The 57049-nt window shown below is 32.2% G+C and overlaps 2 protein-coding genes across 3 annotated transcripts; both read left to right on the forward strand.

Moving 5' to 3' along the window:
- The first annotated feature begins 8743 nt into the window (after positions 1 to 8743).
- On the forward strand, positions 8744 to 32973 carry LOC127704704 (uncharacterized). 2 transcript variants are annotated; one of them, XM_052208890.1, is made up of 9 exons: positions 8744 to 8893; positions 11277 to 11527; positions 21592 to 21844; positions 22446 to 22735; positions 24903 to 25049; positions 25629 to 25966; positions 27237 to 28496; positions 29259 to 29490; positions 31570 to 32973. In XM_052208890.1, the coding sequence occupies exons 2-9, from the start codon at positions 11294 to 11296 to the stop codon at positions 32563 to 32565; spliced, it is 3750 nt and encodes a 1249-aa protein (XP_052064850.1). In that variant the 5' UTR covers positions 8744 to 8893; positions 11277 to 11293; the 3' UTR covers positions 32566 to 32973. The 2 variants fall into 2 exon arrangements, with proteins under 2 accessions (XP_052064850.1, XP_052064924.1); XM_052208964.1 differs by lacking the exon at positions 8744 to 8893 and adding an exon at positions 10254 to 10388.
- Positions 32974 to 47171: 14198 nt separating this feature from the next.
- LOC127704812 (uncharacterized) lies at positions 47172 to 49344 on the forward strand. The gene is made up of 2 exons (XM_052209064.1): positions 47172 to 47215; positions 48658 to 49344. Exons 1-2 carry the CDS (start codon positions 47172 to 47174, stop codon positions 49193 to 49195), a joined length of 582 nt encoding a protein of 193 aa, XP_052065024.1. The 3' UTR covers positions 49196 to 49344.
- Positions 49345 to 57049: the final 7705 nt, after the last annotated feature.

Raw genomic sequence — 57049 nt, forward strand, 5'->3', positions numbered from 1 at the left:
TTTTCATTGCTCAGTCTCGGCAATATTGAAACTCAACAATGATTTACTTATTCAAGTGTCGGTATGAATTCAATAATCCCGTATGTCCAATTATCTCAGGTAAGTCAGGTATTGAACTATTGTAATCAGAAAGAAGTAAAGTATGCATGTATAGCAATAACATAAAGATTAATCATGACTTGATGCAAAAAATCAAAACAAAATGTGTGTTGCGTTTTTGAAGTCTGTGAGTATATGAATAGTGAGGCACGATTCTTATAAAATAATATTATAATTTACGAAAAAAGATCGCGGAGCATTTGACGGGGAAACAAATTCCTGAAAATTTGGTTCAAAAAGGGACTTACATGGAATGTTACTTTCAAGATTTTCCGTGGAAAAGACAGCGATAGGCCATTAAATACTGACGCATACCCTTCACGGTTACCTATTAAAAGTAGACATCCTTGTTAATTTATTATAAATGTATCAAATGTAAATCCCATTAGAATCCTACTTAAATGTTCGTAAAAATAATTTGATTCAAACACGTGCTCATATCGAAATACTAATGACGTAATTCTATACTTTTTCTATTACAAGGTCGACATGTATCCGAAAGTACTAACGCATCATTTTAACATAGAATTTAAACTCAACACCCACCAATAAACACTTTTTAACTAAATTGTGGGGTGTTTAAATCTCTATACTGATTTAATGTATTTATAATTATGTATGTATATATTAATATTCGGTCTACTGCTGAAACGTTTTTTGAGATTACATAAACTCAATTATAACCTATGCTAAAACAGAAATGTAAAAGATTAATTTTGTTTAAGAGTCTAATAGGTTGTGAGATATCAGGAACTTAAACATCTGAGAGGCGGACCATTTATCTCCCTTATAATTAAGATCAATGTGTTGGTGTGTTCTGTTTACTTTCATTTTCGTCCATATTTACTTCATGGCCATTTATGTAGAGGTCCATTTTTTTCAATATTTGCAAGTATATAGTGAATGCCGACTTATTATCAGCTCATACTAAAATTCTGTATAACATTGTCATAAAACTTTTTTGTTCCTTATCGGTGACATGAATTTTTTTTCTTTTGTACATTGTACCTCTTCCTAACCACGGTTTCAATATCTTACTATTATGAAATTTTTGTATTGTATGCTAAGAATGTGTTAATGTTTTTTTTTAAATAACGATAGACAAACCTAAGATAATATTTATAAATCTTTGAAAAATTTCAAGAACGTCTTATCTAGTTTTAAAATAGACCTTCAAAACGTATCGGGTAGATACACACCTAATGCAGTATTTGTACAAAGAAGTTTAAATTAAAATTGACGAAACGTTCCTTCATTATGACAATGGTACTTTTGAATAGTGCACAATTATTGAATAGACAACAAAGAAAAGGGGAAAACCCGATGAAACATAATACTGTCAAGATTACCTTTTCTTAACACTGCATTTTAAAGATGTCTCTTCAAACTATATAATAATTATACACATTTGAATGTAACTCAACTCATTTACAATTTGAACACTACAAACGGAGGCATTGTTTTATATACCTTTGAAAATTTTCAAGGATATTAATTTATAACAGTTTTAATCGTTACAGAAATGCTGTGTCCACATGACATCAATTTAACGTTTCGAGACATATCCTAAATAACAACACATAAATCTTTGACAATTAACTTAAACTCACACCACACATAGAATGGGCCCCATAAAGTCGAGTTGGAAAGACTTGATAAGCAACTTGGAAAATCAACCCATGGAAGTAATATTTAAATTTAAATATTACTTCCATGATCAACCTAATTGGAAAATAACCATATCAATAAGAATTTACTATACATTTTTTTATTATATGTCTCGTTGGGTTACTGTCTAGTTGACTTATACTGATTCTTTTTACACCACGCACTGAAAATTTGCATAATTTGTGGCTTCAGACATGCAAACTAAGTGTGATATGTTGTGGCAAACCAATTTACAAACCCTCATTTAAAAGCTTATTTTTAAAGTTAAAAGAAAGATAAAAATAATAGTTTAACGTTTTATACGCATTAATTCTCAAGGCTCCACGAACTATATTTATTTAGGAAAACATTTTTTAAGGGTTCAAAAAACTAGTATGCTAGAATCGAAAACAAAACATGTACTATTATTACAAATGTTTCACCTGTGTAAAAAAAACCATCAATGATACCAGGCTTATAATTTTGTTACATTTAAAATAATTTCCTCCAACTTTAAGAATTGGGCTTCCCTGAAAAATAATAAAAGAAAAGTAACACTTCAAGAGATTTCATGCATTTTTAAAATGTGTACAAGGGTATCCTGGCCACGGTTAATCTGTCAATTCTTATAAAGCTGACATATTATAATGCTTTTCAAAATTCTTGATATTCAGAAACCCTTTCTGGATTCCTTATTTTTTGTTCACATGCAAGGTCTGAAAGCACATGCCCAGTAAAACTATACAATCAAAATTAAAAGACATATTCAAGAGAATTCACCTAGAAACCAAAATTTGATAAATTTCATACTATGTACAGCTATCCTTAGCAACTATGACCTTGACTGTTGACCGTTTGACTTAAAGTCGATAGACTTCCAACCTTTTTCTACTTTCAAACACTTGTATAAGTTTTACTAAAATCCAGCAAGTGTCATGAAAACATCCACAAGAAACAACAAATTACAACTTTTTTTATCTCTGATTCCGTCTATTTTAGCCGTTGTGACCTTGAACTTTGACCTTTTGACCTGAAGTTTAATACGATTATTCCTCTCATTTATATCTTCAATCTACAAAAGTTTCATCATAAACAAATAAAAAAAAAACTAAAAATACCATTCCAAAACCACCCTAAAAAACAAATGTTTTACTAAGTGACCTAGATCTTCGACCTCTTGACCTCAAAATCAATAGGCTTCTTCTCCCTTCCTAGATCTTCCATATGTTAAAGTTTCATTTCAATTAATAAAGAGAAATTCAAGTTACAATCCGGAAACTATTTTTCCTTTTTTTTCTAATCTTTAGTACCAGTGTCCTTGACCTTTGACCTGTTGACCCCAAAATCAAAATTGAATTATCTTTCATCTATATCAATTTCATTCCATTTAAGCAGGGGTTTCTAAAGTTATCCACCGGAAACCATCTGTTTCTGACACGCCAATGGACGGACATACGGACAAAGTGATGACTAAATGCTCTCAAATTTTATTTCGGGGAGCATAATAAGTAGACCAGTAGGACAGTCTTGGCTACTGACTGATAGTTTAAGATTTCATTCTACAGGTCGAGGTCCACATTTTCTCGATTACTTATAAAGATAATAATTCGTCTAGTTTTATGTGGCTCTTTAATCTAATATACAGACGTATGCTATGTTATAGATATTTTATTTAGTAGCTTTATATACATATTTTAAACCGCTAAGATAAACGAAAACAATTGCCATTTATGGACTAAATCAAAAACCTTACAAAGATGGTCAAATATCAATTTCGCTAGGTTTATATGCAAATCTACCCCGACTTAAAACCAGCATAAAATAAATATATAAATAGAGTTAAAAAAAACCACAAAAAAAAAACATATTCATAAAGGTTTTTATGTTTATTTCTAGATTATAAGGTAATCGTAAATTCCACACTGAAAATAGAGATTCATTTTCCTCTTCCTTTTGAAACAATAACTTTAAATGGTTAAACAATCTCCTTCGTGATAAGATACAAAAAGGCATATGCTAGACAGCTTCTAGTTTTGTTAACATGTATTATGTTAAGCATTTTTACAATCTAATCACACTATCACTGAATCATAAAAAATACAATTTTCTAAACATAGCATCGGTTATAAATAGTTCATTGCCAATCCCGTAGTACTTTAAAATACAAATTCTGGATACTTCGACCGGTTTCGGCTGCCCTCGCTTTTAATCTTGAAGTTCGTAATAAATTGATATGCACGTTTTATTACCAAAGGTTTAATATGTGTTAAGTTTAGATCGGCCCTCTTTTTAAAACTAAATAAGGTACCGGCCCCAAAAAGGAAGAAAAACATGGATTGGGGTAGGGACTTGTTCAGAGACATTACAATGTCAACAAATTTCGGAACCTATTAAAATTGCATTGCTTTATTGTAAACACCAAACAAAAAGGATGTAGTACCAATTTCCTCTGAAGAAATTCCACACTAGAACACATACACGTGTAAAAACTGCAAGTGTGTATCAAAGATGTCTTCAACAACAAGGTGAAGTGCGGAACAACTCTTTATTTCATCAATATGTGTAAAGTTGATATTAGAAATTTAATGTGAAGTATTTCCCCTTTTTAATATTCAAATTTCAGTAGGTTTTAACAATTTTGGATTTTGACACTGCGAGTGAAATGAATTCTAAATATGGTATTGCAAGGTGATCCCTATTTGAAAGGGAGATGACACATGTCTTCAAGTTATGTTATCTCGCCCTTTGAACCATTTTTACCTTCTTCTTTTTTTAAGAAGAGAATACTATTATGGAGTTTTTTTATTTCTTTATTTCAATTAGTCAAAACGAACTATCATCAAAACATGGATTTTAGGCTGAATATGTCTTGGAGTGAATACTTAATATTATTTATAGAAAATGTGTTCTTTCCAGGGTTTATACGATAAAAATGTGTTCTTTGAAGGCAGTCTTCATTGGACGCTGGAAATTTAGATCAAATAAACAGATCCGACACGAAATCTCTTTCTTGTTAAATTTCAATAAAGAATATTGCACATTCGGTTTCATATATAGTGTGTTTTATCGTTGAAGGTAAAAAGTTATAAACGCATCCGATTAAAAGCATTTTGCGATTTCTTTCCCAGGTGTTTTAAGATCAGTTTATCCTTTGTTGATTTTTATTTTATTTGTTAAATTCTACCATGAGCAAACAGGGTACATAATCTTAGCAAAGCAGTATTTCTTCTTTGGCATTATAGTTATGGACCTTTGACACTTTCCGATGGTCAGCTACCCACAATCAGGTTTCCACGACATCGTTTACATTGTTGATCGTAGTATTTCTTGATGAAACATCACATATCATTTTATTTGTTTCCTGGTAAATAGTGCTTCACGGTATATACATGTACCGAAATTCACGCCATGCTTTCAGATACTTTTAATTATATAGTCAAATATATATGTCTAGTGTATACCATCGGAAAAGATGTGGGTAACCTAATAACTTAAACCTAGAGGAAATTTTGACTTCTTTTTGATAAAGCAAGATGATCTACTTTCATTTCTGTCATATAAGATCATTCATCTAACATTCTTCATCTCTATCATATTTGAAATCAAAAGCATTACATATCATGCCATGGACACACCTCTAAATATAATTTCTCTATTTTAAGCCAGATGGTATTTTTTGTCGACGTCACAATAAAAAGTTTCCAAGAAATATATTTAAACAGCTATAAAATGAGTGGTTTTTAGTTTCTTAATATAGTAAAGTTGGTCAGACGAAAATTCATTCAATTATTGTATACAGCTTTTTGGGCTGAATTCAATTTCCGCTCATGCATAGTTATAATGATCACGCAATTGGTCTGTATCACGTTTAAATGTATCCTAGTATATATATATAAGGTAGGCTAAATAGCATTGTTTTAATTTTTCCACGTGTTTAGATACAGACAAAATACTATAACAAATGCCAAACCTACTTATGATGTCAGCTTGACGATCGATTATTGAATTGTATCGAGATTTAATGTTGCACATTCAGAAACCTTCGGTCTCGAACGGTCATGAGAAAGGTTATTCGAGAAACGTGTGTCGTGCGCTCTGAAAATTTTATTGCCCGAATTCTCGTTTGACGTCGAAAATTGTTAACTCTAGGATGTTTTTACAAGGGACTAAACAACCGACCAATGTTTGTTTTTTTTTAAATCCAAGGAACTGTCCCTTTTATGATAGTAAAACAGTTGTAAATTATATTTAGTATACTGGAAAATATACATGGATGTACATAGACACTTTGTGTACAACAAAAGCCATATCACTTTAGGCTTGTCAAATTGTGAACTCCCATCAAAAACTGAGATACACCAGACACTACAGAAGGTTAAGGGCATATTGTATCCCACATGACACCTCGTTTGACACAAGTCTTTCTTCAGTTGACAACAGTTAGTCAACTATGGTAAATGGAAGGATCGATTGGAGGAAATAGGAGCATTCAATAAAATTGCATTCAAATATCAGCATTGTATAATCAGTGTACGCTGAATTATCTCTATATACGGATGGACATATACTCCTGTGCTATTGGTGTTCAACGTTTGCTTATTTCCAATTTCTACCATTTATTAGAAACGACTTTAGAAATGCGGATGTGGTGTATCAAATTAGCTCTGGTATTTTTCCGTGCCCATGATGTGTTTTTCCTGAACAATAAATTCGTCCTATCAAGAAACTCTATGGAGCGTCAACTGAAATACGTATGCATCATATATATATAAATATATTACTTCTAAAAATGAAAGCACTATTTTTAAATTTAATCATCACTTACTGTTATCTATAAAGGTGAATGCCATTCTTCAAATTATTACCATGGTACCGAAGAACAACAACTTCTTTTAATTGAGATTACTATAGTTACAAATTCATCGGACGACAATCATTAAAAAATTAGCTCAATCTTTTGCAAGCATTCAAAGCTTTATTTATAGTCGGCATGTCACTTAACAAAATAAACATTATTATCGGTAATTCAGAATATCGACGCCTTGAAGCTTCGATTGAAAAGCGCTTTCCCGGTTTAAATTCATAAATGACGTGTGAATAAATGATATGGAATAAATGTGCAGAAGAGCTAGATAAATTTATCACCTATGCTAATAACATAAATCACAGCATTACATTTATATAAGACATATCTTAATCCAAAATTACTATACCCTGACACACTTAGATCTCAAACCCACAGACTTTACTCAATTGATGATACCAATCATTAATACCTGTTCCCCAAAAGTCCCTTCCGATCACCCCGCTCCTTGTATTTAAAGTAGATTCAATCGCTTAGATTTAGACAAGTATGTTCCAATATAAATCCAACAACAACAAAACTACTTCGACAACTCAAAAGTCGCATGAATAGAAGAGGTTATAAACACCAGGCATGCAACGAAGAAAACTTTTCGGAAATCGGAGAGTACCTCTTGGAAGAAGTTGTTAGAATGCAAAGATATAAATAAAATAAAAGGACGTCGTGTATTTTAAAACACCACCCATCTGCCAAGGATTGATTCAGAACCATTCCGGAACATTTGAAATCAGCTGAAAAATATCCCAAAACTATCCAAGATGTTTTCTGAGCCAAATTTTTTGCCTTCTTTTCGGTACTATTTAACACTTTTCCGTTTTATATCTTTAAATGGTATCGGTACAAAAACCTGTGAACTTGTTTATGCATACATCAAGTAGAAATGCGACATATACAAACTGCTATCATTACAATATTGTGTTAGTCAGGCAAAATATATTAAATAAAGCGGATTTCAAAGACAGATTTTATTGCAAATATCTGTAACACAGAAAAAGAAGGTCAAGGCCTCAAGCGTCTGTGTAATGTGTAGATGCATATATCTTAACAGATGACGACGGGTATGTTCAAATCGTTGTAACCACAATCCCGTCCTCCTTTTTCCCGAATGTAACCTACCGAATTAGACTTATAACGGGGTTTGCACTTACATGTGCAACACGACGAGTGCCACATGTGGAGCAGGATTTGTTTACCCTTCCGGGAGCACCTGAGATTACCCCCGTTTTTGATGGGGTTCGTGTTGCTCAATCTCAGTTTTCTATGTTGTATTCTGTTGCTTTTCTTTTAGTCTTTTCTTTTTTTGTCATGGCGTTGTCAGTTTATTTTCGACTTATGAGTTTGACTGTCCCTTTGATATTTTTCGCCTCTCTTTTATCCCTAAAAATTTATTGTAGTACATATAATTGTGAAAAAAATATGAAAGAATTGATCCCTTCTTACTTCAATTAACATCCAGAATTCAAATAGATATAAGAAGATGTGGTATGAGTACCAATGAGACAACTCTCCATCCAAGTCAAGATTTATAAAAGTAAACCATTATAGGTCTTCAACACGGAGCCTTGGCTCACACCGAACAGTAAGCTATAAAGGGCCCCAAAAATTACTAGTGTAAAACCATTCAAACGGGAAAGCTTGAAAGACGTGTGGACAAATCGGTGAAAGAACGGACAGATGAACATAGGAGTCTCTTTTTCAACATAAATATGTCCAGCATAAGTTTTTACATATTATTGAGCATGATTTATAATGTATTTTGTTGCAAAATAAAACGAGACGTTCAAATACATTAGGTATTTTAAATGTAAGGTATTAATTAACTTACTGTACCTGCCTCGCGTTAGCTGTGATTATTAAATGTAAAGTATTAACTTACTGTACCTGCCCGCGTTAGCTATGATTGTTAGTCTGTCCTTAATATTCACGATGTTGGCATCTGTTTCAATCATCTGTTAAACGAGAAAATAAAATTAAAATTAAACAAAAATTAAAAAATGACATAAATTTGAGAGAAATACTAAATAATACTTTATTGACAAAGGACCGTTTGTTTTGTATCAACATAAGCTTAACGTTGTGCATGCTTGGCACTACAGTTTGTTAGTCAATTGTAAGAAAGCATGCAATCCATTGTAGCATTCGTTAATACACTGATAGGTTGGATATGCTTTTCTTTATGTAGGCCTATCCGTTGATATGCTTTACTTTATGTAGGCCTATCCGTTGAATGTGACAATATCATGGAATAAGGCATTCTATTTGGATTGGATAATTTCTTGCAAGGTAAATACATATAATTATGGTATCAAATCATTTCTTGATTTAGAATGAATCTGTTCGTTTTAGGTTTATCTTCTAGTATCATCAGAATGTTCATGATACATCAGATTGATTGATTATTGCTTGCTTACCATCCAGTATCTAATATTTCATGCATGTTCAGGTCTAGGTAAAATAAACAATAAATACAAAAGGTAGACACTGCAATTGAGACCGTCCTGGATGAAGGTCGAGGAAATTTACTGCCACTAGAAAATGAGGGTATATGTGATAGGGTAAGAAATTTTGCCTTGTAATAGGCCACCTACGGATCCCTCAAAGAGTTATTGTAAGTGTTTTTAGCATGCAGAGAGCGTGGTATTTTCTCTACACGAGGCATCAGATTTAACGTCCGGATTCGAACCGGACGTGACTGCGTACTTGTGCATCCCGAACAGTCAAACGAATGCCCACTTTGACAAGGGTTTTACTTCCAATCGGAAGAAGACCAAAGTGACCATATTTCTATTCCCCATGCAATCTCCCTTGAGGCTTGATACATTAGAAGAAAAGGACACAAACGCTTTGAAAACACCTGAGACTTACTTGTTACAGATAAATCGTCTGTTCAAATAAAGTGTTATGACATTTTAATTCTGGGAAACGTCCAAAAAATACAAAACCATGTAGCTGAGAGATATCCAGATGAATATACTAACCCCATAAGTGTTTGGGTATTCATATTTTTTACATGATGTACAATGCATAACTTCTCTACATTTTACTGTTACAAAATTTGCACAACTTTTTGGCAATTCAATAATTAATATCACCTTCTAACTATTTTAATTAGAGCGTCACTGTGAGTCTTGTAGACAAAACACGCGTCTTCGTCTCCAAACAGAAGTGCATTTGAATCTAAATTATAAGTCAAGTATCTTTGATGACTTGACAAAAGCGCTAGATTCGTGCTAATGTTCGTATGTATTGATGTACCAATACATTTAGCTGCATGCCATGACTTTCAAGTGTGAACAGACATTGATAAAAGCGTCAGGAAAATAAGGGAATAAAAACGACAATCGTCTAATTTAATGAGGGTTTATTGATATGAGTGGTTGGTTGTGTTGGGCTCATTACGCCTCGTATATTCTCCATCACCTGTAATCTGGGTATGCTTTGTTTGGTTTTGTCTCGTAAATTTTCCGTCAGCGTATAGAAGTGAGAAGTTATGCGCCATAAAACCTTTTTTTACTCATCTCAAAGATATTGTTTGAAGAAAGTCAGGAATTTTTTCAATCATTGATTTCGTTTTGTTTTCTTTGTTGTCAGTGGTCTTAGGCTGTCGATTTTAGGAATGTATTATTATGTCATTCAGTTTTAAACTTTATGCCATAACTAAGACATGAATTACTGAATTTTATATCTAGGATCGATAGAATCGTTACCAACAGCTGTATCACTGAGAGCCTTCTCGGAATATTTGCCATCCTATTTTCAAAACTATTTACTTATAAAGGTATGTCTTATTCAATCAGGATTTAGAGCTATAAATAAACAAGGTAGTCTTTTGCACTGTAAATTTTGAAAACTAATTAGAGCTAATTTTACAATAATATGCAGTTTTCAAACAACAAATTGTAATCAAATAATGTTTTTAAAAATCCTTAATTTAGAGATTCATTCTCCCAAATGGAAGAATTGGCCATCTGTACATAAAGACTGAACATTTCCTATTGTCATATGTTTGAAGGATATCGGAAGACTAGACACACATGAATCCATAGATATTTTTTCTTTTTAAAAAATTATTTGTTGCAATTGATTTTAATCGCCTTATATGCCTCATACAATGCATGGAACATTTTAAATTCTGAACCATCTAAACAAATACATGTTATAACACAAACACTCGCCAAATCTATACAGATCTCTTTACTTTATTCGTCGTTTATATGGACGAAATCGACCCATTTTAAAGGCGAGACAACGTTATCATATTCTAAGATATCATGTGTAGCAGTCATTTAAATAATTTTGTTTAAAATAAACTTCGTAATAAAAAATGTGCAGTAATTAAGTTACTTTAACCTTGAAATGAAATAAAGCAATGATTTTCGTAAAAGATATTCATTTTAATAGGAAGTGATCAAAATGTATTTAGGTGTGTATATTCATTAAACTTCGTATGTGTCTTCAAATAATGAACTACTATGGTATATTTGCATAATATAATTGTCAACAATACCAACTTGAAATTCAAAACCAACCCTTTTGTGAACCACCATGCATAAAGATTTAAATATTCTATACACACAACTTGACGATACCCGGAACTTTAAAAATGTCGTCATACAAATGAAGATGGATGTTTAGTATGTATATGGAATTTCTTTATTTCCTTTAGGTAAACTTAAAAGGAAAATGGATTTGGCGCTGGACGATACTACGAAAACTTACAGACCTGGACCAGAGAGAGCGCAGACATTAGCTATTTCGCGCGAGAGTATTGAGCAGGCAGACGACTATGGGGATATTTTTGAAATTGCTGACACAATGGGCATAGATTTAGTCGGTCTTGACGAAATAGAAGATATGAAAACAAGGCTGCTACTTTTCTACAACAAATGTGAAGGTGAACCGAATTACAAAGACGTGGTAAGCTATGATTTTTGTAAATAAAGTAATGTATTATCTATTGTGTAATTATTTCCTGTGGTATCACTATTAACAATAAAATAATGATTATTATATACACCACGATCCATATGTAAAACTCTCACGACACTGTAAATACTGATTTCATACTTCCAGAGATATAGTACCAATGCTATCAATAGGAATAAGAATAGGCATGCGTAAACGTCAAAGAGACAGTAACAAAAGAATAGTATATATATATATATATATTAAGATAAGAAGATGTAGTATGATTGCCAATGAGACAATTTTCCACCAGAGACCAAATGATATATTTGAAGGGGGTTGGATTATATTGGCGTTCACGCTTTTTATTATTCATTTTGCTTTTGAGGCTATATTTTCATTGTACGTTTTTTATAATCTTGGAGGTCGGGAGAAATATTTTCATTGGAATGATTGACAATAATTTTTTATAATGAATCCTGTTTGGGGTTTAGACAATTTGTTGTCCTAATGCTAGGGAACAGTTTCGCATCTTCATATTCACATTGGTTTCAATGTTAAAAAAGGAATTTCAACTTTAGTCAGTCAGAACACATCATTGGCAAATGGGAATCATTTTGAAAATTCTGTCGGCATGTTTTTAATTCATAAACCTTGATAGTCTACAACTGTAATACCAAAGATCTTTCAAGTTAATATAGATATAGATTTAAACAAGAATATGTCCATAGTACACGGATGCCCCACTCGCACTATAATTTCTATGTTCAGTGGACCGTGAAATTGGGGTCAAAACTCTAATTTGGCATAATAATTAAAAAGATCATATCATAGGGAACATGTGTACTAAGTTTCAAGTTGATTGGACTTCAACTTCATCAAAAACTACCTTGACCAAAAACTTTAACCTGAAGCGGGACAGACGGACGAACAGACGGACGGACGGACGGACGAACGGACGGACGGACGGACGAACGGACGGACGCACAGACCGAAAAAACATAATGTCCCTCTACTATCGTAGGTGGGGCATAAAAACATAATTCACAAAGGTCTATTGCCCTATCTGATTGCCAATGAGACAATTTTCCACCAGAGACCAAATGACGTAGAAGTTAACAACTATAGATCACCGTACGGCCTTCAAAAATGAGCAAAACCCATACCGTGCAATAAGCTATAAAAGGCACCGAAATGGCAAATTTTAAACATTTCAAACAAGAAAATTAACGGCCTGATTTGTGTACAAAACAATAAACGGAAAACAATTATGATATATAGCAACAAACGACAACTACTGAATTACAGACTCCTGGCCTGGGACAGGCACATACAGAATATGGCGGGATTAAACATGATTGCTAGCACAAAAAAAAACCTCCCCTCAACTCTTGACAGGGTTGTAACAGTTCTGTTAAAATCAGAACAAACTATACAAATCAGTTGAAAAGGGCTTAACTCATCAGATTGATATAAAGCGCAAAAAAAATCTCTAACAAAAACACCAAAGACACAAAGTACATATCTGAGAGTACTCGCAGTTAATGAAAGCTAGTTCAAAGCCAATAATAACTTATAAAAATCATGTATCTAAGACTAACATGGCAATCAGCACACATCCAACATCCAATGGACTTAGTGTAAAGACGTCATTAACAGTCCGAGAAAAATATGACATTGTGCAATGCCAAAATATATGTATCGACTGCTTCCGTCAGACAGTATGACACCTGCTGAGGGGGTCGTAGGTTTGGCTGTTCGGGATGGTGAAAAACGCTGCCACTTCTGTGGTCTGAATGGAGAGGCCCTGTGTAGTGTTACGAACTTTCTCTTCACATTAAAGAACCCTTGCAACAACTCTTCCCATATCCAACATCCCTTCTGTTTGCACTGAAAGACCAAATTTCCCGTCCCGTCCCAATTCTTTAGACCCCGCCTATGGTGTTTATCAATTTGTACTCGTCTTAAAAATTTATGAACTATTTGCCAATCGCATCTATAGGAACAAAAATCAATGAATCATTTACATTTTTTATTTGTCTTGTTTTAATGATACGTGTTTCAATCACTTTATTTTTCTTATGATGCTCTCATACGTTTTATTTACTTTCCTTCCGAACTTTTTGGTCGAACATGCATCTGATTTGTCTATGCTCACTGGCAATACTATCATACATGCTTCTACCATCGATACAGGTTCCTGTGGAGTTACTCTGTACTAGCAGCATGATTTATATGACAATTTGCAGTTTTGTACTAAATCTAACGTTACAACTCCCCCATGCAAGGTTGATTTTGGCATAGATTATTTGGACTGTTATGTTTGGGTACTATTGATTGTTTTGCTTCATCACATTTCAGTTGTTTGGCTTAACAAACATTTGTTTTCGGGCACTCTTGATCTTAGACACACGAAATCGGTATTCATACATTTATATGTATACCAATTGTCAATAAGTTTTTTTCGGTAGAGTCTACATATGACAAGATAGGCCGGAAATATTTATACATAACAGTTTGATGAGGAAAAGAACACATTTTTTATAACTCTATATTACTCGTATCGTTTCAATTTTATAAATCTTCGAATCAAAATTTTTTTTGAAATGCAGGCTTTCTGGCTACAACTGCTAATTCTCATCTAGTTTTATTAGATCAATATAGAACTTCATGGTTAAATGTTTTACATGAATTGTGCATTCACACTATAAACTTTTAAAATTAATCCCATAGTTTCTTTTCGTAAAAGTTCAGAATATTTTCCTTGTTCGATCAAGGTCCTATAAGAGGCATAATTGGGTGTGTAGAAACTACTACAAAGCACATTACATAATTATACATATATTTTAATCTAGATAAGGTCGTAACACATGTTAACTGTTGGAATTCCGTTTGTTAAAACCGTATAGGTCACAAAACATCATAATTGCAGGGGAATTTAATTACTTAACCTAGCAAAACGAGAATAATGAGGGGCATAAAGAGGTAAAGGGTATACACTATTTCAATCAAGGTCCGGTATAAGCAATAATAAAACATACACTTTGCCAACGTTTAGTAATATTCTCAATTATATAATTAGAAGTAATCGGTCACCGTACTTTATTCAAGCTTCAGTCTTTATTCTTCTATTTTTGTAAGTATTTTACACATAAAAGGCACTATTATGTAATTAGAAAGAAAACTGAATGATAGAATTTTGAAATAAACAAAGAAAAGAAAGGTTTTATTAAATTTAAATCATTAAAAGTTGAAAATGAACTAAATGGGATAACAGAATCCTTTTTTCCCTTCTAAATAATAATACAGATAAACTTTCAGTACAGTCTTCTCAAACAAAAGTTACCTCCTTTTATATAATTGAATTTCTACACCAAAATAAGATAGTTTAAGTAAAAGTAAGGACAGATCATTTGCTGTCATATGCTACTCTTAAAGAAATTTACAATAACTGACAGACACTTATAGCATGCAGATACACTTGTAGGGGTATATCAAAATAATATTGACGCTAATCAGAATATAACCATGATAAATTTTTATCTCAGAATGAAATTAGGGTTAAGAAAAAAAAAATCCTGAATTTGGATTTTGGTCTTTTTTAAACAATAAGTAGTTTTCAATGGGGTTTTTAAAGTGTTATTTCGTTGATGTGCAAACAGATTTTTTCAGTATCTTACAACATTCGTATGTCAAAAAATTACAACAATATTTTTGCATCTTTTATCAGAGTTTTTAATGGTCAACATTTTGAATAAAAAATACATAACCCTCCATTTCATGTTAAATGGTCTTTTCCAAATTTGTATCAGTTTGATATATTTGAAGGGGGTTGGACGATATTGGCGTTCACGCCTTTTTATTATTTATTTTGCTTTTTAGGCTTTATTTTTATTGTACGTTTTTTATAATCTTGGAGCCACGGTCGGGAGAAATATTTTCATTTGAATGATTGACAATGATTTTTATAATGACATCGAATCCTGTTTGGGGTTCAGACAATTTGTTTTCCAGATGCTAGTGAACAGTTTTGCATCTGCCTGTTCACATTGGTTTCAATGATAAAAAAGGAATTTCAACTTTAGTCAGTCAGAACGCATCATTGGCAAATGGAATCATTTTGAAAATTCTGTCGGCATGTATTTAATTCATAAACTTTGATATTCTACAATGGTTATAATTCCAAAGATCATTCTAGTTAATCTAGATATAGATTTAAAAAAATCATTATTCATAAAGGTCTATTGCCTTTATCATTTGGAAAATACATGCTGGATTTTAGAACACCACAAAAAAAAATTGACAGAAGACCACATGAGGCTTCTATTTTTCAAATAGACAATTCTATAAAAGATTGTAGCCTCCCAACTTTCTCAACGCAGTAGCTGCTCTTCGTGATTTTTTAATTAAAAAAAATCAGTGAAGGGTCTCAGATGTGTGCATTGTTGCCAAGTTTCAAATGTCAAAACAATTTCCAAAAAATGGTTAAATTTGAGTAGCAATTCCATCAAAGGTTGAGTGACCACAAAAACTTTTAAGGAAAAAGAGTTAAGCTACTTGTCCTGGGGCGAGCATATCATATCCATAATAGCTCTTTCTGTGAACGTTTTTCGTTGGCCGCGTATATCAGTGATTATAGACATTGCAGATTCTTCGATGATATTAAAAGAAAAGTACACGCGTTTAGTTCGCTGGTCTCAACATTTCTAAATGTCGGGCATCCGGCATATATTAACCTTTGTATTAGGTGCAATTGTAGGGACCTCAAAGAGATATAGACCCACGCGAACAGGCTTGTTTTTGTGACAAAGACACTTTAATTGAATACTCACCCAGGTTGTAATCAACAATCAAGGTTTAATAGTTTTCCTAGAGTCAGGATTTTTTTGACACCAGATGTTAATGCACCAAACCCTTCAAGTGTCGATCAATATATTGATCTCATGTCGCTCCCACGCGACATTTCAGAAAACGGGAGATATGCGACATCGGTTTGTTAATAATAATAATTCTTTATTGTCATATAAGTAAGACACGATACTTGTGGCAAATACAAATAATAACAACAACAAAAGATAAACTGATTTGAAGCCATATATATATATATATATATATAAGTCTAAATTGAAAACAGCGTTCAAACCTATGATTGCGTTGGATAAAAACCGCAATTTTTATACGTGTGCATGCAAAACAAATTTCTTGGTAGAGGGGTCTAAATACAGCACAAACAACATTTTCCAAAAGACCAAAAAAGTGAAAAAGTATATTTAAACAAAACGCATTTGACTAACAGGTCGAACAACGGATGTTCTTAAACCCTGCTGATTGTCATTGGCGATTGCCAAATAAACGGATCACAAGATGTAACACAATGGATCTATATATATATATACAAGCAAAAAAAACTAAGAGCCCCAGTCCTCAGTTATAAAGACTGTTTTATAAAGGAACCTGTTTTTTTTTCACTTGGTTAATATTTGAAGGATTCAGCAGAACTACTAGTTGTTCAGTATCAGACAGATTTGGAAATATCGGATTATCTATTGCGATGTCATTAAAAAGTTTAATACGTAATATTTTATTATTTTGACAGTAGACAATCTAATTAAAATATAGAACTCGGATTTCGTTATACTCCATAGTCGTATGGAGTATAACGAAATCCGAGTTCTATATTTGAATTAGATAGGACAGTAGATAGATTGGTTATTCTGGTGCTATGATTTACACCAATCAGCAGATAACACGAGAGCCATAACATTATAGAAAATCTCAACCGATTCATTCCGGAATATCGAGTTCATGTTATTGGTACATGAAGTCATGAGAACACTTTGAAGGCATCATCGTCAGAAACAATCGCCGTAGCAGTGTTATACAGTTATTTTTCGTATTCGGAGTCAGAGTCATTTCGGCATACACTTATTGTAAATCTCTTATAGACACAGCTTAAATGTACAAAACTAGAGATATATGATTAACTGGGCAATCGTTCAACACTATTCAGAAAGAGATAATGTTTATGATAAGCATATGCATCCTACTATGTTCTAGAATAAATTTTAAAACCACCTCCATATTAAAATTAAAGAGTTTTAAATTTCATACATTTGTAAGATCAAGAATTATTGGCACGTTAATAATTTACATTTGGAAAAAGTATTTTATTTCATAGAGTTTATATTTTACCAAACAATCAAATTACTAAAATTAATATTTACCGTACTTATGGGAAAGTGAGAGTATATACAAAACGTTATAAAATACCAAATGAAATAATAGTGTGAATCTTGTACCTCCACTTAAAGATCTGTCACTCGAGCAATGATCTAAAATATTTCTATTTCGATACAAAATGAATTTTATGACAAATTTCACTTGTTGTACAGTGTTGCTTTTTATTCTTGAAATACTCAAATACCTTTACATTTCAACTGATACATTGCCCTTTAACCTTCAACTGTTACATTATAGGTTGTGTTAATTCCAAATTGACGAACTGATTATATTTCAACCTCTGCAGCAATTTTGATTATCATTGAACCGACAAGTTTTAATATTAACCAAAAAACTAATATATATCAAAATGTGCCAAATTTTGAATAGACACATTTTAATTAAAAACTAAAACTAATTGTGTTCAGACAACATTTATTAACATTAGAAATATTTTTTATTATATTTGATTAATCATTAATTAGAACGGCGTTAAATTTTGTTATTGTATAATGCATTTCATGCATTTGCCTTCGAATAAAAAGGGAAAGTCCCGTAACATAATATTAGACCAAAGAAAACTTTTCAGCCTGAACGACAACTAACTTGATGAGTTTTTTTTTAAAATGCGTTTGATGGTTTTAGAAATTAGAACGAACACTTAAATATCTTACTTGATCTGTCTGTATAAGTTTAAATATGATATAAACTGAAGACATAGTAATGCACGTGTTCTGAAAATACGCCATTTTCTTTTCAGACTTCAATTTACCTCCCTCAACAATAAAATCTGATGGTAAAATCTAACCATTCTATAAATATTTGAGCACTTCATTCGATTAGCTTATGGGGGTGGGGTCATTGCATATTTATCAAGTACAAACCGAAAAAAAACATTCTGTCAAGTTATTATGACAGATTATTGAAATAACAATATAATGGGTCTTTTTATGTATCGACATAAGGAGTATTGAACGCATTAATTTATAAAGTACACGTATATTTTATTGACGCTGAGTAATTTCTAACAGCCTTTTTTAACACAAATTAAAATCTACTAAAACAGCTCTTTGCTTTTAGAAAATTTTCTTTAGACTTTAAAATGTGTCTCAATGACAGCTTATGGTAGGTTTTTTTTTTCTTTTTTTCTTTTGGTTTTACAGTTTAATGATGCATGTCTCTACCACACATAACATTTAAAGCGTAGATTGTAAGAAGGATTTTACAAAATGACATCTCTAATATGCATTCGATACGGTGCATTTATTATAATGATGCAATTTTCATGATTCTAACTATGAAAACTCTATAGATCAGATAATTTTGAATTTTAAACACATTGTTTATAAATGTATACAAAACTTCTTGTCAGTAAAAAATGTGACCAAAGTCACGTGGTATACATGCTTCACAAATACATTGAACTAAACACCATTCAATTAAATCGAGAGGGAATTGAAGCAACTATCTAAAAACAGTCTTACATTTGTAAATGTTTGATTTACTTTCAATTTATATTTTATTTTTACCAGGCTTCAACTTATGAAGTAAATTATATTTTAAATCTACCATGCTAATATACCTTAAATTACGACTTCTTTGGACTTCTACGATACATGACTAATATTGTTTCTGATTTTTCTGTTTACTTATGTATGGATATTTTGCGGATTTGGATTTTTAATAATACATCAAATATCTTCACGTCTATCGATTTACATTAACTTACTAGACCTAACTTTATAGACAAATCGTCGTGTGAGTCTTATATATAATGTAGAATGTAGGACAGAAAGTCACAGGACAAAAAGTCACAGACAAAAAGTCACGGACAAAAAGTCACAGGACAAAAAGTCACAATTCAGTTTTGAGATTATTTTACTTTAAACAAGAAAACACTAATTTAAAAAACAAAATTTTTGTATTTTTCTTGAACTATTATATACGAAGCAACTTTGTAATTAACATTTATTCAGTAAATATCAATAATGATCAAATAGTTGTTATGAAAACAAAATGTCAAAGTGGTTTGGTACTTAAATGGCTTCATTGTGCCAAGAAATATATCCTTTGCATGATTAAAATTTAATAAATTTTCATTTATCAAGGCTTATGAACAATTTCCTAAACTTAAAAATGAATATATGTAATAAAAAGAAAATATTTCAAGATCTTTCTCTTATATATTCAAACAATTGTCAACAAATTATTTGTGACTTTTTGTCCTGTGACTTGTTGTCCTATCAAATTTGTGACTTTATGTCCTGTGACTTTTTGTCCTGTGACTTTCTGTCCGTTTACCATAATGTATTTTGTCCACTTTTGATAAATTTAGAACTTGGCATATTATATAAACACCTGTCTATCGTTGAGGCCAGTGTGTTTACATTTAGATGTCGTTTGGTGTTTTGTGTCGCTGACTAATTGACGCATTTCCAATATATCCTTTATTCATATCCAATGACCGAATGGAATAAAGCAAATTAGTAAGCCAATGTCTGTGGCGTATTTTATTATACGGAGATGTACTGTTTCTCGTAGTATGGACCTGATATCTCGGTTCTGAGTTGGGCCTAGATTATCATATAAGTTACCAGACAGGATGTTGTATGTGCTGCAGTAACATTACACAAATGTTTCCCTCTTGTTTTAGTTTCACACGAATAGTTATAAAATGATTATTTCGGTATTGAGTTTTGTTGATTGATTGTGGACCTATGTTGTTCATCTTGCTTGGTAATAGTATTGAAGAAAGGCCCATCTGATATGAATTTATGAAAACTCAGTTATAACATCGAAAGTGGAATTAAAAACAAAGACAACCACACAATGTGCTTCTTTGTTTGAAAGAGGAATATGTTATTTGTACAACTCATACTGTCTTAAATTTAGAAGGTAAATTGCAAAAGTTATTGTAAACTACATTTATATCTAATTTTATTCACATACTTCCATAAACAGCAATTATCAATATACTGCGTAGCAATAAAATAATTTCTCATATGAACCCTAAGATATCAAAATTGTCCGCCTTGTATTTTCTTTTTGGATAATTTAATAAATGAATTTGAGTAAGTTGAGGTGGGAAGTACCCTTTCTCTTACAAAATTGAAATTATTCTTATCTTTAGAGTGAATATTATGAAAAGTAAACTGATACTCTTAAATTTACTTTGTAAAGTATCTTAAAATCATTTATATATATATATTGACCTTTGTAAAAGAGTCACCTATTGTTACTTTAGAAAGTATAAATTTAGAAAGTATAAATTATCGTAAAATTTGATATTCTCTTTTTGAATCTTAAATGGAAAATCAAGACCTATTTATCATTCCTCATGTCATAAACGGTAGCGATGTATTTCTATTATAGTGTCTCAATAGGTTGTGTAAAAACAGTTAAAGAGTCCCTTTATGTTTTTCTTTAGTACTCGCTGAATTGGTTTATTATTTCCTAATTCGGGTTTTGAAATAAAACATAAATAGAAATAAGAAGATGTGGTATGAGGACCAATGAGACAACTCTCCATCCAAGTCATAATTTGTAGAAAGTAAACAATTATAGATCAAAGTACGGCCTTCAACACGGAGCCTTGGCTCACACCGAAAAGCAAGCTATATTGCCCCAAAATGACTAGTGTAAAACAATTCAAACAGGAAAGCCAACGGTCTAATCTATATAAACAACGAGAAACGAGAAACGCTTAAGAACCACATTAACAAACGACAACCACTGAAACAGGTTCCCGATTTAGGACAGATGCAAACAAATGCAGCGGGTTTAAACGTTTTAACAGGCATGTCTACAATTATTTTGAATACAATTATTTCCATCTTTGAAAAATATGTTTGCTTCAGGTTGGAAATTCAATGGTATCTATGAGGACAGAAAATAGAAAGAAAAGGGAGAAACTGTTAAAACTTCTGACGGACACCAGAGACAGACTAGGCCCAGTTCCCGCAGAACATTCTAAGGACGGGCTATCGAGGCGTGGAAGTGCTGTTATCAAAGGCTTCCTTAAATCAGAAGGAACCATACAAAACTTGGATCTAGATATCAACAATAAAATAGAAGCTTTAAAGCGTGACGACTGTACTATTGTAGTTTCTGGTTTGTATCTATATTACCTTATAATCATTATTAATGATATATGAGCCAAAATGACCACGATGATTTTGAAAGTTTTTACCCGATTTGCTACTTAGTCAGCTACATGATAATTCTATGTGACCTGTTGAAGAAGTTGCTTTTATAATTTATTTATCTAATTTCATTGGGTAAAATGAACATAAATTTTGAACAACTTTAACTGAAGGCGATGAAAAAAATAAGAAAAAAAATGAAAGTATGTCTAGAGATTATAATATCCAATCGTAAAAATGATGAGAAATTATGTATGATATTATTACAATCTCTAATGACATATTATATTCGAGATGAATTATCAGTTTTGTATATGATTTCAAGTCTTTCCCAGAAACATGCAAACGTATGTATAATCATAAGTCTATTTAGAGTTTTATGTTGCCGCATTTATTTCTTCTTATTTAAAAGACAAAAGGACACTTTCCAAATTTGCTTTTAATTAGTCGGGTATATCTTATTTAGACGAAAGAAAAAAGAGCATTTCCATCTTACTTTTCATTATATATTATATTGATTAAATCTGTCGACAAGTCAAGTATTTGTTAACACTTGTATATATTTGCAGGTGAAACATCCGCCGGAAAATCCAGTATTTTGAATTTGTTGTTTGGCGAAGAAGTTGTTCCGACATTTTTTGGAAGCTGTACATCTGTAATTACCCGAATTTGCTATTACAAACAAAGACGAGCCAAAATAATATATACGAATGGAAAAGTTGAGAAAATCAGAAACATCCCACCCGGCGAAATATGCACAAAGCTGAAGCCATTTTTATTTATTACCGATGATTCTGAACGGGACAAGGCAACCTCAATAAGAGAAGTTAAAATTTATGTACCAGCTAAAATTTTAGAGGTAATGAACACTTATATGTCCAAAACCAAACATAATAACTGTTTCAGACCAAAAACTGTTTGCCTCTTGTTTTAGTACCTAAACTATATTTTACATATAAAAGTTGTTTTTATCTTTCTGACAGCAATGTTTTAACTAGGGAAAAAAAATCATTACATATATTGTAAATTAACAGTGTTTGTCTTGAATGATATATAAATGTGGTGTAAGGTCTGACCAGAACGTGCAATACACAATAAACAACTGACTAAATCAATCTGAATGAGAACTAGTTGGCTGGAAAGTTAAATTGTAACAATGCTAAACTAATAAGACAGTCATATTTGTTAATATTAATTATTTCCTTGTCACTAAGGATATTTATTTCTGGCATATACTGAATACGAAAGTTTAATTTTACGTTATGTATTTTTTCGATTGCGTGGTGCTAGATCATCTTAGATGTATAAGGTAGATTTGTCTTTACTCTGGGAGAGTTTTGTATTTTGTCTCAAGAATTTGAAATATAGGCAACTTATAATCTTAATTCAACACCATAAACCTTATTTATTGCTTTCATTTTGAAAGTGCCAAATCAGGATTTATTGTTTCTCGGTTTAAGCCAGCGATTATTTTGCGTTCTTTTAAAAAAGATCATTTGAGTCATTTTGCTGTCAATACCATCTTAAAAGGAAAAAATAAAATTACAAATGTTCATTCATTTAGAACTTCAATGCTAAAGATATTCTAAGAAATATTTCAACCATCCCTATGTCTAGTATATATGAACTTGTGCTATCACAGGTAACAAAAATCCCAAATCTACATGACCTTACTGAACGGAGTTAAATCTGAAGCTGTCTCGTTGTCTCTACGTCAAAAACTGTATAAAGAATATTTCATGATTAACGTACAGATTAACTATTGTGAGACAAAATTTGATACACTGTCAGTATACATCAACTGTATACAAAAGAGACAAATTTAGCCGCCTACTCACTTTGTGCTTTCCGTATTAGAAAATAGGAATCTATGGTATTGTTCCCGACTGATTTTTTTACAGTGGTACAATTTGGCAGTGTTTATCTTGTACCTGAATGCAACTTCAATAGGTAGAACGTATCATTCAAAGACAACAACACCTACCCCTTTCTTGTTGAAATCTATAAAAACTTCTTGTATAATTTAGGTTTTAATTTCATAGGAAATATAAGACACTGACTGCAAGGCATCACGTCGGGTCAATTCTATATTAGGAATCAAGTTCATTAGTGCTAGTATACGAAAAAGTATTTGAAAATATTTACTAAGATAATGTAGTCATAAAGGTCATTAGTATACAGAATGGAGCTCTATAGTATACCGAATAAAGGTCATTAGTATACAGAATGGAGCTCTATAGTATACCGAATAAAGGTCATTAGTATACAGAATGGAGATCTATAGTATACCGAATAAAGGTCATTAGTATACAGGATGGAGCTCTACAGTATACCGAATGAAGGTCATTAGTTTACAGAATAAAGGTCATTAGTATACAGAATGGAGCTCTATAGTATACCGAATAAAGGTCATTAGTATACAGGATGGAGCTCTACAGTATACCGAATGAAGGTCATAGTATACAGAATAAAGGTCATTAGTATACAGAATGGAGCTCTATAGTATACCGAATAAAGGTCATTAGTATACAGGATGGAGCTCTACAGTATACCGAATGAAGTTCATTAGTATACAGAATAAAGGTCATTAGTATACAGAATGGAGCTCTATAGTATACCGAATGAAGGTCATTAGTAAACAGAATGGAGCTCTATAGTATACAGAATAGAATTCTATAGTATACCAAATGAAGCTCTATAGTATACAGAATAAAGGTTATTAGTATACAGAATGGATCTCTATAGTATACCGAATGAAGGTCATTAGTATACAGAATGGAGCTCTATAGTATACCGAATGAAGCTCTATAGTATACAGAATAAAGGTCATTAGTATACAGAATGGAGCTCTATAGTATACCGAATGAAACTCTATAGTATATAGAATGGAGCTCTATAGTATACATAGAAATAAGCAATAGACATTCCTGTCACTTATTAAAATTAATATTCAGTTGCTTTATGCGCTTTATTTTTACGACTTCAGGAATGCAGAAAAAAAACTTATTGTTGTGTTTTACTTTCAGTGTGGACTTGTTGTTGTTGACTCACCAGGAATAGGAGAAAACGATGAAATGGACAAAGTTATCATAAACTTTGTTAATGAGAATCAGATAAATGGGTTTCTGTATGCCATAAAATCTGATAATGCTGGAGGAGTTGATGAAGACAGGGTACGATTCTTTTTGAAGCCACTTAGTTAAAAGGAACAGTTTGAGCTTTTGTAATTACTTTGTGTCCGTCGTCTGTCATAAACTGTTCTAAAAAGCCTCTTTACAATCGACTGTGCCTATCGGAACTATACTTTGCCTTCATAATCATTTATGGTAAATTTTAAAATGAACTCCGTCATCAAACCAGTACGACTGCTACTGATAAAAATATAACATCATGGTTAAATGCAAGTATGTATTGTCTCATACTATGAAAGCACTCGAAAAGCTGCAAATTAAAAAAAATATATATATAATAATGTAACTTATTCATACTAGATGAGAGATTAAAGATCATTGGAACCTCCAGTTTACAACATACAGTATTATGTATTATGTATTTAATTTATTTTGGATTCATATTGCAAATGCCATAATAGGTAAAATGGTATTATCAAATAAATATAAAACTATACATGTTATCAGTAAAAATTAAGCCAAAGTTTTAAAGACAAGAAAATAGGAAAAACATCTATCAAAATATCTTTAAAGTATAAACAAAGAATTTTATATGAGAATTATTTTGTTTCCATTCGACAGCTTATAGGACTTTTAAAAGTAATTTTGGAGAGAGAGAAGGAGAAGACAGAGAAAGGAATGTTACCATTTGATTCTCATTGTGCTCTTTTTGTTTGTAATTTTTGGGACCTCATCGCAGAAGATCAAACTGAGACAGTGTTTAATCATGCATATAACAGATTGAAATCAATATGGCCGAATATGACAATAACTCAACTGATGAAGTTTTCAGCCTTCAAAGCAAAGATGGAGTGCGACATTGACCCAGACTTCATCGTTGATAATTATAAACAACTTCTGGACAATATCAGAAACGTATACAATAAGGCAATGGACATCCGTGTTATTTCTACCTATAAGTTAGTATTGATAGTTCACTTCATTACAAATTTTACAAAATAGAAGCATTTTAAACGAATTAACATATATTTTATTTATCTAGTTTATACAATATTTTATTCAAATAAGTGGAATTGGATTGGGCAACAGGCCAAGCCTATGTAAGCCCTCACCACAATTTCATAATATCAAGTAAATTGAACTATTCAGTAACACCCGCCACTGAATAGCATCAAACAAATCTCAAACTTGAGTCAAATTATCGTCCATGTCTGACACTGATGTATGTAAGACTTTATATTTTATAACGTAATCTTAGTTTTGACGTAGGTTCCAACATCAAGGACTGGTGTCTTCAGAGTGCTATAAAAAGTGATTAACATTTTCGTCGATTTAGTAGCTGAATATTAGTAGAGCATTTTGTGTGTCACAAATAAAACCAAATTAACGTACCTCAAATCATTTTAGCATAACTTGCTCTTGGAGCCAGACGGTGTATTGTCGTAACTTAATGTCCGGTGTGCCTTTGACCATTTAATTTATATTTTCCATTGTATCATTTTATACAACCAGTTTGAACCACGATCTAGACATTTCCCATACAAAGATTCCCATTTGTACGCTTTAATAAATACGGATTGTTGTTTTGTGCATGACGTCATAGTTTATTACTTTTGATTTAAGATTTAAAAAGACAATGATTACAGAATATTCAGTATAATAAATTAAATAACTGTTCAAATAACTGAGAGGGCTACGCTGCGATTGACAATGTTTTCCCGGGGTAACACTCTACTCTATCACCCTCTCAGCTATGTGTTGTTTATATAATGAAAAAAGTAAAATAACAAAAATACCGAAATCCGAGGAAAATTCAAAACGAAAAGTCCCTAATCGAATGGCAAAATCAAAAGCTCAAACACATCAAACGAATAGATAGCAACTGTCATATTCCTGACTTGGTACAGGCATTTTCTGATGTAGAAAATGGTGGATTAAACCTGGATTTATAGCTAGCTAAACCTCTCACTTGAGTGACAGTTGCATAAAAATCCATTATATTGAAACATCGATTACACAACATAAATTACATACATAGACATTTGCATATATTCTTGTCCATGACAGGTGAATGTTTCTCTTTTGCAATTCTGCTTTTAAAACTGTTGCGTCCTTCGAATAAAGTACTCCAACTTGAACTGTTTATTCTTAATTTTTTTCGAAATTGGAGTCATGGAGATTAAACCATTCATCACCGACTGATTAAACTGTTTTCTTTATTTCATTTAGATGGCTTGAAACTGTTTTGAAGAGAAGCGTTCACCATTTGAAAACAATAGTACATAGAATTGATAATTCAGAAAAAGACTTAGAATCAAAGATGAGAAGTGTTTGGGATAAACTTAACACTCTTAAAATGAAATCTGAACTTACTATAAACGATCTCAGAAAGCAAATACAAGAGGAAACAGATGAAATTTGCCGCGAATTTGGTACGTACTTACAGATGCCAAAAACTCGAATGGCAATCACTTCTTGGATTGAAAATGAATTGCCGGATATTGAATCTTTCCAACACTTCGGGGAATTAAAGGCAAACATGGAAGATTTAGCAGTTGGCAGGATTTCAAGAGAACTAGAGAACTGGGAAGACGAACAAGGAAAAATTAAACAAGTCAAAGAAAATGTCGAGCGATCCATTCAATTTAAATTAAATATTCTGGAAGATGAACTGCAAGTTATTGAGGATGACTTGCAGTCAGACGCAGGAAGCATAACATCTGAAGATTCAATCAGTCCGAAACAAAAGCATGGCAGAAGATACTCTATTCCAATCGGTGCTGTTCAAATGCAAATGCCAAAAATAGCACTCCCAGTTAAACTTGTAAACAGAATGTTTAAACCATTTGGAAAAGCTGGAAAAAGGGTTAGCAATATTTTCTATGGCAAACATAATGAAGGGAAACTGAAAGAGTATCGTCGGGATCCAATAACTTGGGCAAAAAGGAGGTCAGAAAAGACGCTAGATAAATTCTTAAACGATAAACAGGAGGATCATCTTCGAGCAGTGATCAGTGAATTTATGCGAGAACCAAAAGACTTTCTGAGAGATATCGAGAGGAAAATTCCCGCCATGGTGGAAACAAACCAGAAAAACATGGATCACATATCCATGTGCCGAAAGGAGGGTTCTTCGTCTCGTGAAGTGTATGAACGAATGATGGAAAACTTAGAGCATCTAAAGCGAACGGTAACGGACTATGGTGAAGGTTACATTTTTGTGAATGACTTTGGTGTTGATGACATTCAAATAATTACTAAAACACCTAGTGAAGGACGATCATCAGTGCCGTTTGATGTTTCCCAAATGCTTGAAAGTATTGCATCTTCTACTGCTACATGGAACCAGAAAGTTATTCCTAGAAGTCTATGGTCTGCTCAACAGAATGGTATTCTTATAGCGAACAACAAAGAAGAACCAGTTACTATAAGGATCTACCTAAAAAATGCAAGAATAGAAAACACAGATTCAGAAGTGGCTAAATTGAGGTAATCATAAACATAGTTGACCCTTTTTCATGGTTTACTGTTGCTATTCAGCTTACCATACAGAACGGTTGTGCAATCATTTAACTTCTGGCTGCTTACTTCCCCATTCTTTGTCCTTTATTTGATTGTTGTCTCAATGACAATCGAGCCAAATTTTATTGTTTAAACATACAACCTTTATGATAATTGTATTGCGCTTCAAAAAAATAAGAAGAATATGTTATTCATTTTTAAAACATTGATCATGATCGTTTTATGCTACATACTATACACAGGAACAAACTTTTGAATTTACTAATATTTAAAATAGTATATATGTGTATGTATAATGCTATATGATGCTTCACATCAAACTACCGTATTCTTGCAAATAAGTATATAAATCAGTCTGCTTGAAATACAGATCCTGTGTAGTGCTTTGCTTACAAAATCAGCAAATCGTAAACATAGAAAATGTTTTTGAATCCTCATCCTAACAATTGAAGGACACTGGGACAACAACAAAAAAACACATTATGACCCGATGCAGCCTCGATATAAAAATCATAATTAACAGAAAAACTATATGTCTTATCTAATATAATATTTGAAGTGATCATAATAACCGAAAAGGACCAGAAATTATAGCCAAACTCAAACAAAGAATGAGAGGTATGCATGAGGGAGATACATTACTTATCTTAAAAATATTATTTGACACGTAATTAAAAAAAACATTGGGTTACTATTACATCTGGGATGATAATTATTTACTGATTTCAGGCTTTTAAAAAATGAAAATGTCGCAGAATTGTTAGGTATCCAGAATTCAGATCATCCAACACCAGCTTTTGTGTTTCTCGGGAATCTCCAGCCACTATGTCGGTTTATCAAAAGCAGATTTATAAATTTTAAGGAAGATATACCAAGAATATTACATGAAATTCTATACGGCCTTGAATACATACACAGGAAGAAAATGGTACACATGGAACTGAATCAGAATACAATTGTGGTAAATATTCATATTTAAGGGCATACGATACAGTTACAGGGGAGGTAATGACGTTCCTAACATAAAATGTTATTTTTCACGACGTCAAACACTGACATATTGGGAAAAGATGCATTTTCGATTGATTTTTGTAATTCAGACTGATTTAACTTGAAAACGAGTTCATGGACCCCTCTTTTTAAAAATGACATTTTACTTGATTATGTATTAAGATTTTTTGTGCCAATTTTTGTTAAAAAATCACCGATAATTTTTTTTTGAATAAGATAAGTATACAGCAAAAAAATGCCGTTCTTTGACTAAAATCATGAAAATGTGATAAAAATTATTAATTTCTAAAGAATTGTTACACAAATTCAAAGTACACTTAGGTAGAGAAGATATTCCAGATGTTTTTACAAAAATTCGAATGAGTTTATCTTAAGTTAAGTTAGGTTAAGTATGTCTTTCCAAAGGATAGAAATGTCCAAGAACATGTAAAATAAAATACTATTATTTTCCCTGAATTGAATAGCAACAGTTTCTATGGCCAGAAACGCAGTTCAATTTACCACTTACTTTAGAATCTTATCAGATCCGGGGCATTAGTTTAATTTGAATATAGATGATAGTAATAGCTTTCTAAAATTAAAATCATAATGAAGCGTTAAATAACCTTCTTCAATATAAAATTCCAAATTTATAGGACGATAACTGTGAAGTTTAGGGCTACAATGAATTTCAGATAAACACTTGACAGAATTAACGTTTGTAAGCTGAAGACAGATGGTCAGAAAAAGTTGAGAAATAATTCCAGAACATATAATGTAGGAAAAAATACATCAGTGTGCAAATAAAATGACACCCATATCCACAATATACTACGTGGATAGTATCATCGGTAAATTGATATAGAACTACCATTATAGGCTTTTTTTTTTTACATATTTGAAGATAAGCTTCGACTTAACAATAGTGTATTGTCCCACACCCTCGAAAGTCTTTGAAGAGAGTAAAAAAAAGGTAGAGTCAATTTCACCGGAATTAAAATCAGACCAGGATCATTTCCTAAAAGTGTACCGTGCAATACAGATTTAACTCTACAGTAACACATGTGCAAGTGTGCACTTTGAAGTTGTAACAATACAAACAAATATATGATTAAATTCTAAATGTCTAACACAAAACAAAAGCACAAAACTGAAATTTTGAGAAGACCGATTTATCAGAAGAAATATATATATATATATAAGAAGGACATTCTTAACCAAAATAAGCATTTCAATGAAAACAAATCGGTATGCTGTCTTTCAGATAGTCAAATATGTTATGTATGCATAATTTTTCAAGAACACGTATAAATTTCTATAGTGTGTCAAAATTGCCTTAAAAAGCAATATGTAGTGGTTAATATGATTTTCATTTAATGGAAAAATGTGAGATTATTGAAAAATGTTTTAAGTTTGTCAAATAGATTCTTTGATGTTTAGTATTTTAAGATAACTTTCTGACTTTGACCTTTTCAGCGAAACGAATACACATGAAATGTGTGGTAACCTCTTAATTTGTACAACTCATATAAAAAATTAAAACCTAAATAGAGGAAATAATAAATATCATTGTTTTCGGTTGTACCATGTTAAATGATGTAACCCATCTGATTTGGATGCTGATAAGTACAATAGTACAATATCTCATGTCTGTAGTTATTGAAATAGTCATGGTTAGGGGGAGTGTTGGGATCCCGCTAACATGTTTAACCCCGCCACATTCTGTATGTATGTGCCTGTCCCAAGTCAGGAGCCTGTAATTCAGTGGTTGTCGTTTGTTGATGTGTTACATATTTGTTTTTCGTTCATTTTTTGTACATAAATTAGGCCGTTAGTTTTCTCGTTTGAATGCTTTTACATTTGTCATTTCGGGGCCTTTTACAGCTGACTTTGCGGTATTGGCTTTGCTCATTGTCGAAGGCAATACGGTGACGTATAGTTGTTAATTTCTGTGTCATTTGGTCTCTTGTGGAGAGTTGTATCATTGGCAATCATACCACATCTTCTTTTATATATGGTGAAATAACTCAGTTATATTATTTACTTTTAGATCGACGACAATCATGTTGTTAAACTCTGTGGAGCATGCCAGCCGAAGGTCGCTCCATTACCAGAAGATAAGGGTAGAGTGCTTGCGGGAGACTTCGTTTACCTCAGCCCAGAAGTTCTAAATGGAGATCTCTATGTTGCATGTGCGGACATTTATGCTTTTGGTCTCTTAGTATTTGAGATTTTAGTGGGACCAGCTTTTAAAGACCAACGTCAGCAACTTCTTTCGGAATTCATCGATAACTGCAAGCCATGTGCATTAAATGGCTGTCCTTATACACTAGAAAGTTTATCTCAAAGCACAAAGGATATAATACAAGATTGTCTTGATGATTTCTTAGAGCGTAGGCCTTCTATTGAAAATCTCAATCACTCTGTTTCTAACATTAGAAATGAGCCTGTGTTAGTTCGATTGCAAGAAATGAAAAAAACTAATCTTACGGAAAGAAGGAAATTGTCGTTAGAAAATATCGCATGTTATGAGAGACTACGCAAGTCGCAATATCGTGAAGAAGAGAAAATTATTACAGAGAAGCAACCTGGTGTCCTTAGATCGTCCCAAGATATCCAACATCAGATAACAAAAGAAGTTGGATATAACAACGAAACTTCTACAAGACAAAACATGGACAAAACAGTGTCATTCTCAAGGTCGTCATCAAATCAGCGAGGAACGAAAGATCTCTTTGACACTAAATCATCCGTAAATAAAACACATGCTTCAGCAAGAAAAAGAGCTCCTCTATCAAAGCAAATGCGACAGTTATCGTCTGAAACAGAGCGCTATGCGGAGGAACAAAATGATTCCATATCCGAACAAAGTAATCGGTCAAACACAACACGACCATCCCAAGTAAGCATTCTGAGGGCCTCATCTGAGACAACTCAGCCGACAGGAGAATCACCGAGAGTAGCAAGAAAAACAAAATCATTAGAAGAAAGAGAGGAAAGTGGTTCTACTGGGTCACAATCTCCCAGCCGATTAAGACAATCATAAAGTAATACCCTTTGTGTATGATATCGAACTCATCGCAGACAATTATAGAGTGTTATTTCTGAAGTTATTTATTACAAACATACTGTTTTTGTCTATCATAGAAATTCATTTATATTATCATAGAATGAACATTAGTGAATAGTTCATTGTGTTATCAAGTATGAATTCTTTTAGATTTATAATAATTGTATAGTTCCAATAGAAACTCACGACTGAGTGCGTCGGGATATTCTTTTTATAGTGGTATGGTGAAAAAAATACTCTTAAAGTCATATGAAACTTCAAATTTCAAAAAAAAAAATAATTTGTTTTATATACTTGAATTGCTAAGTTTTACTATAAAACAAGTGTACATGGACTTTCTTGTTAAAGAAAAACCTTTCTATTATTAAAATCATCATAAATGTACTACTATTGAATTATTGTCTTCGCCGATATATTCCCGTATGCAGTGACGTTAACTACGAGACCTCTTGTCAGGCCAACGCACAGCGCAAGTGCAAGGGAAACACCGTGCCGAATTAATGAAAACAAACGTGGACTTGAAGTAAATAGTAATAACTGTTTCTTATAAGAACAAATTATATACACCAAATCGTATAACAACTGTAAAGGAAATGCATGGAAAATATACAAAAAAATATCATGGCTCTAATAATTTACTTATTTTTCACGTCTTCAACGGCTTCTGAAATATCATTTGTCGATAATATATTATAGATTCGTAATTAATGTGAAAAAAAACGTGCATACAGGACTTAGTTTATGTTCTCCTTCGCTTTGCTCATCCGAACATAAAACTTTTCTGATTACTTCAAAATAAAACAACTGAAGACTGGTATGAATTGAGAGACGCACTAAAGCAGTTTTAATAAACATGTGAAGTATTACAACAATACCTGGAATCACAATCTACAAATACAAATAATATGAATTAGAACAAGAACAACTTCTATACAAAAGCATTATAATAAGTAATATATAAATATAACTGTCGAACTCGCTTTGGTGTTTTCTCGATAATTAGAAAAAGGCGCCAAAAGAATTATATAAAGGTCTTTAACCGAATTACTTCTTATTACGCAAAGAAAAGTAAATACACATATTTTATTAAATAAGAAATATTATTAGTATATGCGCTGGCATTGGTTCAATAATTTCGATAACATTATAATTACAAGAAAGTCGTTTCATATGACTTTAAAATACATTTTTTTTCTTGAATTGCTCGTATCGCGAGTCATTTTTTTATTTTCTTTACGTACTTAAAGAGGATAGCGAGCAAGATAAAACATTTTATTATTTAAGACAATCATAACTTTTCATTTAGTAAGTGACTTCTTGCAAAAACAAGTTTTGGCTTTTCATAGAAATTAATTTATCATAAACATTGAAAAAACATTAACTGATGTTTCAGAGTAAATTAAGTATTCATTCATTAAGCTTTTTTAATAATTGATGGAAATAATTCGCGACAAACTTTGTCGGAGTATTCTTCGTGTTCTTATCATCAGTTCTGGATAATAAAAACAGCAGTTTTACTCATACTTGTTGGAGTTGCATAGGACTAGAGATGTGAATTACCGGAATGAATTAAGCGTATAGTGTAAAAACTATCAAAATACGATACTGTTATCTTCTACTGAATATAGGTAACAGTAAAGAGCATTATCCTTTGCAACATTAAATACTATTAATTTTTCAAAATTTGCCTTAATCTTTCAAAATTGTAGTTTTAAGCCATCAACTATCATTTATAATTTATAATTTTATTACAACCTCCAAGTATACACATGAAACTGTGACACTGTAAAGTTTGTAGGGATTGAAAGATATTCGAAAATGTCCTCAATTGAAATAAATTCAGTGTTAATGTGTTCTTTCTTTCTTACGATAATTTTAAAAAAAATATATAAGTGAAGTCTTCCCGTGTTTTAGAATGTTGCTTATCAAACCCACCAAAACCGGATGTGAAATCAGGTATTCCAGAGAGGTCAGCAATTTCTGCTTCATTTGTGATATCCATCATGATACTCATGTTGCAATATGTTCATGTGTCACATCTGACGATTAGACATCACAAATTAGAGGATTGGTAAACGTGTCTTATCTTACAATAAGACTAATTGACAATAATCGAAAAATAAAATAACACACACTACAAGAATGAAAACTGGCGCAAAGCAAATTGAACCCATTTACAACAAAAATTTGGTTTTATATTGGACGTGAGTTATTGTTTTCATTTACACTATAAATAAAACTTGCAGGAAACGCCATTAGTTTTTAACACACATTTAATTGAAAGAAAAAATAAGGATAAATGATACTAGCAGAACTTATCAATGAAAGTTTGTTATAACTTTTTTGGCAAATAGATTTTAAATGTTATTGAAATTTTGGGAGGAAAATAATAATACTGATACGTAATTTTATTTTTTTCTGAAATATGCATTTTCCAGACTATTAACAAACAAAAAAATTGGATATTTGATCGCCTGAAATACCAGTCTTTGAAAAATTAAAGTACGTGACCTGTGTTTCATTTGTACATTTTGCGGAGTTCTCATCTCTTTCTCATTATATATTTAATATTACCATAATTGACAATACATTGAGACAATTCTAATGCCGACTCTCCATAGATAGCAATCATAGAATCACAAAAGGAAAGGATCATAAATAAGATCATTAAATAGAATATGTTACTTTTATATCAATCCTAAAAGGTATCAGCATATAAGTTGATTAGTTGTGCATAAACAAAATTTGACCCATACTGTGGCTGTTATTTTATTCAATATAATTTCGTGTATGTGAACTCTCAAAAAGTTTATGGAAAACTTATTACCCTTCAAGAGATGGTCATAAATTATAAAAGGAACAGAGAATAATAACAAATGTATATAACCCCGCGAAAGGTTGAAAAATCATTGTCAAATTAAACTCAGGTAAATTTTGGTATCATTTGTCCCAGCAGTTTCATAGAGGCGATTTTTGTTTTTAAGTTATCGAAGATGAGGACAGACGCCAAGTAATAATAATAGCACACATGGCTGTTTGGGCCAGGTGAGCCATGAACGATACCTGTTCGTAGTTTGCAATGTATCGAATGCAACAGAGGTTAATGCATTGTGAATCTAATATATGAAAAAGTGTTCGACCTCCTTTCCTTCAAGAAATCAAAATATTATCTGAATATAGAAACTTGGTCCAGCAAAAAATAAAAATATAAAGGCGAGCCAGGTGTGATTTCCATGAAAAGTTATGATAGAGATTTTTATCTTAAAATTTTCAATGCATTGGTAACATTCGTCACTAGGATATCACATCCATTCATAACTTTGGCAACATTATTATTTTCAGAGAAGAATAATGAAACGTGATATGTTACGGACGGTAGATGCCAAAGGATTTCAATTTCTCACATTGACTCATAGATAAGGACTTAAGGACTTATTATAGAAAAAGCACCTTGCGAAATTCTTTAATTTTACTTTCCGATATATTGATGATGTCCTATCATTGAATAACCCATATTTCAGCCAATACTTACATCTCATATATCCCAGTGAACTTGAAATTATGGATACTACTGATACTAGAAGGACTGCTTCATACCTTGATCTTTTCCTCAATATTGACACAGATGGACGACTTCACACGAAAATCTATGATAAACGGGACGATTTCAACTTCCAAATTATCAATTTCCCATTTCTCAGCAGTAACATACCCTCTGGCCCTTCGTATGGTGTTTACATATTTCAGTTGATACGTTATGCTCGTGCATGTTCACACTATACGGACTTCATGTACAGGAGTGTGCTCCTAACGCAGAAACTGCTCCAACAAAGTTATGAGGAGGACAGATTAAAAATGACACTCCGTAAATTTTAAGGACACCATCACGAATTGGTTGATCCATACGATGTGTCTTTGTCCAAACTAACTAAGGACATTTTTACCACGTGTTAGATTGTGGTTTGACATTACGTCGTCTGATCTTTTAATTACCGAACGAGACTTATTCCCGATTGTGACTGTTTTGCTGAGTGTGAATTCGTATTGCTATAAGACGTGTCACGGTGCTTTTCTATCCAAAATTCATGTATTTAGTTTTGATGTTATATTTGTTATTCTCATCGGATTTTGTCAAATGTCTTATCGTTTGTAGTTGTAAATCTTATTTTTTTCTGTTGTATTGTGTGTTATGGTAAAGATAATTAATCACCCAGTTCATTTATTAGATTTTAGTTTGGGTCAACTAAATTTATACTATATAGTTGGTTTACAGTTTGATTTAGAAGAAACACCGACATAGCTAGATAATACAATTAATTATCTAACTACTACCACAATTTTATATTAATTAGTATTGTAATTTTCATTGTTATTAATAAATGTTATATGAGTATTACAAACCTTATCTTGAATTCTATCCTAATTCTATCCTATTTTGGGGAAATTCAAAATGGGACGTCACTTTGTGCGTTGATCTCTTTGGCTAACTCGGCAGTGAATTTTTATGTGCTGGTTTATTTTGTTTTATGTATTCGTTTTTATTCTGTAGTTAGTCACCACTTCGGTGTTATCATGTATATCTATTATATAGTCATTTTTATAAATTTACTGTTTGCAAAAGTATGAATTATTCTAAATAATAAGGATGTTCTTATCCCAGACAGAATACCTTAGCCGTATTAGGCACAACTTTTTGGAACTTTTGGTCCTCAATGCTCTTCAACTTTGTACTTATTTTGGCTTTCGAACTTTTTTGATCTGAGCGTCACTGGTTAGTCTTGTGTGGACGAAACGCGCGTCTTGCGTATAAAATTCTAAACCTGATACCTTTTGTTAGCTATTATTCGTATGTTTCTCTGTCCTATATGTTCTCCCATTTATTTGTATTGTAGTCCTGTCATGTAATGTTGTCATTTTAATGTTATATTTAACATTGCCATAAAAGCGGGAGGTTTAGCTAACCACAAAACCAGGTTCAACCAACCATTTTTTTTCTTAAAACGTCCTGTATCAAGTCAGGAAAATGGTCATTGTTATATTATAGTTCGTTTCTGTGTGTGTTACATTTTAATGTTGTGTTTCTGTTGTGTCGTAGTTCTCCTCTTATATTTGATGTGTTTCCCTCAGTTTTAGTTTGTAACCCGGATTTGTTTTTTTCTCAATCGATTTATGAATTTCGAACAGCGGTATACTACTGTTGCCTTTATTTAAGGAGGAAAGCTTAAAAAGTGGATGAAAGTCCATGAAAAATTGGTTTTATACATTCATTCATTCTAATGAGATTTTGTTAAGGTACTTACCACAAACTGCAACACTAAAACTATGAAACATCTAGTGTACAAAATGTTTAAAGTCAGGCTTGCGCCAACAGTATTATTCATCTTTGTTAGGTTATGTATATCTCCACAGGTCTCCATCCCTTTTTGATTAAATACTTGAAATGTCAAATTCTATCTTCCACGTGACTTTTGATTGTCTGATGTATATGGATGAAAATTATTGGTGTAAGCACAATATTCAAAAGTAAAATCACAAAAATACTGAACTCCGAGGAAAATTCAAAAAGGAAAGTCCCAAATCAAATGGCAAAATCATCACAACGTTGTGTGCTGTCTGCACAAATTTTAAAAGTTCTGCTCGAAAGATAACAGATTTGAGGTTTCTAATATGTGCCAAGTTGGATGTGTACATATTATTATTTTTCTCTTTGCGAACATTGTTTTATGTTTTAGATAAACTTCAGCAAAAAAATTAATTTAGTAGCTGCGGTTACTCTTACATCGATAATTTGTGTATTTTGTTACTTGGTGTTAGTGCTAAGATCCGATGTGTTTGGTAAAACTCACCAAAGATACCATGCTTGTATTTTTTAACCCATACTCGCGTTTCTATTACACAAGACTCAATAGTGGAGCTCGTATACAACAGATGGAAGGCCAAATCAAACATGATATTGAAGAGTATTGTAAGTAAAAAAATCAGAAAAAGAGTACCACTTACTGCAGATGCCATTTATGTCTAGGGTTTAGACATACCTTAGTGTTTCGAATAATTCAAAAAAATTTATAATCAGAATATTTTACAGAAAATGACCATACAATTTTGTCTTATGTTGTGTTGTTACACCTCTGTCCCAAATAAGAGCTACAAACGGGTGGTTATCGTTGGTTGTTGTCTGCCATATTGGTTTTTCGTTGTTTTTTGTATTTTAAACAGACTGATGGTTATCTCTTTTGAATCGTTTTCCATTTTGTTATATCGCGGTCATTTATAGCTTATTATATGGTATTATTTTTGTTCGTTGTTGAATGCAATATGGTGACCTGTAATCCCGAATCGACGGATCTAATACTAGGTCTAAAAGAAATTTTTCTAGTGAGATGAGACACATATGACAGTAAAGAGCAAAGTTTAATGTCGTTTTAAAATGTCGCTTAAACTCCTGCACTTGGAAATTTTTTAACTGTGTTTAGTAAGAATACTATGTTATAGAAAAGTACTGCGTGGATAAGTCATGCATATCGGAGACTTTTCCCTGTTGACGCACCCGGTCTCGCTCATTTTGGAGTTCATGTGATTCCCTTGGGTTTTTGTCTTTATTCCTCTATTCATAATCGATTTACGAAATTGGATCTTCGGTAAACTTCTGTCGCCGTAATTTCAGGGCATTTAATAGTTTTAATAAAACTACATGTATTTTGATTGAATATGTTTCATCTGGAATTGAACTGGAGCTGCAACCCTTCTGAGTAAATATTAGATTACAATTCCTTGAAAGCGCGTAACATTCAGTCAAATTGATGTCCAAAGTTAAACAAGGACTCACAAATCCGATTTAATACAGTTTAATGCCCTAATACTATTGATTCTACACCGTTTGATTCAAACAGGACTAACGTAAATACAGAAAAAGTGTTCGGACGCTAGGAATTAATAGTGTTATTTTCATATTGTATCATTCTGAAGTCATTAATTTATTATAGTGGTTCGGGTGTCTATTTTGAGTGCTGAAATGAACGGTATAGACTTTTATTGAACGTATTGTCCGTATTTTGAAATTATAAAGAAACTAAGGTTTCAACTCCCTCATGCAAAGTTGGCCTTTGGTGGATTTGGCTTTTTTGTGTCCTTTTTGGTTATATAGCTCTTCAACTGTTTCGGTTTTTATACATCCTTACCTTTCAAATTTTCGGATTTGAGCATTCCTGATGAAGGTAATTCCAGAAAAGCGCTTCGGACGAATGAAAATTATAACGTGTTGTTTTCATTTTTTTCATACATGAATATGAAAATGTAATCAATTTACATAATGTTTACTTATGTGATGAAGCTTTATATTCTGTATTCTGTATACGTCGATGAATTTTATAAATTTTGATAGTGTTAATTTAAATAAAAAGAAAGTACGTGAGATCGGAGATTCCAATTATATATTTTTTTTTATTTTCTAAACATATTCAACTACTTCTTCAAATGATATTCACAGATCCTCCTCTACCAGTGGCAGCCATCATGTTGCCCATTTTAAGTACAAATTCAATGAGTAGTCTCATTCGAGGATGTCACAATCGAGGATGATCGGATTGGATTGCAGCTACATTATTGTTAAACTTTCGAAAAGGATAATTTCTATTATTATACTTAATGCAAATTTCTTATATTATCCATTCATTTCATTGGACACGCGGCATTTTTTAATTTTCACTAACTTTTCATAAGCCCCGCCCACCCATAGCAACATGAGATAATATTAGCAACCGGTGTTAATGCCTTAAATTAACACCCGCCTGAGCCCGAAGTTTGCCTATTAGGAACAATTAACACCCGCTACGGCCGAGGTTTACCGATTCTTATTTCTACATCATTTCCGTCGTTTCGTTGTTGTTATTAGTAAACAATCTTGATTTATGACTTTATTTTTTTACAATTGTCCTTTTTATAACATAGTGCACACTTAAATCATAAGGCATTTAGTATAATAAAAAAACATACTGCCCTTGGATGAAGGTGTTAGGGTGATGAACACACTCGATGAAAAAATTATCACCCGCGACTTCGTCTTTGGCGATAATTTTCCCCTCGTATGTTAATCTACCCTAACACCTTCACCCAAGGGCAGTATGTTTATACTTTACCTCATGGAACCCTTGGTTCTTTAGCTTCCTTGTAAGCAGCAACCCTAGATTTAGGAAATCATGATAGGAAACGCAAGCTCTGGAATAATGTATCAACTAGGAGATATTTTTCTTCGTATCCATAATTTTCAACGAGATCTACGAAAACTGTCGATGGGCATATTACCCCGTTATAATATGAATATGAACATATAAGTGAAAATAATAACAAAGAGACAGGCATGCAGGTGCAACAGTAAATGGCGAATCAATTAGTTCTGTTTGATCTTTTTTCATAGAGATATAATAAGATCAAGAGTGTGGGGTTGATAAATATCAACTCGAGAAGACTAATATCATAGGATAATGAAATTAAATGATTTTATAACATCATCCAAGATGAGAATCATTGAAGAAACGTATAGTATATAGACATTCTTTTTTTCGAATTCCTAAATGAGGATATCATTGCATCGTGATATTATAAAGTTGTATCTTTCGAAATTGTTTTTGAGGATTATCATAGTATCAAGGAATTATGGGGTGTCTAATGTTATGCATAAAGGGGATCATCAGAGAATTTAAGGGGATGCCCTAATATTATTTGGTATATTCACATATATGGGTTATTTATTGTCATAGGATTATGAAAGAAACAGGTTAGCACTGTACACTATAAGATTAAGATGATACCTTAGAATTATGACACAAAAGGTGATAGTCATAGGATTATGAAAACAATAACGTTGCATTAAATGGCATATGATCCTTCAAATTTTACAACAAAGATGAACATGTTTTAGTAATCTGAATGGCTAATCTGAACTATTAAAAAAAGTATATAATTTTTAATTAGATGTTTTCGGATATAACTTGTTAAAATGTGTTAAATAACAATGTCAGCATTTTGCAGTAAATGAGACTAGTCGATAATTGATAGCAAATTATGCTTGTCACATATAGGTATCACATTAACCTGTTTTGAGTTTGTTGGAAAAAAGAGTAACAAAAAAACTCCAAGTCAAATTCAAAGAGAAGTCTATAAAAACTGACAAATCAAACGCTAACTTTGTCAGAATCAATCAATTTTAAGGGGAAAATGTGTCAAATAAACTCATCATAGATAGCAGTATTAAAATTGTGTACGCCAGACACGCGTTTCTTCTACAAAAGACTCATCAGTGACGCTCGAATCAAAAAAGTTAAAAAGGCAAAATAAAGTACGAAGTTGAAGAGTATTGAGGACTCAAAATTTTGAAAGGTTTCGCCAAATACAACTTAGTTAATCTATTTCTTGGGTAGAACATCCTTAGTATTTAGAAAAATTCAAAGTTTTCTAAACAGTTAATTCATAATTATGACCATTAAGCAAAAATGGAGTCAATTGTTCTGAAAGATTATGTAAGAAATTAGCCGGTATATTATCTGGGCCAGTGGCTTTATAGGAATTTACGTATGTGTAATAACTTTAAAATATCATTATGATTTATATTTATATCTGGAATAGTAGGATTTGGACTTGAACCTTTATTTTGGCACAAAAGATGCATCTTCGCAAATTAATGCACTTTAAAATTCATTATTATGGATGTTAGCTTGCGTTTCAGAATCACTGTATAATACACCATCGTTTCCTTTGAGCGCAGAAACCCCTGATGTCTTTGATTTCTTATTTTGAATAAATGGCCAGAAAGGTTTTGGTTTTTCATCTAACTGGAGTCTAATAACTTCTTCACTATATTTACTCTGAGCTGTTCTTGTCCCTCTTTGCTGTTTTGATTTTATTATATCTATCTATATATTCTTTTTTTTTGTCGTGTTAAAATAGTTATCAAAAGTACCAGGCTTATAATTTAATACGCTAGACGCGCGTTTCGTCTACATAAGACTCATCAGTGACGCTCAGAACGAAATATTTATAAAGCCAAACAAGTACAAAGTTGAAGAGCATAGAGGACCCAAAATTAGCTTACCGCTGTTTTTAAAGAGTTTATCAATATCCCAATAAGCCCAAGTGTTTGTATATTTCAACTTAGTCATTTTGCTTGGACTATTATCTTCTAATATATCATAACTACCAATCTTAAATGTATTCCACGTGAGATCAATAGGTAAATCTACGAAAACTTGTGGTACGAGCTCAGAATCAAATTTAGTAGTTAAGTCCTTAATATTTTGTTAGTTGACCTTTATCCATAGATAAATGAAATACTATCTATTGTACAATATGACATCAAACCAGATTCTTTTCCGTTTCACCTATTGAAGTAAGTTAGCATGATCTTTAGTGTCAGAAGGTTACCAATGGGGCAATGACAAACCATAAGTCATATAAAGACAGACAATACCATTCAAAAGAAAGCAAACTAAAACGGGAATGATATCATTGCAAATTGTTTAAGTAATCGAATATTAAGTCAAATATATTTGAAAATGATCTTATACTTTTATAAGAGACAATCGTCATTATTTGCTTGGTACTTACTTTCGTGAATGTTGCTGGTTGATGTTATCATGAATTTAAGTGTACTACAAAATACAATTTTACTCTATCTATAATCTGTTGTATTCATAAAAATAAATGAATCCACAGTATTGAAATTTGCCTTCTTTAATCTAAATTACTGAATAATTTTAACTGTTGTATTTAAACGGAAAAGACAGCACATACTCTTTAATTCAACTTGTAATGAACGGTAGCGATATATAGAGTACATTTGTAGTTTATAAATGAGTTGTGTAAAAAAGTCGAAGAGTCTATTTGTTTGGATTTTTACTTGACAATTTGATTATTTCCTTTTCTTGTGGTGTTTCGATCAATCATTCGTATACACAAATTCACGTATCAAAAATATTTTCACTGCAGGTTGAAAATTCAATAATCTCAATGAAAACAGAAAAAAGGAAAAAGAGAGAAAAACTAGTAAAACTTCTGATGGACATGAAAAACAGATTAGGTCAAGTTACAGAAGAAACTTGAAATGAGATTGTATCGGGGCAAGCATGTGATGTTATCAAAGGTTTCCTTGAATCAGAAAGAACCATACAAAACTTGGATCTAGATATCAACAATAAATAAGAAGCTTTAAGGCGTGACGCATCCACTATTTTTGTTCATGGTATGTATGATGTTTAGAAATAACCTGGTTTACTGATTGAACAGTTGCTTTCATACCTTAACCTGTTTCAATTAAGTTTGAATCATGTTGAGTTTAATTGAAACACTTTTTCAAAAATGTCGGTTTTCTTCAAAGATTGTTTTTAAATAGTTCGAATAAATAGGATTTAAATGAACTTCTTTAATATTATTTATTTAGATCTTATTTAAGATCAGTACACCATGTATTGTCAATTTGGTGTAGAGTTTTACCCATATATATATAACATTTACTTGGAAAAACGAATATTTACTACCAACACAATAAAGAGGAAATCCTAAACAATAATATGTCTGTTTTATGTTTCCTAAAAATTAAACCAAAATAGAAGAACTGGATATTCTTTCGTTCTACTGCATATTCAAATAACATACGTTTCCTTACAAAACAACATGTTATTTAATGTATGCAGGTGAATCTCTCTCTGGAAAATCTAGTTTGTGAACTTGTTGTTAGGTGAAGAAGTTGTTCCGACATTTTTTAGAAGATATTCTTCAACAATTTTGCGGATTTGTTATTATAAACAGAGACGAGCTAAAATAATATATAAAAGTGGAAAAGTTGAAAAAATCAAGAACATTCCGCTGGAGAAATATATTCAAAGTTGGAGCCATTTTTAATTGATAATTTTGATGGGTATCGGAAAGCTATAAGAGAAGTTAGCATACATTTGCCAGCTAGAATTTTAGAGGTAACCCACACTTAAAAATTTAAACCATTCATTGAAATTTTCATAAGAATCTATATTACTCAAGCAAAGTAAATATACCATATGCAACCATTTGACTCTTGCAGTGGCTAGACTTTCCGTTGCTTGAGAGAACAACTGATGATTATTCAAAAAGGTACCATTTCTAATCAGGATGTGGAAGTCCTCGTTTGGAAAGCCCTTTCAGCCGAATGCACATTAAATCATACAGAAGGAAGACTAGTACTCTTTGCCACAATTCTATAGATTTCAGGTCATAATACGTAAATGTTTTAGGTTCAAAAAGGCTGGAATATTCTAAGTCTTATCTGCTGTATAAAATTTGAAGTCCCATTTGAGCAAATAGTATTTTAACATCAATACAGAAAATACGATTAATGAAGCTGTCACGTTCTCTCTACTTTTCAGAACTGCAGCCGGTATGTTTGATGAATGAGTATCAATATAATATATACAGTGGTTTATAATGAATATCCAACAGATTGGCTGTCGTATTACAAAAACACATTTACCATGTCAGCTTGCCGTAATATTCCAGAGAGAGTCAAAACTATCCATTTACTCATGTTGTGTCTCCGGTATAAGAAACTCAGCATTTATTATAGTGCCATGACATGTACCAAACGATACGCAAATTATATAGAAATAAACAAAATCAATAAACCTATCCATCGAATGGTCAACACATTTTATTAACGAGCTTAGCAAATTTGAGACCTGCTTGAACCTTGCACTCTGATTGTCTTCAGGTAGCCGTCGTTTTATTGAATATTATCACATGCAAACAATTAACTATCCTTAACTCTTAGCTTTCAAATTTTTGGGTTGAAGCGTTCCTGGTGAAAAAAAGTCTAGAAAAGCGCTTAGGATGCATTAAATTTAGTGTTATTTTCAGTTATTATTATGATATTATGATGCAATACACGTGTATTACATACATAGAACTTAACACTTAGCTAGTCTTGATTACCTCCTTGGTATCTTAGTTTCTCAGCTCGGAAAGTAAAAATTATCAATTGCAGCTTTATGATTTACATAAAAAAAAACACTGCAAAGCGAAAAACGACGGAAATACAAAAGTCTACAAAACACTTATTAGAAAATAAAGACTGAGTGACATAAACCGCATCAAAATACGGGGTGGGGGTGTCCTATTGTTCTCGCGAAAGGATAGTAGATCCTGTTGCACATGTGGCATCCCTCTTGTTGCACATATCGTGTCCGAATTCGATTATTAGTCCTATTCAATCATTCAAACTTGTCTGTTAAGAAACATGTGACAATTCTAACACATCATTATATTACCACTAAGTGTGAAAGACTCATTGTCGTTTGTTTTACAGCCAGTGGCAGATATTTCAGGCATGTTTAGGAGGAGAGCAAATTAACATTAATACAATAGGAAGGTCCTGTAAAAGTGATCGACCGGGATGAAAGAAAATAAGGAAAGGATTATATCGGATATGAACAAAAACTAAGCCTAGAAACAGGCCACCTACGAACCCACCAACGAGTTGTCGGAATGGTTCTTAACAGGGCAGAGAGTGTGGCACTCTCTGTACACAAGGCATCGGATTTAACGTCCCCATTCTGTCCAGACGTGGCTGCGCATTTATACACCCCGCACATTAAAAACTGATGCCCCACTTTGGGCAGGGTTTTACAGCCGGTCGGAAGAAGACCATGTTTCAATTCCTTATAATTTTTTTTTTTGGGGGGGGGAGTAGAAATGAAAGAAAAACAATAATCGCACAAAAGTGAGATGTATGGAAATGTAATTGAAACAAGAATGTGTCCATAGTACACGGATGCACCACTCGCACTATCATTTTCTATGTTCAGTGGACCGTGAAATTGGGGTCAAAACTCTAATTTGGCATTAAAATTAGAAAGATCATATCATAGGGAACATGTGTACTAAGTTAGTTTCAAGTTGATTGGACTTCAACTTCATCAAAAACTACCTTGACCAAAATCTTTAACCTGAAGCGGAACAGACGGACGAACGGAAGAACGACGGACGAACGAACCCACAGACCGAAAATAAATGCTCATAAATGGGGCATAACAAAAATGTTATGTAGCTCCCTTTTCCAATCATTGCGGGATAATATTCTAATAGTTTTAGTGGGAAAGGGGCGAATGGGAAACGAAACATCTGTTTTACAATAGAAACAACATAGTAGCTAAATAAAAAAATTCAAAAATTGGAAAGCGAATATTAAAAGGTCTGTGTACGTTGACGGATACCAAAGTAATCCTTTCCTACGGTAATGGTGTAAATATATATTTTTGTTTTGTTTTAAATCAACAGTTAATAGAACTTTAAAAACAATTTTTGAGAGAGAAAAGGAGGAGACCGAGGTGGAAATGTTACCATTCAATTTCCAGTGCGATCATTTTGTTTGTAATTTTTGTGACCTTTTGGCAGAAGATCAAACCGGGGAAGTGTTTAATCTTGCACATCACAGACTGACGTCAATATGGCCGAATATGACAAAATCTCAACTCATGAAGTTTTCAGGGGTCAAAGCAAAGATTGAGTGCGACAGTGACTTCATCGTTGACAATTACCAATAGCTTCTGGATAATATCCGAACCATGTACAATAAAGCAATGAATACCCGTCTTCTTTCTACCTATAAGTAAGTATTGATAATTTACTTCATTACATAAAATATAAAAGAAGCGAAAAGACTTCCTCTTGAATCCCTTCTGATGGCGAAATAAACAAAGACACACATGAAAGGAGACTCAAAAGGATGTCTTGTTAAAGACGTTGAGCTTTTGATATTGCCATTTGATGATTGACTTTCCTTCTTGAATTTTACTTGGAGTTCGGTATCTTTTTTAATTTTAGCTCAAGAAGCAGTTCCAAAGTCTTATGAAACAGGTTTCTGGTGATCTTAATGCTCAGAAAATTATTGAACTACTGCATGCATATATACTAAACTATATCCTCTGTGCGCGTGTTTGTCTCGCCTGCGCCGAAAGTCGCAGAATGCGAGACATAGTGATTAGTATCCGGCGGCGGTGTAAATTATTTGTATAAAACTTTATATTTCAGAAGTTGGATGCTTTATAACATGTATAAAATATATAGTTGTTTTGCACTGTGAAATACTTACTTATTATGAGTAATATGATTATCATATTTGGTATATAACATACTTGCAAGGTATCAAACAGAATTAAGAGCATGATCAGACAGAAATTCAATAGCACAAATTTTTCCTGAAGATTTGGATTAAATAAAAGATGTTTCATGTCAAAAGAAGTCTATGCACACAGTTTTTATAGTAAAAACTATTCGGTTATACAAAACATATTTCACTTTTTGGATAATTTTGAACTATCATATTACTTTTATTAACGAATCAACATACATTTTACTATATCCTGTATTGTGGCCAAAGCCTTTAAAACAGCTGTTAAAGATTAATCAGTAGCACCTAACACGGATAAGCACCAAAAAAATCTAAAACTTTTCCGTCTATGGGAATCATTTGATAACGTAATTTTTGTTTTGATGTCGGTTCCAAAATTAAGGGCTGTTCATATTTCGTTTTGATTTAATGAGCACACATACAAATCAATGTGATTTATCAAATTTCAAACATCTTCTCAACAGAAGCTTCATAACATACCATTAAAACTTCTGTAGGAAAAAATATTTGGAGGAGACCCTCTTTAAAAGAGGGACGAAAGATTACTTTAAGAGTAATGATGCCGTGTTGATTGGATTGCAAGATGACAGGTGGTAGCATACAGGTCACAAGTTAAACCCAAAGGATGATTTTTTGTTTTGTTGCTGAAATGTTAAAAAAATGACTATTAAATATCTACACTGATAAAACGATATATGGGATAAACGTCAATGTAACCTCGATCACACAACATACATTGCACGTATTTACGTAAGCGCATATTCTAGCACATGTCAGGTGAATGTTCCTCCTTGTCAATTCTGCTTTAGAAACTTTTGCATTCTAAGAAAAAGTACTCCAGCATGAAATCCGAATTGTAGTCCATATGATGAAACAATATATTTAAGACGGTCTAAAATTGTTTCTTTTATTACTTTTAGATGGCTTGCAACTGTTTTGAAGAGAAGCGTTCACCATATAAAAACAATAGTTCATAGAATTGATAATTCAGAAAAAGACTTAGAAACAAAGATGATAAGTGTTTGGGATAAACTTAACACTCTTACAGTGAATTCTGAACTTACTATGAACGACATCAGAAAGCAAATAAAGGAATTTAGTAAGTACTTACAGTTGCCAAAAACTCGAAAAGTAATCACTTCTTGGAATAAATATGAATTGCCGTATATTGAATATTTCAAAAACTTTGATTTAAAGGCAAACATGAAAGATTTGACAGTCGCCAGGATTTCAAGAGAGTTTGAATACTGGGAAGATGAACAAGGAAAAATAAAACAAGTCAAAGAAAATGTCGAGCGGTCCATTCAGTTTCAAATGAATATTCTGGAAAACGAACTGCAAGATATTGAGGATGAAATGCAGTCAGACACAGCAAGCATAACATTTGAAGATTCATTCAGTCCAAAATCAAAACCTGGCAGAAGTTACTCTATTCCAATCGGTGCGGTTCAAACGTAAATGTCAAAAATAATACTTCCAGTTAAACTTGTTAATAGAATGTTCAAACCATTTGGAAAAGCTGGAAAAGAGGTTAGCAGTATTTTCTATGATAAACATAACAAATGTAAACTTAAAGAGTATCGTCGGGATCCAATAACTTGGGCAACAAGGAGGTCGGAAAAGACGCTTGATAAATTCTTGAACGATAAGCAGGAGAATCATCTTCGAACAGTGATCAGTGAATTTATGAGAGAACCAAAAGATTTTCAAAAGATATCAAAAGGAAAATTCCCGCCATGGTGGAAACAAACCAGAAAAACATGGATCACATATGCATGTGCCGAAAGGAGCGTTCGTCGTCTCGTAAAGTGTATGAACAAATGATATCATGCATCTAAAGCGAACGGTAACAGACTATGGTGAAGGTTACATTTTTGTGAATGACTTTGGTGTTGATGAAATTCAAATAATTACTAGAACACATGGTGAAGGACCATCATCAATGCCGTTTGATGTTTCCCAAAAACTCGAGAGTATTGCATCTTCTACATGGAACCAGAAAGTCATTCCTAGAAGTCTATGATCTGCTCAACAAAATGGTATTCTTATGGCGGACAACAAAGAAGAACCAATAACTATAAGGATCGACCTAAAAAATACCAGAATAGAAAACACAGATTCAGAAGTAGCTAAATTGAGTTAATAATATGATATTGATATTATTCACAATGTTCATGCTCGTTTAAGGCTACCTAGCATACAAAACTAATTAGAAAGTAAATGAAATTACAGGAACAAATTTAGATCTAGTAAAGTGCGAGTCTTTTTATTATGATCTGTGCCTTGAAAAAGTTACATTTAAATACAACACGGACTTAATGACAAAAATGACAAAAAAAAGAGAAAGAGATACCATCATCCATTTTACCAATATTTTAAATAAAATAATCATGAATGTATAATGATATATGATGCTTCACATCAATCTACCATATTCCTGAAAATACAGATCCTGTGTCCTTGCTTCACTCAAAAGATAAATAGTAAATAAAGGAAAACTTTCTGGATCCTATTTCCTAACAATTTACGGACACAAAGACCAACGAACAGTATGGACCACAGCATGTTGCAGATGAGATATTAAAATAAACAATCAACAGAACCACTATATATTTTACTAATACTCCATTTGAGGAGAAAAGTATAGCCAAACAAAGAATGAGAGCTTTGCATCAGGGAGATACATTCCTTGTTTCTAAATGATTTTCTAAAATAATATGACATACAATTAAAAAAATGTTTTTTCAACGCCCATTGAGTTAATTCTATTTCTAGGGTGTTATCTATTTACTGATTTCAGGCTTTTGAAAAATGAAAATGTTGCAGAATTGTTAGACATCCAGAACTCAGATCATCCAACACAAGTTTTGTGTTTCACGGGAATCTCAGACCACTGTGTCGGTTTATAAAAAGCAGATTTGTGAATTTTAAGGAAGATATACTAAGAATATTATATACGGCCTTGAATACATACACAGAAAGAAAATGGTACGTACACATGGAACTGAATCAGAACACAATTGTGGTAAATATTCACATTTAAGATATAAGTCATATGTATTGTATATTTTGTCTTGATCATGTCTGATAATTGTAATCCAGTAACACACGTCGAATAATAAAATAAATACTCGAAAGCTATGTGTGATAGAAATACTTAATAATTCTGTGTCAGAAATCAAAGTTAAATGGTGGCATGATCATCATCATATTGAGCTATTCTATATTATCCATAGCAACCATTATTATACATCAAATCATCAGCTTTTTCGAAAAGTTCTCAAAAATCATTTCCATCAAAATTTCAAAACTGTACATATGCACATGGCAGTTATTCATAAATAAAATAAAAAGATATACGTATAATATATCAATGCATCCAATCAAAGCGCTTCACATTAAGGGCAGAAAAAGGAGAACTTAATGCCAGGAAAATGAATTACTTCTGTATTCGCTGAAATTAATATCAACAGATAGTATTGCCATAAACGGGGTTCTGTTTACCGCTTACTTTAGAATCAAATCAGATCCGGCATTTGGTTTATAAGAATAACATAGTTAGTCAATAATAGCTTTCCAAATTTAAAATAGTGAAGTGTTTAAATAAACTTCTTCAATATAAAATTTCCAAATTTAACGATGCGTAATTCAAAGGAAAATAATTGTAAGGCTTTGGGCTACCATGAATTTCAGATAAACACTTGACAGGATTTACGTTTGTCTGCAAAAGATAGATTGTCAGAAACAGTTGAGAAAGAATTTTAGAATATAATGAAGGAAAAAAGCTCAAAGAATGCTAATAAAATAACACCTATATCCACAAAACACTGTGTGGATACTATCATCGTTAAATTGATATAGAACTACCATTATAGACTTTATTGGGTATTTTCCATTAGATGAACATCTTCAACCTGACAATAGTTTATGCTCCCACACCGTCGACAGTCTTTTGAGAAGACCTATTTATTATAAAAAAAAACATAGAAGAAGGGTTTTTTTTAATAAAAAAAAACAACATTTTGTTGAAAATAATTCTGTATGCTGTCTTTCAGATACTAATTAACTCATTCATAATTAAAGATGTCATTCGATGAACGTATCAAGAATATATTCAAATTGCAATATTTGTAAAAATTGCCTTCAACAGCACTGTGAAGCGCTAAATACGATCATCATTTAATAGAAAAGATGTTAATTAATTGATAAATGTTTCAAGTTTATTATATATATTCTTTGACATTCAGTATTTTAAATAACTCTCAATATAACGGAACTATAAACTACTGTCATACAAGTGGGAGGTTTAGCTAGCTATAAAACCAGATTTAACCATGGAAATATTATATTGACTCGATATTACTTCCATGGTTTAACCCATAATTCTCTTTGGAAAATGCTTGTACCAAGTCAGGAATATGACATTTGATTTCAATTCGATTGGTTGATAAAGTTTAAAGTTTGATTTTGTCAGTTTAATGGACTTCCTTTCTTTGAATTTGCCTTGGAGTTCGGCATTTTTGTTATACTCTTTTATCCTTTCAGTGAAACGGATACTCGGGAAATTTATTCTAACCTCTTAATTTGTATCACTCATTTAAAAGAATTGAAATGTAAACAGAGGAAAATAATAATATCATTGTTTTTCAAATGTGTCATGTTAAATGATATAACCCTTTTAACCGAATGCTGATATATATAATAGAACAATATCGCATGTCTGTAGTACTTGTCATAGTCATGGTAAAATAACTCAGTTATATTGTTCATTTTTTTAGATGGACGACAATCATGTTGTTAAACTCTGTGGAGCATGCCAGTCGAAGGTCGCCCCATTAGCAGAAGATAAGGATAGAGTGCTTGCGGGAGAATTCGTTTACCTCAGCCCGGAAGTTCTAAATGGAGACCTATATGTTGCATGTGCGGACATTTATGCTTTTGGTCTTTTAGTATTTGAGATTTTTGTGGGACCAGCGTTTAAAGGCCAACGTCAACAAATTCTTTCGGAATTCATCGATAACTGCAAGCCATATGGATTAAATGGCTGTCCTAATACAATAGAAAGTTTATCTCAAAGCACAAAGGATATAATACAAGATTGTCTTGATGAGATAATGGAGCGTAGGCCTTCAATTGAAAATCTTATTCATTCTGTTTCTAACATTAGAAATGAGCCGGTATTAGTTCGATTGCAAGAAATGAAAGAAATAATCAAACGGAAAGAAGAAAATCGTCAGACACAAGCTCATGTTATGATATACTACGCAAGTCACGTTATGAAGAAAGACAAATGATTACAGAGAAGCAATCTGGTGTCCTTAGATCATCCCAAGATATCCAACATCAGAAGGTCGTCATCAAATCAGCGAGGAACGAAAAATCTCTTTGACAATAAATCTTGAAATAAAACAGTCTTCTTCTGGCGTATTGAATTTTAAGCCTAGTACCTTTTGTTAGCTATTATTCGTGTGTTTCTTTGTCCTATATGTTCTCCCATTTATTTGTATTGTCGTCCTGTCATGTGATGTTGTCGTTTTGGTGTTGTGTTTGACGTTGCCATTAAAGCGGGAGGTTTGGCATGCCACAAAACCAGGTTCAACCCACCATTTTTTTCTTAAAATGTCCTGTACCAAGTCAGGAAAATGGCCATTGTTATATTATAGTTCGTTTCTGTGTGTTACATTTTAATGTTGTGTTTTTGTTGTGTCGTTGTTCTCCTCTTATATTTGATGCGTTTCCCTCAGTTTTAGTTTGTAACCCGGATTTGTTTTTATCTCTATCGATTTATGAGTTTCGAACAGCGGTATACTACTGTTGTCTTTATTTCCAACAAGAAAAAGAGCTCCTCTATCAAAACAAATGCGACTGTTATCGTTTGAAACAGAGCGATATGCGGAAGGACAAAATGATTCAATATCCGAACAAAGTAATTTGTAGAACAAAACACGACCACTTCTGAATCGATACAACCGACAGGAGAATTACCGACAGAACATCCAGTAGCAAGAATGACAAAATCATTAGAAGAAAAATAGGAAAGTGGTTCTACTGGGTCACAATCTCCCAGACGGTTAAGACAATCATATAGTAATACCCATTGTATATAACATCCAACTCAGCGCAGACAATCATTTATTTTCTTTCTGAGGTGTAACTTATTATAATCAAACGGTTTTTGTCATTCATCGAAATTCATTTACTAAGTAAATATTAACATCGACTGTACATCAGCCGATATTTCAGAGTATTATTACGTATAAGTTCTTTTAGGTTTTTAATAATTGTTGGATTCCGATTTAAACTCACAACTGATTGCGTCGGGATACTCCTTTTTTTTTGTTAATGACATCATTGCTATAGATACTTTCAATTGCAGTAGTATAAAAACAATAGCAGACTTGTTGTAATACTTAACATACTAAAACCATAGAAACAATTGTTGATACTTAATATACTTAATCTGGATTGCGCAAAAAAGCCTTAAGACTTAATTTCAATAGGTTCTATGTATGTTACATTCTTAAACATAGTTATAAGAAATCATGACTTTGACAGGTTTTATACTAATTATGCAAAAAAAAATTGACGATGACATTAACTAGAATATTTAAGCATTCAATATAATAAAAACTTGCTATCAAAATCGTTATTTCCTTATTTGAGCGAAAATCTTTAACATCAGATTTAAAAGATTCAAAATATATGTTCCACTTTAAATGTTCCAATCTTTAATACCATTATAATAAAACGTTAGACTGACGGTATAAAAAAAAATGGTATTCTCTAGATCTTGTCTAATAATTTTGACAATCTTTGATCTAGGTAAAATTGCCTTGCATGTAGAAAGGGCTTTTTAAATATATATTTTATGTACATGGTAGAGTCTTAGTTGTCCGACTCTTATTTCTACAATACTATTTAATACATCATAATTTACGGAAGTTTTGTTTTCCATATCTTTTACAAATCTTACAGATTTAATTTGAAATACTTGTAACTTATTTTAAAACTTTTTACCACACAAACAGGAATACCACGCTGAACAAGCGTAATCAAAATGACATTGAACTAAAGCAGTATAAGGTTTTTCTATTATTTTCTGATAGACATCGACCATTTTTAAAGGAACTTCAGTCTTGTATTCACTTTTTGTAAAATATTATTGACAATAATTTTCCCAGACAAATATCTGTCTATGTTTAGGCCCAAGAGCTGGAATAATAAGGCTTTTGCAGCTGACTTGAAAATTGTCAACTTTTGCAAATTTGAGTTTTGAACCAACTAAAATACACTCATTTTTTCCCAAATGCAGGGATAAATTTGTTACCAATTAACCATTTACTGCAAGACTGGAGATCTCTTCCAAGTTTTTCAGGTATTATCTCCGGGTTCCTATGCGAAAATAAAATTGTGCTATCATCTGCATATAATGATTTACAATTGGAACTAATGATAATAGACATATCATTTCCATAATATAAGAATAAATTGGGCCCAAAATACTACCTTGAGGTACTTCACAAGTAACTGTTTGAAAACTAGTCAACACCATTTACATCTATCAAATGATTTAAACCAATCTATGGAGTTTACACCCATGATTTGTAGTTTATTACATAAGATAGAATGATCATCAAAAGCTTTTTTGTAGATCTACCATCATCATACCGGTGTAGAGTCCATAGATGACACTGTTTTGAATGTGGTCAAGTAAATGCATTTAACATGTCTAGAATACGAGGACCTAAAGCCAGACTGAAAGCTATATAACACATCTTTTTAAACTAAATAATTTTCAAACTAAGAATACTGATACCGTTTTGTTGCACTTCAGTGTTTCTGTTGTTCCGTTGTTTTCCTCTTATAGTTGATGCGTTTCCGTCGGTTTTAGTTTGTAACCCGGATTTGTTTTCTCTCAATCGATTTATGACTTTTGAACAGCGGTATACTACTGTTGCCTTTATATACCGATTTCTCAAAAATTTTAGATACGATAACCAAAAGCTAACAGGCCTATAGTATGCTGAATAATAAAAAATAAATGTGGATAGTGTCCACATGTGGACACAGATGATGCCCCCGCTTACATATCATATAGTTATAATGGGACATAACTGAAGAATGGTAAAAGTGACGCTACCCAAATTTGAACTTGATCTGAGTTTTGTGGTAAGCATTGTGTGTAAGTCTCATAACATTTGGTTGAGGCTAACTTAAGTAGAGAACAGAAACTAAAAATTCAGCAATTTTTCTATTTGTAAACAGGCATAACTCTAGAATGGTTGTGTATAAGTTTTATAACATTTAGTTGAGACAAACTAAAGTTAGAGAACGGAAATGAAAAATTCAGCAATTTTTATGTTTATAAAGGGACATAACTCAAGAATGGTAAAAGTGTCGCCACCAAATTTCTTACTTAATCTGTATTATGTAGTAATAAGCATTGTGTACAAGTTTCATAACATTTGGTTGAGGCTAACTTAAGTTAGAAAACAGAAACAAAAAAATTGTACTTGATCTTAGTTTTGTGGTAATGAATATTGTGTATAGGTTTCATAATGTTTGGTTGGGGCAAACTTAAATTACAGAATGAAAACGAAAAATTTTGCCATCTTTCGATTTATAAAGGGGCATAACTCAATAATGGTTAACGTGAAACTACCCAAATTCAACTTGATCTGTGTTTTATCAGTGGAAGTCAAAATTTAACATTGCATTGTATAAAGCATTGATTGTAGTTGATTCAACTATAATCATGGACAAAGGAAGATAACTCCAATTTTAAAAATTACTTGATATTTAGAAGAAAATAAAAATTTTGCAATTTTTCCATTTATAAAGGAGCATAACTCTAGAATGGTTAAAGTGACGCCACCAAAATTCAAATTTGATCTGTGTTTTGTGGTAATAAGCATTGTGTATAAGTTTCATAACATTTGGTTGAGGCAAACTTAAGTTAGAGAACGGAAACGAAAAATTTTGCAATTTTTCCATTTATAAAGGGGCATAACTCTAGAGTGGTTAAAATGACGCCACCAAAATTCAAACTTGATCTGTGTTTTGTGGTAATAAGCATTGTGTATAAGTTTCATAACATTTGGTTGAGGCAAACTCAAGTTAGAGAACGGAAACCAATTTTGGGACGTACGTACGTACAGACAGACCAGGGTAAAACTTAATGCCCCCACCGCTACGGCGGGGGCATAAAAAGTTTAGTATATACTCATAATTGTCTCTATAACAGAAGATTATTTACCACTGAGAATTAATCATAGTGTAAATAATATCAATATGCATAACATTCCATCTACT

Source organism: Mytilus californianus, unplaced genomic scaffold (genome assembly GCF_021869535.1).
Source record: "Mytilus californianus isolate M0D057914Y unplaced genomic scaffold, xbMytCali1.0.p SCAF_1, whole genome shotgun sequence".
In the NCBI taxonomy this organism is placed as follows: domain Eukaryota; kingdom Metazoa; phylum Mollusca; class Bivalvia; order Mytilida; family Mytilidae; genus Mytilus; species Mytilus californianus.

Excerpts from the sequence above, each read along its gene's own strand:
- LOC127704704 (XM_052208890.1), top strand. The coding sequence starts at position 11,294 with ATGGATTTGGCGCTGGACGATACTACGAAAACTTACAGACCTGGACCA. Across the intron at positions 28,497-29,258 it reads TCAGAAGTGGCTAAATTGAG|GCTTTTAAAAAATGAAAATG; the intron begins GTAATCATAAAC and ends TACTGATTTCAG. Across the intron at positions 29,491-31,569 it reads TGAATCAGAATACAATTGTG|ATCGACGACAATCATGTTGT; the intron begins GTAAATATTCAT and ends ATTTACTTTTAG.
- LOC127704812 (XM_052209064.1), top strand. The coding sequence starts at position 47,172 with ATGTACAATAAAGCAATGAATACCCGTCTTCTTTCTACCTATAA. Across the intron at positions 47,216-48,657 it reads CGTCTTCTTTCTACCTATAA|ATGGCTTGCAACTGTTTTGA; the intron begins GTAAGTATTGAT and ends TATTACTTTTAG.